Raw genomic sequence first — 72,089 nt, 5'->3', positions numbered from 1 at the left:
GAGATTCAATTTGTGATTTATAATCTATGGGATAATTTACACTCCAGTTGGATTTGATTGAAGAATGGCACAGCCAGTACCAAATTACGCTTTCTATGTTTACCATACACTATTACTTTAACCTTGGCCTCTTTTGGCCTCGGGCTAGCTGATTTATTCTGGGGTTTCTGTAGATTTCTGAAGTGAACAACTGATGGTCTTATGGGATGTAATTGGGATTAACGATGTTTTGTGACATATTAATGCTTGATTTGATCGTGATTTCCTTTCATGGGACATTGCATTGTGTGTTGTAAGTCGGTATCAATGCGTATTATCTGCTAGCGAAATATACTTTATTCTATTTATTTTGCTTATTTTATATTTTATACTTCATTTCTTATTTTCTGCATTTCATTTAATTCAGTTATTAATAGTTATATCCTATTGGGTCTGATTTCAACTGTAATCATGATTCTCGTCTTACTTGACTTGGCTTGACTGGGATATGATCTATTTGGTTGTTGTCTACAACGAGAGGCTCACTTGTAATTAATTTCTAGTTATTATACCTAGTTCAGTCACGTTCGCCACTATCTACTGTTTTGCGTTACAGTACCTCATGCTTTCATGCTTCCGTCACCTTATCTTAATTATTTTCTTACTTATCTGATCAATTCTATTAATATCCTTGCACGCTACTAGTTTGCTGTGTTGTCCTGGAGGATATGTGATTGTTGATGATTGTTAATATTGTTAATATTGTGGCGTGCATAATGCTGTTGTTCATTTCAGAGTTACAAGCTGCATTCTTGCACAGTATGTAACATTCATTCATCTATTCTACCTTGCTTATGCATTAAGTTTGAGGGTGTGGTAAATTTGGATTTATCATCTATTGGAATCTATATTATGAATCTGATTTGGTCCGAACAATGTTACACCCAGCATCGAACAATGTTTTCTGTGTTCACCATACACTATTATCCTGACTCTAACCTCGCTTAACTGTATTCTGGGGTCCCTATGGTTTGCGGTGAGCAGCTGATGGCTGATGGTTTCATGGGAAGGCTAAGATTAATGATGTACTGTGACATATCAGGGTTTGATTGTTTGATTGGGTTTGATTAGGTTTGATTGATTGGGATTTCCTTCATGGAATACTGCAATATTGTATAATATTGTATGGTATAAATCAGTATCTATGGGTATTATTTGGAGTGGAAAATACTCTATATACTTTATCTATTTCTTATTTTGCTTTATGATTGTTACATCCTATTCTCTTGACCTTAGTTATTAATAGTTGATATCTTGTGAATGGGTGGATCAGGGCAGATGTAGATCTGGAGTTTGAGATAGCAAGCTCCAATGGGGCGGACTGGTGTAATCTACGGTCTGCTGCTATACTGATCCGCCGCCTTGATGCGTGATGCGTGTTGCTATCCATCAAGTTATTATTTGTACTTTCCCTTTCTGTATATTGCTTTGCTTTTCTTTCTGCTTCTACGGGTGCCGGGCGCCTGATTGACATGTGAGGGTTAGTCGGTGGAGTTGTGAATTGAATAGAATTGGGATGCGTCGTTGGTTGGCGGAGTCAATGGATTTGTCTACTAATCCTGTGAATCTCATGACATGACATGGATAACCTGCTACGACGCTGCTGCATTATGCTAGGCGGCTGTGCCGCGGGCTGCGGTAATGTTTATCTTTGATTCGTCATACCTTGGAGCATGGCTGTATTGCTAACTTATATACGGTTTTATATATATGCGATGTCCGTAAGGTACTTGTATCTCGGATCGCTGTTGACCTCGAGATTGTTCGGTGGGAATGTGGTGAACCGAGGGAGTATTATTAACTTAATATTTGATTGCTTTAATTACTCGAATGTTCTTACTAGTTGTGGGAGGTGGTACTCTCTCTTTTGTCTGTCTTTCTCATCGATAGCTTTACTCGGGCGATTGGGTGTCGGGTGCCCGGTTGGAGTTGAAATTGGGTCGGATTTGACCTGGGCTGGATTGGGATGATTGAGGTGATTGGTTTGGTTGGGGTCATGGATTTGTATAATGATCCCGTGAGTCTTTATGAGACGGATGACTTGGTAACCTGGTAAGCTGGTAAGCTGTTGGGAAATTTTGCTGCGCTATGCCATTAGACGGTTGTTGCTAGTTACGGTAATATCTTGATTTCTCTATTGTATTCTGATCATGAGCATGATTATATTGATTGTAGTAATTACTGAATTGCTAAATTGCTAAATTACTTAATTATTAAATTATTACTAAACTTATCAATTTATACGCGGCTTATTTATATACGATGTTTGTTATGTATTGGTACCTCGGCTCGCTGTTGACCTTGAGGTCGTACAGTGGGGATGTAATAATTCAGAGAATTAGCGACTAAATATTTTGGACCTTGATTCAAGTGTTCTTACCAGTTGTCTAAGGGGTACTCTCTCTTTCTTTCTTATTGACAAATTTTACCCGGGTGACTGGGTTTTGTGTTTCGTATTTATTTATTAACTTGATTAATTTACTCAATGCTGCAGAGTTCTGCGTGGTCTATTGATTATATTGTTGGAACGCTGGCGTGCCATCTTCTATTATATTATTCTTATTATTCATATTATTCATATTATTCTTTTGATAGACTTCCAGCTATTTAATTAGCTATTTAACTGCTGCTATCCAGATTTACTTATATACTCGTTCCCTTCCTGGTCACAATACTCGTTGGTTATTGTTGCTTTTGCTGCTTTGTTGCTTATTGTTGCTTTGCTCCTATAGGTGCCGGTGCCCGATTGGAGCTGGAATTGGGTTCGATTTGATCTGGGCTGGATTGAGATGTTTAAGATGACTTGGTTGGAGTCAATGGATTTGTCCAATGATCCCGTGTATCTTTATGATGCGGGTAACCTGGGTAACCTGGTAACCTGGTAATCTGTTGCAATTTTGTTGCACTATGCCATTAGACGGCTTGTGGCTAGTTACGGTAATATCTTGATTATATTCTGATTATGAGCATGATTATATTGATGGTACTAATTGTTGAATTACTAAGTTGCTAAATTACTAAATTATTAAATTATTACTAAATTGTCAATTTATACGCGGCTTATTTATATACGATGTTTGATATGTATTGGTACTTCGGCTCGCTGTTGACCGTGAGGTCGTACAGTGGGGATGTAATAAGTTGAGAGAATTAGCGACTAAATATTTGAACCTTGATTCAAGTGTCCTTACCAGTTGCTTAAGGGGGCACTCTTTCTTTCTTATTGACAAATTTTACTCAGGTGACTGGGTTTTCGGTTTTGTGTTTTGTATTAACTTGATTAGTTTACTCAAAGTGCAGAGTTCTATTGATTATATTGTTGGAACGCTGTGCGTGCCATCTGCTATTATATTATTCTTATTATTCATATTATTCTTGATGGACTTCTAGCTATTTAACTAGCTATTTAAGTGCTGCTATCCAGATTTGCTTACTCGTTCCCTTCCCTGCCACAATACTCGTTGGTTATATTGTTTTGTTGCTTTTGTTGCTTTATTGTTGCTTATTGTTGCTTTGCTTCCACAGGTACCGGGTGCCCGATTGTAGTTGGAATTGGGTTGGATTTAATCTGGGCTGGATCGAGACGGTTAAGATGATCTGGTTGGAGTCAATGGATTTGTCCAATGATCCCGTGTATCTTTATGATGCGGGTAACCTGGGTAACCTGGTAACCTGGTAATCTGTTGCAATTTTGCAATTTTGTTGCACTATGCCATTGGACGGCTTGTTGCTAGTTACGGTAATATTTTGATTCTTCATATTATATTATATTATATTCTGATTTCGAGCATGATTATATTGATGGTACTAATTATTGAATTACTAAATTGCTAAATTACTTAATTATTAAATTATTACTAAAATTATCAATTTATACGCGGCTTATTTAGATACGATGTTTGTTATGTATTGGTACCTCGGCTCGCTGTTGACCTTGAGGTCGTACAGTGGGGATGTAATAATTCAGAGAATTAGCGACTAAATATTTTGGACCTTGATTCAAGTGTCCTTACTAGTTGTCTAAGGGGGCGCTCTTTCTTTCTTATTGACAAATTTTACCCGGGTGACTGGGTGTGTGTGTATTTATTTGGTGTTTACTTATTATTTATTAATTAATTAATTAATTAATTAATTTATTATTTATTTATTTATTTATTTATTTATTTATTTATTTATTTATTTATTTATTTATTTATTTATTTATTATTTATTTATTTATTTATTTATTTATTTATTTATTTATTTATTTATTTATTTATTTATTTATTTATTTATTTATTTATTTATTTATTTATTTATTTATTTATTTATTTATTTATTTATTTATTTATTTATTTATTTATTTATTTATTTATTTATTTATTTATTTATTTATTTATTTATTTATTTATTTATTTATTTATTTATTTATTTATTTATTTATTTATTTATTTATTTATTTATTTATTTATTTATTTATTTATTTATTTATTTATTTATTATTTATTTATTTATTTATTTATTTATTTATTTATTTATTTATTTATTATTTATTTATTTATTTATTTATTTATTTATTTATTTATTTATTTATTTATTTATTTATTTATTTATTTATTATTTATTTATTTATTTATTTATTTATTTATTTATTTATTTATTTATTTATTTATTTATTTATTATTTATTTATTTATTTATTTATTTATTTATTTATTTATTTATTTATTTATTATTTATTTATTTATTTATTTATTTATTTATTTATTTATTTATTTATTTATTTATTTATTTATTTATTTATTTATTTATTTATTTAGTTATTTAGTTATTTATTTATTTATTTATTTATTTATTTATTTATTTATTTATTTATTTATTTATTTATTTATTTATTTATTTATTTATTTAGTTATTTATTTATTTATTTATTTATTTATTTAGTTATTTATTTAGTTATCTGCTCAATGCTACAGGGTTCTGCACGGTCTTATTGATTATAATGATTATAATGTTGCAACGTTGCTATGCCGTCATGCGTGCTTATCATCTATTATATTCTTTCGAACAGGTTATTCGGACTATCTAATTTTCTTGCTACTACTATAACTCTTACAACTCTCAACTCTTATATGGATCTTTCCTAATTTGCCTCCGAAGTTAACGTCAATTTGACCACTGTTCATGTGACAGGTCGGGGTCACCCTCACCCTGACTACGATTGTGATTTTGATTATGTGACTGGAGAATGGCCTTCTCTGGTTGACACAGGAGTTCGGCTTCGTGGCAAGGCTAGATTTGACCCTAGCTGTATTTCCGGGGCCCTATTCCATTGTGTTTTACTTCATTTTATTTTATTTTTCGTTGTTCTATTCATTTTATTCTCGATTTATTATAATTCATTTATATTGTTACATGTTGTGTTCCATTTCCTTGATTCGTGCTGCTACTACTTGACGAGATTTGAGCAATCGCCCCCTTCTTTTGTTACAATATTCGTTGATTATATTGTTACTCTGTTGCACTATTGTTGCTCTATTGTTGCTTTGTTTCCGCAGGTATCGGGTGCCGGTTGGTATGTGGAGGATGGTTGGAGGATTGGATTCGATTTGGTTGGGTTGGACTGGATTGGACTGGGTTAAGATGAGTCACTGATTGATGGAGCCAATAGTTCTGTCCGTTCTGTCCATTAATCCTGTGAATCTCATGATATGGGCAACCCGTGGCTTCCTGTATTGTGCTACGAGTCGACTTGTGTTGCTGTGTCGCTATGTCGCTATGTCGCTATTTATGGTGGTATTTAACTATATTTATATATATATTTATATTTAATTAATGTGATCACTAATTTATACGCGGGTTCTACTATATGCAATGTTCGTCATGTTGGCACTTCGGCCCGCCAATAATTAGATCTTCTGGGGTGAATTACAGCAAATTGAGAGAATTGATGATTGAGTGGTGCGCTTTGATTGCTCATCTGTCCTGACAGAGTATATAAGGATTTGATACTTCCTTCCCTTATTGACACTTTACCCAATCGGTTGGGCTCTGTTTCACTATAGATTATTAATCATTACTCGGCGTAGCGGGGTTTGGTATGGTTTCACCAACTATAGCTTGGGATGTGCTGTGCGCGTTGTCTGGCTGGTACATGTATTTTTCTTGTACGACATTCTGACTAAACTTTAGCTTTCCTGTTTTCTTGAACTTCTGACGTTAACGTTAACTTGACCCTTCAACTGGAGCTTGGTACTGATCGCGATTGTGTACTTTATCCCATTTCACTCCCTAATGAGGTCCTTCGGGCCCTATAGCTGTTTACACTACCCGCTTTGGTAATTCTTACCAACATGCAGTATCAGTTGCGTGTTGTTTAGGGGGGTCTTAAGGGGGTCGTTGGGTACGTGATGCCCCCCGCATTAGAGGTTTAGACCTATACTGTACATCGTGCTGCAATATTTATAACATTATTATTACTTAAACGCGACAACGCAATAATATGGTTGCAGTGGTTAGTAGCTTAGGAATTGAGAAGTTTTAAGATTGATTTATGCAATTGCATTCTCAATGGTGAGGTGAAGAGTGTGGGACCGTTGGTGTGGATGGATGATAATATTAGCGAACATTATATGCTATAAGGACTGGTGGGTAACCTTTAATACGAAATGATTGATGGGAGGGGGATGGCTGTTGACTGCTGGCTGTCAGCGGAGTGACAAATCAATGCTTTATACTGAGTCGTGTAGGGTGGGTGCGGTCGCACTACTTTAAGCGCTTAAGCGTTTGCCTTAATCCTATTCGCCGACTCATCTTGTTCGTTGGTACTGTTTAATCTTATGGAAAGTTATTATGTTACTATGTTACTTTATTAGCATTAGCATTGGCATTAGCATTGGCATTAGCATTGACTGGATCGATGGATCAACTATTGAGCACTGCGCTGCATGATGCGGCTTAATTGGTTGGTTTAATTGTTCCGTGTATGATCTGAAATAGATAAGATGAGACTACTTATTACCTATTACTTATTCTACTTATTTATTTGAATCCACCTTACCATACTCCGTGCGGCATGTTATTCAGGCACCTAGAGGTTGATTGGCCTGGGCAAGTTATAGTTATTCAATGATGTGTTGGGCCGATTTGTTATCATAATCTTACTCTACTTGTGGCCCGTTACTTATATTACATAGTGCAAGTTTAACTTGCGATTGGACAGGCTGTATAGGCTGTAATGATCAGGGTGTGGCGGTTGCCTTTGCCTTTTGCCTTTGCCTTTTGTATTGGTGCGGCGGGCGATTTGGTACGGTCTGATGGGGAAATGGGTGGCGCTGTCTATGGGTAATGATGGGTGGTTTCGCTGGATGGCGCCGCATGTCCTTCTTGTAAGGCTGGCAGCGAGGGTCGTGGATCGCTGCGCCTGGTGGCAGATTTGAGTAATTGGATGCCAGCACTGTTAATGGCGGACGCCTTTCCTAGATGGCTCTGTATATTGACTGCTTCCTGTATGCTCTTTCGGATGGCTGAACACCGATGCCGGCGTCTGGGTGGCGCTGCATCTGGTCGGTATTGTTAAGTTTCGTAGGCCATTATGACAATTTGACTCGGGTATTTGTCGGGCGGGCTATTATGGACGACTGCACCGGCTGTTGCGGTCAGTTTGGGGCAGCCGGGATTAGTCAACTCTCCATCTTAAAGGAAATTAAAGAAATTAAATTAAATTAAATTGAATCAATTAAGGAAATTAAATCAATTAAATTATAATCAGATAGGTGTATATTAACTGGCTGGGATTCGGATTCCGGTCCTATCCTATCGGACCCGGGTGGCTGACGGAGGTTCACGGGCGCATGTGATGGTGGTTCTGTTTGCTCTCTGGACCGGACGAATTCGGTTCTGATTCTTATTTGGCCGTGAACCTAAATTAAGCGAATTTTGAGGTTGAATTCTGGTCCCTATATTACTGATCCACGTTAATCTCCATCTATTCATTTATTTTCATTATTTTCATTTGTTTTCATTTACTTTCATTTATTTGGTTTCTATCTGACTCCGGTTTCATCTTGAATGTAAGGTTGGATTTAAGTTCGACTTGCCCTCCCGGGTTTGATCTCGTTTCCAGTCTAATTTTGTTACCTCGTTGTTTCGTGCGCAATCGATTTAATCTTTGCCGATTCTGCCTGGCCTTGCCTTCAATACATTTACTGTTCTGTTTGATTTGGATTTAGCAGGATCTTAAGGGTGACTCCAATTCTGCTGGCCTCTGGTTGTAATTTGTTTACTTGTCACCTTTTTCTTATTTCATTTACTCCAATGGCTTATTCGGGAGTCTTTGGTTTTGTCGATTAGTGGCTGGAACAATAAATACGGTCCTCGATTTCGATATACCCCCCCTCCCCCCGATTTCGACCTCATTCCGATTTCAGGGTCTGCTGCGGGTTTCATCTTCAGTCTAATCTTGATTTTGGCATTACAACTTTTGTTACGCTTATGTTATGACTGAAAATCTTGCAAATTTTAACTTCGGTTTAAACTAGATGTGCGATGTTGCTACGCGCAGGCGCGGTTGAATCCTGCTGGGTGTTCCTATATATTCCGTTAGGCATCGGCAGGGTGACGTGTGCTGCTATCCTTACTATTATGATTGGGTGTGCTGTAGAGGGGGTTTGCTCTGGTTGGCGGCCTGCCTGGGGACACGGGGGGAGAATCCCCCCCCCCCCCTCCTTGCCGGCGTATTCATGGCGCGACATGCGGCGGCAAGATGGCTATAGCGGTTGAACTGCACTAATTCACATTGTGCTGTAGTGACTTGAGTTTAATTGCGCTGTGCTTATACGGCTTCTTTATCAACTTTCTAGCTTTTGCTAACTCTCAGTTTCAGTTTATAAGTACTCTAACTCTAAGTTTCTTAGTTATAATTGCGGACGTTCAGTGTGTACCGGTGGTTACTGTTATTCATATTAGCCACAGGTGGTTACTTCAACAGTGGGTGCAGCTCGGTGGTGATAGCTTTGACTTGGCCTTGATTTGTTTTAATTGAGTGTATGGTCCGCTACTGAGAAGGGTTTATTAAATCTTGACTTGAGCGGTACGTACGGGCGCGTACGGTGCGTTTCCAATCTTCGTGATACTCCATGGTTGTTGGACTCGTGTCCTGATCCTGACAAGCAGCTTCAGCGGCTTTAGCATTGATATTGACATTGGTGACTTGGTGGAATTTGACGGATGGAGTGAGCCTGTATTGCCGGATCGGCTTGCTATCTAGGTTGTCTGGCTGCGGAATCGTTGTACTGTTGGACGGCTATGGGCTATGGGTGATTGTTGAGACTGCAGGGACTTCGATAACCATTACCAGGTGTTCTGATAGTGATAGTGACATTCACACTGATATTTAACATTTTGATTTTGATTTCGTACTCAACGTTAGTATCTAATAATCAATCTAGACTTTTGGTACTCTATTCTATTCTATTCGATTCTAAATTTTAAATTTTAGATCTGTGCACATATTTCATACCTTGTTCGACATGACCGATCCGAATAGCAAGGAATTTATGGAAGACCTCAGGGAGATCTGTGCTAATGAATGGTCAGGGTCTGGCAGTGGCAGTGACCCGGGGGTGACAACGGTGGGCGGCTCCCCCCGACACCCTGGCTCCCCTCAATTCATTATTCATGAGAATAAGAGTTTAAGCGTAACCGGTAACGTTAATGATTATGGAAAATCAAGGTCGCCTGGGCCCATGATTAGGGGGGGAGAGGGTAGCAAAGGGGAAAGGACGACCCCGTACTCGGGTGCCCCGGAAATATCGGCTTCTACTGTTTGTACCGAACGGGTCAGCGTTGAGGGTATTAAAAGGCACTCCGGAATAAAATCGAAAAGTAAAAGTAGTGGATACGGACCACGCGAAGTACAGGAAAGAGGAAGACCACGCGAAATACAGGAAAGAGGAACGGAAAAGGGAAAGATAGGACATGTTCGGGATATCCGTGATGCTATCTCTCGAGCTGGCGTACGTGAGTCAGCTACGACCTTGATGGCCTCTCACAAAAAGAAGATTTTCGGCCCGTTAATTCGAAGGTTTATGTGATGTTTTATGTCCTGCACGACCTGGAGCTGCAGCTGCGGGTTCTGCCCCGAAACAGGGAAGCAATCAGGCCGGCTCGTGTGTGCGGTTATCCCATCACACACTGAAAAAACTCAGTGTTTTCCCCCACTACTCAGCGCCTAGAGCCGCGCCACCACTATCCAGGATGGCCGGAACAATGTCAACCTCAACTTCAGTTGCGGCAGCAGCTGATGCCGTGGGAAATGAGTCAAGGGACTTGAAGGCACTGGTCATCCCTGAAACACCGGAGACTTCTTCTGACCTTGCACATGCGACTGGAGCCGGGGGTCCCGCTGCTCGCGCTGTTAAAACTCATTGCATTGATAAGAGGGGTTCAGGGTCGTTCATTGATGGAAGAGGTAGGGGTAGAACCGGCCCGGGATTTGGACTTGGACTTGGAATACGGAGATCAGCCGGGCTGCGTCAAGCGAGGGAACCAATTGATGCGGACAACGCGTCTGCCATCATTGAAATCCTCGATGATGATGAGGATGAAAGCATCAAGGACGAAGGAAACTTTCAGGCGCTGGGGTCTCTGGTATCGGGCACCGGTACTGGTACCGGTAAGAGAGCTACAAGTGAAGCAACCAAAGCAGCGGAGGCGGCAGTCGCTGGTTGCAGCAGAAGTGGCAAGGACGGCAGCAATGAGGACAAGGGGGGGTGGGTTTCTAGGACCTTGGAGGAGGAACATGAACAAGACCGAGAGCGAGGGCAACCGCAACCGCTACAGCAACACAAGAAGCAGGAAGGGAGGACGGAGGTGCAAGTCACCTACAACAAAGGCTTTGGTTATGTGGAAGCCATACAGAAGATTAAAAAGCATGCAGGCGGTTGCGTAGGCGAAAATCATGTAGAGGGAATCCGCCGATTGTTTGACGGATCAATTCTCTTTACCTTCGCAGCAGGTAGAAGAAGCATGGCTGAGGAATTTGTGAGAAGGATTGAAAACCGGCTTGGCATAGGGTGGAAAGCATGGATTAAGCGGAAATTTTTGCTTCTGGATGTCTATGAAGTTTACCCTACAGTAGAGGCTGAGGAGGTTATACATAGTATCGGACGCGCGGTAGGTGTCGGGGCTAATGATGACAAGGATATTCGTTTTGTCTGCTCTGGCATGGATCGCGCTGGTAGGCTAAGGGTAAAGTTGGAATGCGCGGAGGAATTGGGACAACGGGTGGTCGGGCTTGATAGACTGCAGATTGGTTGGAGCGCGGCACGGCTTCGAATTTGTGATGAGTCCGTAAAGGGGGATACGGGATTCATGGCTTTTTCGGTTGATGGAAGCGCGGAGGCTCAGCCGGAACGCGGGCGTAAATTCCGGCGGTATGGTGATAAACCGGGCGGCAGTCGGGGATTTCACCATTAAGTGTACTGTCACTGACGATGTACATACGAGGTGTACACGGTGCGCTATATTGCAGTCCCATAATACTATATCTTGTCCGCGCATCGCTATTTTACTATTTCATTATATATTTTATACTTTATATTTTATTTTATTACATATTATATCTTTGCTATATATTTATTATATTTCATGTTATATTGATGGTATTACATTTTTCTATGTTGGGCTGTGTCATACTACATTATACTAATACGACTGTATTATAACTGTTATTATCGTCGCATATACAGGTTGTACTAAGTTACGTCATGTTAGGGCGGGTTAATCATGTCAGTGTTCTCAATCATGTCAATGTTCATCAGGGTTTGTCGCATTATTCTTTACTCGCGTATATTAATAATATTGCTATTATCACCTATTATTAATACTGTTATTATTGTATATTTGGGTATATTCCATTTTGTTCTTTGTATTGAACTCCGTACCGGTCGATCTGATCTATTTTATTTATTTTAGTTATTTGATTCCATCTCATTTTTATTGATCCATTTTAGACAATTTGATTAGCTTCAATTGGTTTGGTTACTACTTTGATGGCATCTTACGCCAATGTTATCATGTTATTTTATGCGATGAGCACTGATGTGTGTTGATATGCGTGATGAATCGGGGCGTGTTGTCTCACCGTGTTGGTTGATTGACGTGGGCATTGGTCATGTCGGATTATTTCGAATAATGACAGTTTCCTTTCCTTTAATGCGCACTGGGCTGCGGTTTTCATTACACTATCGGATTAATAAACTGTAATCGTACTCTATACAGTTGCGGGGTGTCGTCTCTTCCTTGACGTTATGCATGGTATGTGATGGGCCGCCTGTCCTTATACTTGCGCACATCTGCATAATTATACGAGTGCATTGAAGCATTTGTGCGTGCTCTGAGTGTTGCACTTTGTTGTTCTGTCATATTGTTTTGCTCTCTTATTCTTATTCTAATATCACGTCATCTTGTTGATTGGATTGATTCCGCGGTGTTGGCTATGGGGTCTTGTCTTGCACTTGGTGTGCAGGCCTCCGGTGTCTGTGATGAGCTGATGGTGATAAATAAATACTTTGTTGTGGGATGTTAATAAATCTAATATGCTTAATCATTTTGGTGACTATGATTACAGTTTTTCTACCCTGTTTGCATTACACTTCCATGTTTCCCTGTTTAACAGTGCCTATTATGGATTGTGGGTTGGGGTTGGTAACGACCGAGTATGGTCTCATTATACTTGCTTATATATACATTACTCCCATTTCCTCAAGACGTCAGGGGGTCCCTCCTTCTCCTTCCTTTTCAGAGCGGGTTATTATAATGAATGCTTACATCCGCGGAGTAACCTTGTTGGTTGTGATTCATGTAAGAGCCGGCTCTGATTTTTATTAGTGATTGATAATTGCTCGACTTTTGTCATGCTTTATATACTCTTACTCTTATTATTAGTATGGATCATTCTAGGGATGGGGAATGATGAGTGAATTATCTGATTTATTTGTATATTTCATTACATCTTACATCTCCTTCCTCTTTTCATTTCTCTGCCTTGTTTTGGTTTTCTTCTGCCCTTCTCTTCAGGGGCGCTCCTCTCTCTGTATTCCCTTACCTGTCCCTGTGACTGTCGACTGTTGTGCAGCGATGTTAACGCGTTGGGGTGGTTGACTGCTGCGAGCCATTTTGGATGGCAATTGTCCAGGACATTGGCTTGGTTGGAGTATGTGATTGACTGGACTGGCCAAACGTCTTGCTAGGGCTGAGTAATCTTGGGGATTGAGCTTGCTCGGTCTGGGGCTTTTTCATGATTCTGTAGCCTCTACCTCACGCAGTTGTACTTTGCTGGTTTTATTTGTCACTGGTTTGTGCTGTTCGTGTTGCTCACGTAGCCTTTCTCTGATACTCACATACATACTTACTTGCTCTATTATTATTAATACTTACCTACCTATTGGTTTCTTAAGTACTCGCTGTTGTCTATTTATTGTTCGCTTAATTACTGGCCTGTGGCTGCTTATTGCTCATTCTGCTTGCTGACATCTGATTTGCCTTCAAGCCTTTGCGACGGTTCTGGGTGAGCCGTCGGCTGCCTGGTTGAATGATTGATACCTGGGTGGGAACCTGCCTACTGATAGGAAGGGTCACGTATGTAATTCCTTGACTGATTCAAAGGATAATGGGGATTGAGGCTACTAATGGTTGCCGCTTGTTGGTAATTGGCTGCGGGTACTGATGCAGACGGGAATGGATTATGTCGTTTTGACTGTTTCCTGACGTACAGGTATGAATTCGGGATATGGGGAAAAATTGGGAATTAGACGGCTGTGCCCTAGTTAAATTCTGTGCAATTCTTCGTGCGGTGGCACTTGGAATTGTAGGTCGCTGGGTTTTTGGTGGATTTGGAGTGGAGATTTGAGTTTGGATATTTTAGGTGCTGAATGAATGACTCATTGATGCAATTTGAACTGTATTTATTGGCGTTGCTATGGTTTACTACAGCTTTCTTTTTTCGCTTTCTTTTCTCTTGACAACGTGCTGTCTAAAGCGTGTATCACGGTACTGAATTTCATACCGTGGCATTGTTGGGTCATGTCATGATCAGTAGTGTTCTGTTATGGGGTATCTCACGCTATGCTGTTCATGCTATTCTGTCATTATTGTATGCTCGATGAGTTAGGAGCAGATGCCTGATTGCGAACGCTGCGGGTGGTCGCTCTGGTGGCGGTGAGCGAGTGATTGGCGGGGGGCCGTGGCGGTGGCGGCGGCAATGAGGGCCGTGAAGTTGAGTTTGGGTGGGGCTGTTGTTTGGTTATTGCTTATTGTTCACTCGCATTCGCTCGCACGCACGCTCACCTTCAATGTGGGGGTTGCGGATTAGGCCAGCCTACGTCGGACTCGGCGACGAGCCGGTATCGGTACCAGGCCACCGCGTTTTCGCGCGCGTTCTATACTCTCCTTTTTACTCATGATCTCGGATATATATGCTAGCAGGGGGGTTCGCCGGTTCTCGTCTAGGATGCAGTCAACTAGGGTTTCAGGGTATAGCACCCCTACTTCCAATATGACGCGCGTGCGCTCGGCGGCCCATCGAGTGCAATGGAACACGGTGTGTTCTACATCGTCAATTACGGGAGGATCACAGAACCAGCAGTTCGGGGTACAGTTTGGGATGCTGCTGTGTTTAATTCGATACAGAAATGAGGCAAAACACCCGTGACCAGTTATTTGAATGGTCAGGTTCCAAGGCATGCAGCCGGTCAGGACGGTCAGGGCGTCGTGTGAGACGGTGTAGTAGGAGCGAGCCACGCGTATCAGGCCCAGTTTCTGTGTTGATAATAAAAGACGAACCATGTTTTGGTATTGCACGGCCTCGTGCCAGACTGGTGCGGCGTATAACACGATGGACTCGGTAACGCGATAATATAACATGCGAGGCTTATATCCTCCGCCGCGTAGGTTTGGCAGTAGCCACGCTAAATGCTGAGCAACTTTGCTGGCCTTGTTGGTAACGTTTACTATATGACTACGGAAGGTTCGATTGTTACTAAACAACGTGCCTAAATACCGCATGGACGAAATCGTTTGGATCACGGACGTTTCGTGCTGTAGGGATAGACCGGCGCGCACTCGCCGACCTGTTAGGAGAACGGCCTCGGTCTTTTGGGTGGCTAGAGTTAGGCTGTTCTGGCGATACCATATGCTGAGTAATTGTAGTGAAATCTCGGCTATTTCGCGTAATCCACTTAACAGGCCGACTATAATCACGGCTAGGTCGTCAGCAAACGCGATGGTGGTTACGTTGCGGGGTAGTACGACCTCCAGGATCGAGTCATATGCCAGGTTCCACAGGAACGGCCCTAGTACCGATCCTTGTGGCACACCGGCGAACACTTCCTGTTCTATCCACGTGCCATCTGGCATCGTGGTACCTATAAAGCGGCTGTTTAGATAGTTTTCCAGCATAAGTATTAGAAGCGGGGGGAAATTGCGGCGGCGAGCTGCAGAGATTATATTTTCCCATCGCACGGTATTGAAGGCGTTTTTCACGTCAAGACCGATTAATAGGCAATGCATAGCAGAACTGCGGGCGCGATTCCATTCTGACATCACCACCTTCATTGCCTGTAACGTTGATCGCTTACGACGAAAGCCGAATTGGCGGGGGGATAGGTCCCCAGAATTCTGTAAGGCTTCCTCAAGATGTTCCCGTAGGGCGTACTCAAAACCTTTGCCGAAATTCGATAGCATGCAAAGGGGACGCAAATCGGAGAATGTATGGAAGGGCTTTCCGGGTTTGGGTATTAAAACCAATCGTCCGACCTTCCACGAGGCGGGAAAGTACGATAGACGGTAACAGGCATTAAACAAGTCGCGCACCCATTCTGGTGCTAACTTATAGATGGGTCTAAGAGCCTCCCCGGTTATTCCGTCACGCCCGGGCGCTTTTCCCTTCGATACTTTACCTAAGGCTGTAACTACGTCTCGGGCGCTAAATGGATGGGGTATTCGCGGATCTTGTGGATCTTGTGGGCCCTCTAGGACTCCTTGGCGGTTTGATGCGTGGTTTAGCGAAGGGGGATCAATGCTGTTGGCGGCTGTAGCATTAATGGTGGGGGGAGCATCTAAACCTATCGGGGCTTGACGCCTTGGGCGGGCGTTACTTGGGCCGGGTTGTGGACTGGGAGGTCGATCTGGCACGGGGATTGCAGCAACGGTGCTGCTGGGGTCGTTCATATGAGTGTTGGGAGGGGTGGTTTCATCTCTTATAGTTAATGGGGGATCTGTCACAAATAACTGTGACACGGCTGTCCTAAATTCGTTCTCATTAAGGCGGATTACTTGTGAGTTTCCTTTCAACCGTTTCATTACTGATTTATAGGGCTTGCTCCACGGATATCGAGCTACTTCATTAATCATCTCGGACCATGAAGTATCCTTGCTTTTGCGAACCGCTTTGATCAAAGCGCGTCGATCGGATATCATGCGTAGTCGGAGGGGATGGTCGTTCTCGAGGACGTTTGTCGTACGTGAAGCTAACCGGTGCCATTTTGCGCGGGAACGTGCTGCGGACAGTCGTAGTTTTGTTAGTTCTCTGTTCCACCAGGATACACTTTTTCTCTTTTTTAAGGTTCTCGGTACCTGTGCGGCGCTGTACCACGACTCTAATTCTGAGATGGCGTTGTCTACGTCTGCGCGACTTTCAAAGTTGAAGATAGTTCGTTCACGTATCCAGTCGGGGGTATCTGGTGGTAGGGCTAAATTGGTGGATATTATGGAGGCCCATTCTTCCATGCTGGGAGGGCGGTATTGAATAGTCAATTCGGAGTTCATCGAGGAATTTGTAAAGGTGGGCGTGGCGGCAAAGTGATGAACTAGATAATTATGATCGGAACCTGTATATTTTGTAGATACAAGGGAATTGATCAGACGCGTTCTCAATTCGCGGGTGCAGGCCATTAAGTCGATCCGGGACTGCTGGCGATTACGGATAAAAGTTGGGCCACCTTTGCTGTTTACGGGTATTAGACCGGCTTGTTCGCAGACGCGGAGTAGACGGTACCCTCTCGCGTCGGTCTTATCCGATCCCCATTGTATGGAACGCGCATTGAAGTCTCCGGCTATGAGGGTGGGTTTGGACGAAGTAATCCCAGCCGACAAGTTACTTAATTGACCTTCATACGTGGCCATTGATACGGAGGGGGAAAAATAACACCCGAATATAATAAAATCGCGGGTTTCTAGGCCAACGCAGCCATCGCTGCTGTGTACCTTACGTATTGCGCCCAACTCGGCGGCTGGTGGCGGCCGCTGCACGCACCATATGCTAAGGGTTCCGCTGGGGTCAGTGTACCACTCTGGGCGCGGTCGATGGGGCTCGCTGATTATCACGATGTCGGCGTGATAATCGTGCACGGCCTGCCAGAGTATGTCCTGTGCTGCACGACAGTGGTTCAGGTTCGCCTGCAGCACGGTGAGGGCGGACATTGCTGTTCCTGTCAATCAAAATGTGATATTGGTTCATTTGAATCGCTTGGTTGATCTATTTGTATCTATGCCTGGTGTTTAGTATCTAATATATAAATATCTACCTACTATTCACTAGGTATTATCAACCGTGTTAACTGTTCCAGTTGCGTTGGTTGGTTATAATATTGATTAACTTATTGATGACTTTAAGTACTCAAATGGCTTACTTTCAATGGGGGTAACAACTTTCTATTCTTTGCCTCTTCTTCTTCTTCTCTTCTTCCTCTTCTTCCTTCTTCCTCTTCCCTGGCTTCTTCTTCTTGATAGATCTGGATCTCGTTGGTTCCTGTTGCGATAGGTACATAAGTATTTGTACTATGGGGATGAGATGAGGGGATGGGGGACATGGGTATCATTTCAAACATAGTAGGACGAATAAGTAGGGGATGTCATAGGTTGGAACGTCGTGAAGCAGTGAAAACGCAACCTGTACGATTGATTGGCTATTGAATGTTTCGGTGAAGGAGAGTTTGATTAGTGATCGGTTAATTGATCAGTGATATAAGTAGCATTACTGTTGGGTTGCTTACTTGAAATAAATTCAATGATGCGATGTGCTTGATCGATGCGATATGCGATGTAGGTTTCTTGTTGCTTGTCAAATGGATGGACCATTGAGGATGTGTGTGGCGTAGTCCGTCTTGCCTTCCCTGAAAGGGGATTGGCTGGTGTGTTGTCTTGGCTGTGGTGGTGGGAGAAATGGGCGCGATATACGGAAGACGGTTCACGAGGGGTAAGAATGCGCAAATTTCATAAATTTGATGCGATGGATTGCTCTCTCCCCCCTCCCTCTTTTGCGAGTTGCGGTCATGTTCGATCTCTACTTCTACTTCTATCTCTAGTTTATTATGGTTATATTTTCTTTAATTAACCTCTACTCCTCGCTTCGCGCCTTGTATTATGACTGTTTGTATGATTGCTGTGGTATGGTTTGCCCAGACCTAAATTAGTGTGCTCTTAGTCAATGCTGTTAGTCTAGCATCGGATTGTCTTAATAGTAATCATAATTAATGTATCATCAGGAGTGGGGCTTCTAGCCGGTAAGGAGTATGGATATGAATGCGTTCTGCACTGCACTTGGCTTTATTCCATAGGGTGTGTATAATACATGAATACGCGTATACATGTTACATGTTTACGGTCTGATTTGCACTCCTGCTGCAGCTATTACTTGAAGATTTGGTTGCTATGGCTTACACGATCGATCCTTCTCTTCCTGTATATATTCTGCAAATAATTGTTGATGGTTGATGTTTCTCGGAATGAATGGTGGTTACTTACATTTGTATATGTGCATGCGATGGTTGAATCTCCTCACACACCTCGCATTGTATCTACATTTTGCACCCATACTCACTGCTGCCATTATTGTCGCTAATACATAAATTTTTAATCTTCTATTCCTTGAATACGGCAATTCTCAATCCTCGTATGAGTTTGCCTTCAGTATGCTACAAAGTAGGTGTTGAAATACAATCCCAATATGGTAGGGACGGTGCTAACATGTATGATGGGTGTATGATGGGTATAAGATTGACATCCTTTGCGTTAACAACTTCTCTATGGCAGATATGCGGGCTATTTTGGGCGGACGGTGCACACGCTTATGGATGAGTGGGAATCCTGTGCGCAGCTTAATGATCAACGACATAACAACATGACTTGACTTGATAGCGGCTGTCCTTCTTTCCTTCTCATAAATTATAAATTATACTTGTACTCTCCGTATGTCATACGTCATATGACAAATGTTTACTCTCTATACTTTCTATTATGCTATGGTTACTCGTGATTGCCAGTATTATTATTATTATTATTGTCATTATTGTTGTTATTATTACTATTATTGCTCCTGCACGTGGCATTGATATACTACCCTCTGATATCCTCTGATGCCATGGAACCTACCCTTTAACATTGGCCCTTTATTGCACAGATGTGTTTGCGCGTTTTATCGCACGATTATTTTACAGCGCACTGAAACTCCAGTTGTCATTAAACACTGGCTATTACACTGGCTATTATGCTGGTAGTGTGATATCATGATTTGGACTAGACTAAACTAATTTAAATCTTAAATCTTGACTGGCGATAGGGCTGGAAGTACAGATTAGACTGCCATAAGCTCTATGAATCTGAATCTCTTCATCTGAATCTGAATCTTTTCATCTTTTCAAGTCTTCGATAATTTGTTAGTAAAGAACGATATGTCAAGGCCCCTTCTCGCTACTCGAATTGTCATGTTATCCTTTAACTATTAGTCGGGGGTGACTTGTAATAATCTGTGATCCTACATGTGTATAAGGCTTGTGTTATATATGTCGCCTGTCATTATGTAAAAAAGGAAATTTTCAACATTCTAAATAACAAATAAAAATGTTTGAAATGAAATAATGAATACAAATTTTAAAACAATTTCAGTGAAACTTACCCATTCGTTCGTAAATTCCTATCTGGGTCAATCCTGGGTTATTGTATCAGTCTTCATCATTTGACGAAGAAACGCGTGTGCAGAACAGCTGATTTCACGGTCGGGCTAGTGAACTTGCCTCGTTTATTGCACTTAGGTACAATAAACGCTTTGTGTGGTCGTTTCAGTGAAAAAATCGACCCCGAAAGGGACTGCGCGAGTGCGATACCTAAGTGCAATAAACGAGGCGAGTTCACTAACCCGATCGTGAAATCAGCTGTTCTGCTCACGTGTTTCTTCGTCAAGTGATGAAGACCGACACAATAACCCAGGATTGACCCAGATAGGAATTTACGAACGAATGGGTAAGTTTCACTGAAATTGTTTTAAAATTTGTATTCATTATGCTGCACCCACAATTGGTATGATAGTGACTGCAGCGACTGGTATGCTGTCCAGGTTTTGTCCAGGTTTTGTTGGCTACTATTGCTACTTCTCCCCTCCTGTTCCCTACTGAATTGCCATGGTTAATGGCGGGACTCGTTACTACTTACTTATCCCTACCTATTTACCTATCCCCACTTATTTATCTTCTCTGGTAACTGAGGTATTACTTTCCTCATTGACGCATCGGACTGATCGTTGGTCTCATTGACTCTTGGGCTCATTGGGCGGCGATCCCATGCTGATTCCTGTTCCACACTGTTTATTTCCCGTTCACTAATGGATTGGCGCAGGATTGTTGTTACACGGCCTCTTTTCTGCAAATTATATACGTTACTTACTGGTAATTTTCATTACTTCCATTCTTCTTTGTAATATCTTATCAACCTTTCTTTCTTCGTCCTTTTCTTCCTTGCAATAAAGGCGGACTTATCTCTCTTAGGATTGCTTGCATGAGGTTGTGGGGTTAAGGGGTAGTTGTCCTGAATGGAGCTTATTTGCGTTTAATTATCTCAATTACACATTTACTTCCTCGTCTATAATTGCAATTGCAGTCCGCTGCGTTTACCGGTGACAATCTCTGGCCTCCCAGTGCTTCATTCAGCCTTCGTCTTTAACTTCCCTGTATAAGTTAGATTTAATTCGGTAATGGGGTTGAGCTGCCATATTATGCGTTGGTATGCGATAATGTGATGTAGTTGAGTTATGACTATTACTTACTTATATCCTTACATATATATGTATCTAGATAATTGTTTTATGTACCTATATGCTTGATCACTAAGATAGGGCCTCGTTCGCCAATCATTGAGTCTAGACTCCTAATTTTGGTGTATTCTGATAATTCTATACGCGACATCTTGGATGGTGTTCTGCTTTCATCTGAATCTTTATTCCAACATTAGCAGTGGCATGCTGCGGTTTGCCTGGGTCGTGTTTAACCTTCCAAGTAATTTTCTAGACGGCTGCAGTTGCTGCGCAAAAAATTAATGAAACTATTAAATTAGGGTGGCTCACTGTGCAGGCATACCTTACCCTTACCTTCTTTTCTGGTAATTCTGGTAATACTGAATAGATTACCTATTATTTTCCCCATGCTCTTTACTTTATAGGTGAGTAGCCATGGTGGATACCATTTTGGCTATTTGACTATTTTGTTATGTCTCTCTGGTTGTTTGATCATGTTGGGATTGTCTGTCACTCTGATGTTGCTCTTCGTCTTGTCAGTACCCATGCTTACTTGTACAGGTATGCCTCAGGACGACATCTCGCTGCTGTCCTTATTGGCGGAAGTTCTCTCAGCTTTATACAATTAATGCTTACTATCACTTATAACTACTCTCTGATACATTTTGCGTTTAGCTACACACCACCAACTACTTGTTACTTGCTGCTTAATGGACTCTTGAGGTTAGGTTTCCTGGCCTTCGGGATTCTCCCTTTCCAGGGGTTTTCCTCTCAGCTATCAATGTGAGAGAATGCCTAGTTGATTGTGGAAAAGCTCGATTCAACTTATTGGCTGCGCCTTGCATCGTGCTTTACAGATTGACTTTAGGAGTGGGCTAATTAGGGAGAAAATTCAAACATATTAATTAGGTTGCTGCTGGTAAACTGCCACTGGCTCTAAACTTTACCTGCTTATTTTGTTCGCTGCCCATTCTTTCGTTGCTCGGTTGATTTGATTTGATGTGATCAGTTACTGTCAAACTCCAAATGGCAAGGTTTTGTCGCTTTGTCGCACTGTCCGGTTGCTTGTCGCGTGACGCGCTTGTCGACGGGCGCATGCTCTGTTGGCCGTCCATAGTGGCGCGACTCGACCGGTTGATTAATTCCGATCAGGCCCGAGACGATTTGGGGATCCGAATCGATTAATTATTTGACCTTCGGTCCGTCAGATCCGGGCCTGTTTAGTTTATACTTATCCATTCGCAAATGCGGCCTGTATTATAAATGCTAAGTTTGATTTTTGAGTTACACAGCGGTTGGCGATGCTGGGGTGGCAGGGTGTTGGTTTGGTTTGGTCGAAGCAATTGATAATCAGACTCATTATAATTGTATTTCTATTTATTCATAATCATAATCTGTATTATATTCTAATTCTAATTCTAATCCTTATATTATGAACGTACATCAAGTATCAAAACGCCTATATTTATCCTATGCTCTACCATGCTTATAATTGTAATTATAATTATACTTATGGCTAGGCTTATTACTATTGCAGTTTTACAGTTTTATTGCCTCTCGGATCTCGTACACATGAATTGACTTAAACTTAAACTTAGAGTAAACTTGGTAATCAATAGTAATATACTTCTTATTCTTCTTATTATTCTTTTCACTTTTATCTTCTTCTTGTTCTATACTACAGTACAATATTTAGTGAGGGTACTGTGGATATGGTGGGGGGAAAGACGGATAGGTGACCTGGTATGTGGACGGGTATGAATGCGGAGGGTTGAACGATTGCGATATCATCGGGGGGTGTGTTGTATATGGGTATGCGGGATTAGGATTCACCTGATAAAGGGGCGTGGGCTGGGGATATAATGGGTAGGAGTGGGTTTGACCATAGTATTGGGGGGCTGTGGTGTTGTTTCCTGACGGTCCTTGACGGTTTAGTGGTTGGGTTTGCACCTCCATTAAAGGAGGTGGCGGTGGATGATGACGACGACGTCTCCTTCTTAAAGGTATGGGGGCTGGCCTTGGCTGCCGTCCTTGGCGAACCCATCGATGGGGGTCTCGTCGCCTTGTCGATGCCTGACTTAAATGTACGACCGCGGCCGCGTGCCTCATGGTCTCTTGTTGTATCCGGTTCACACGGGCGGACACTGCCCTCTCTACCGACCCGGATATTACGGCATCCAGCTGCTGCATTGATTAGAATAAACAATGGTTAATGACAGTTATTGTATCTGTGGTACTGTGTTATGGGTATTCACCATTTTATCGCGACTTAATAACAATCTGATTCATCAGATTGTCTATTCAGCATAGTCTGGATAGTGGCTTTTAGTTGCTTTCAGGAAATTTTGCTTAAATTTTATATGGATCGCTAGGTTGCTGTGTGTTTAGTTTTGACTGAATTCTGGTCTCGATCTTAGCTTAGTTCTAGTTTAATTTATGTTGCAATGCTTATTTGGCTCTATAATCAATTAATCTCACTGTAATTGGTTTAATTCAATTTAGTCCTCATCTGTTTTGCTTTGGCTTTAGCTCAGTCGATTCTGGTCCAAGAGCAACCTCATCTCAGCTATAATTGATTACGGGCGGCTTTCACCAGCTTTTGTATCAAGTGTGAATTGGAAAGTTAATCGTGATTTGATCTTGAATTCTGAATTTGGTTGGGCTTGGATTCCGGAATTGAAATTTATACGGGTTATTCTGGGTCGGATTTGGCTTGGATGTGGTCTGGGTGCAGTTTTGATCGTGATTATGTTCAATTCATATTGATTGTATTTCGGTTCAATTGTAATGTCATGTTTGATTTGATTTAATTGAGTTTCAGCTCTGTGTGACCGCACCTGTGCATCTGGTGGTCTCGTTCTGCTGCTGTCTAACTTGGATCCAATTGAGCTTAGGCTTGGCTGTGACTCTGGTTGCAGGGTATTTAATCAATCCTGGCTATTATCGACTTACCCTAGGCTTGTCATTGCTTCGGATACGACTTAATTTGACAGACTTTCTTTTGATATGAGCTTAAATTTAGACCGACTGTGATTAATCTTTATTTACTCCTGCTCAAGCTGACGATGATTTGCTTAAATGCTCATGTGTTTTGATCAACTCGATTACGTGCTATCGTACTTTCATCTTGTTCCCGTAGTACGAATCTGAACCTTAACTACCTTGATTCTGTCCTATGCTGATTCTTGCTTCATTTGCATGGGTTTTGCAGGGTATTGTTCTGGCCTAAAACTCTATGATTTAATCTTGTTCAGTTTAACTTCAATTTACATTCACCCTGATTGCGTGTAGGGTTGATCTGGGTTGTCTTATGTTTTCTTGGGTTTATGCACTATGCGCAGTCTCATTTAATGTCAACTCAGTACTACCTTCCTTGACTTTATCTAGTTTAATCCAAATTTACTTTAGATTAAATCTGAAATTATCAAAGATCTATTATAACCCCCCTTTTAACTTAACTTACTTTCATTTCTTAAAGTTAATTGTCTAATCCAAATGAATGGATGATTTTTAAGGTTTTTTATTATTATTATTGAAGATTATAGTCAGGGTTGACACTTCATCTTTGATTTTAGCTTTATCTCCACTTTAGCTACAATCCTGCCTCTGACCGACCTACTTGGTTGAGAGATGAACAAATCCCGACTGACTGTAACCACAATGATTTATCGCTGATTCATTTTGACTTTGGTTGTGCCTCATCTTCAATTTTGAAATTGACATGGCTTTGCTATTATTGACTCTGATTTCTATTCATTGATTGTTCCATTCCAATTCAGTCTTAACTCTTGAAACTAATTTGATTTGATTTGGTCATTGAACTTTGACCTGTCGCGGTATGATCATTCAATTTTATGGACAGGGGTGATGGACGTTTTGAGTTGGGGGGGGGATGTTAGCGATGTTGCCTTTGGATGATACTTACGCTTGGATTCACGAGAATTCTCCCTTGATCCTGGCCTATTATGGGAGCCGAGCAGGATGCACTGGCGTTTGCGGCTGCTGAACTTTCCTCTCCTTCGCCTGGTTCCATTATGGCTGGCAGGAGGTCCTTTTTCATGCTCTCCATGTAGTTGATCTGCGATCTGATCGTTCTGGATACCTGTTGGCAGACCGGCCGATTATTCACTTATTCACATCCGCATACTGGTGGCTTGTTTGAATACTCATTTAGATACTTATTACCTTTTTGGTTTGGTTTATTTATTTAACTTCTTATTAGTTTCTTTATTTATTTATTTAATCATGTATATTTAATTGGTGCAATTCAATTATTTACTCACTCTTGTTTATTCATTTATCTGGGTGATTGATCATTATCGGTCAAACTGATCAACCTATTCTATTTCACTGCCTATCCGACGGGATACAAACGAAATCGCGCTTCACTTACTTCACTTTTACTTTTACCGTACACTTGTGTTTTATTGAGAATATTAAAGGTGAATTCCCTTACCTTTTGCTGCTTTCTTCCCTTTCTTCCTATGAGCTCTCCCCTGATTTCAATTGACCCTGCTGCCTGACTATTGTGAACACCTGGGCTCTTCCTTCTTATTCCCCTTTTCTTCTTTGATAAACTGTTGGATTGACAATTGGATTACTGAGTGGGTACTTTGTGAATCTGGAATGGATGTAGAGACTGGTCGACTGATTGGTTAACTGGTATGCTCAGTTTGCTTATTTGTGTGTTGTAACGGGCTGGGTGACTGTTGTGAGGGAAGGAATAATGCCGAGTGTGTAATGTGACAATTTGGGATAGATAGATAATGATTGCTGGCGTCTTACTCATACCTTGGTAAACTGATGTATTGCTACACGTGCGATTCTTGCTTTTGGCGGGCTCGTTGCTGCGCGGTGGACGGGTGGGCGAGTGAGTTGAGCGAGCGAGCCCTCTTTCGGCAGCGCTGTCGAGGGTCCCCTCCGTAGTTACAGGGGGGCGGATCCTAACTGGGCGCACTGGATTGGAGGACTGACGGTGCGCCTATTGGCCGGATTAACGCGTCAGAAGCGCTGAAACGGGATTGGCCGGGGAATGATGCGCCCTTCTTCTTTTCCTTCTTCTTCTCCTTATCCTTCAGAGTCTATGTCTATGATGGTGGTATCCTGCATGGGCTATGTATGTGTACGTGAACGGCGAATATGTTTTTGACGAGGCCCAGCGTTGATTGATGAAGTATGATCTTGATCTTGATTTCAGTCGTAATTCTAAAATTCATTTTGATTGTTTGTTATTGTTGAACTGTTTAATGGTAACCTAATGGTAATCTGGTTTGATTTTGGTTGGATTCTGATCGGATCTTGATTAACTCATATTTGCGTTGACTTTGGTTCGGCCTGATGGTAATGATGGGGTTTTTCTCTTCATTAATTTCCATCATGGCTGATCTAAATTATGTGTATGCTGTCGGGTTTTATTTTACTCAGTGTTTGAGACTGCTAATGAATCTGTCACTGCCGCAGTCTTGAGTCACCTCGCTCTCCTAATCTCGACGGAACTTTGCTTAATCTGATTTAAGTGATCTTGATGGGATTCACTTATTTCATTCTTATCTCATCATTAATTTAATATTTAAGTTTCATTTTACTGAATTTTACTTGTGGTTTGTTCTCAACCTTCTTACCCTGGCATCTTGTTAGGAATTGTTGTAATCAATTTTTGACCAGGTTTATCTCATTTTATTTTAATCTATTTAATTTATTCCAGCTATTACTTTATTCTTGATTCTGTGTGATTTATTTCATTGGACTGAACCATGTCGGATTTAATAAGATTTGACGGAGTCGCGTTTACTTATTAACACAGGACTCGTCTTCACGATAACGCAGTATTTCTTGATAATGCGCTGTTATATTCCGTATATTTCAAACATTCGGAATCATTAATCCTATTCTACCTTCCTTATTATTAGGCTGCATTCTTGGCCTCGGATACATCATATTATTGCCCTTATTTGCTCATATATGAACGTAATTGCTGTAATTTCAAGATGTAGCCGATATAACCCGATTCGATTTACTTTGACACCATAATATGCTGTGCCGTGGACTTGTCATGTGCCGTGGACTTGTCATTGACCGTGTTAATGATCAACGATTAAATACCATTCCGTTCCATTCTACATCAAGACTGCGTCATTAAAACGGGGCTGTGTCTTGAATTGATTTAACTATGGTATTGGTTGCGCCCGTGGTTCCGGAGCGGTCGGGATGGAGCGGGGAACTATGGATGGGGCGGAGAATTGCTTCTTGCTGCTCTACTTCATGACCCTCTTTACTTTCTGGCCCCTTTATTTTTACTATTATCTTTACTTTACTTTTGCTTTCTTAACTCGACCACCTTTTATGAATATCACTGTAGCTAGTTTTGTCGCTGCGCCTTGCCAGATGTCGGTTGCGACCCCTGCCGGGCCGGTTCGTTAAGGCATGCTATTGCACGCTTTTGCGTGGATCTGCATCTAATCGCTTAAATATTGGAAAGGGCTTCCTTCCTTCCTTATTGTAATCAGAGGCAACATCGGTATATATATATACTTTAACTTACATATCTTATTTTATCTTTTACCTTTTATCCTTCTTAATCATTCTGTCTATTTTATTTACCTTAATTGTCTTGCCTTGCCATGTATGATTGCTTACCTGCGAATATCAGCGTATTAGATATTACATTGGTATGGTCTTTACCAAATGTATGTCTTTCAAATTCGATTTATGACCAAAGTAACCTTGTCTGCCTATTTACTTGTTTCATTCAACGTTTTAGCGTTTTAGCATCTTAGTATTCCAGGGCTACGGTTACCCTGTGGGGGGCTTGGTCGTTGGCCGTGTTGTTTGGATCGTATTTCACTCAGTATGGGCAGATAGCTTGATTCCTGATGTAAACTTTAACACACGCTCTCACTCTTAACTTTATGAGATAATTCTGAATTGATCTATCCTCTTTTTTTTTTTTTTTCTTTTCGCCCCTTTTCAAATTATTTATTTATATTATACCTATTATAAATATCCTGCTCATTTAAAATTGTTAATAACTGTTTCGGGATTAACTGTGACTTAATTCTTGATTCTTTTAGGGGGCTGTAAATCCTAGTCCTAATTTAACTCAACTTTCATATAATCATGATGTTTGGTGGTGATTCATTATGACCCCTGTCCGGATTATCACATTATCACACTGACCCATTTAATTAGGATTAAACTTGTTCAATGTCATTTTCATTTCTATCCTCTTTAATTCTAATTTTAAAGCTCGTACCCTCACCTTCATGTGAATTGACTATTGGTGATAATTAATTCTGCAACTTTAATTCCTTAATCTCGATCCCTATTGTTGGATGTTAATTCTGGTTCTTCTGGTTCTTCTGTCTCAACTGCTTTTCGTTGTTATGCCTGATTGTTCGCCGTTATTTTATTTTATTTACTTGACGTCATTTGAGTTATTTAGGTTTCCCCGGTTTTTTCCTTAAGTACATCCGCTGGCGGATGGGTACAAATCAAGCAGATGCTATCTTGCCCGTATTTTGGCATGTCAATATTCGGGATTATGGTTGCCCTGATACTTGACTCTGGCATCTTCGGTCCATGGAGCTGTCGGCTGTAGGGTAGAGGCTGTATTTCACTCGACCTCAATTGGCGGGGCGTTTGTCTCGAACGGCTGGTATTGTCATCCGAAAGAGTGGTGTTGATTGTAGCGTTACGAGGTCCTGACACGGACCTCTAGCCCGTTTATTCAATTGTTGCGTGGTGCCCTGCCGGCCGGTTGCCGGGAGGTCGCGTGCGTGTGTGTGTATGCATGTATGTACGTAAGCCTGTATGTTGCTGCAGGCTTGTACCTGCGCCGAAAATTTTTTGCTAGCGGGAGGCCTGGACACAGGGGGGCGGATTTGGACACGGCTGACAGGGATTATGGGGCTGGTAGAGTTAATTTGAGGAATGGCGTGGGATGATGTACCTGTAATTGATTTGTTTGATTTATGCAATTTACACCCCTGATTGATGGGTTTACGGCTCTCGTATTGTGTATGGTGTTATTACATCGCTTCCTTTCAACAATCATGGATCATTGTAACCCTATAATCATGATATTAATTGATATTAATTTATATTTCTTGGATCTTCTGTGATCTTAGTGTGATAGTATTAATCCTGAAGAATATGTAGGCGTGTCAAGAGATTGTAATGGTGTTTTGTTTAGTAAATTAACATAATTTGCATAAATTGAATATTGCGCCGCGTTATTTATTTATTCGAGAGTCGTAATTATCCATGAATAATTTAGGTATCAATCTCGTGTGGAGACGATATGATAATTTTGGATTATATATAATGATAGTTTATGCTACGGTAAAGGTTCGTGGCATTTGCTGAATTCTGTTAGATTTGTATTCTTGTCCCTATTTTCGGCCGGTAATATTCTGTTATTTAATCTCCGGTTACTTATATGGTAGGTGTGCGTCTACTATGGTACTGTTCTGTAACGGTATTTGCCTACATAGGATAACGTTCTTACGTTCTTGCTTTCTATACCAGACTTTGATACCAGCTAGTCTGTTGCCTGCGGATTGATCGCTGATCATTGCACGTTTCCCCGCTAGATGTGGCGACGGTAAATGTGCGTTTACTCGCTTTCGTTTCATTATTAAACCTATTTGATTTAGCTAGAGATTGCTCTTTTACTAATATTTCTGTGTCTCTTCATTACTTATTTATAGTGCAATTAATGATATTTTGTAAATTTTATTACGAAATTAACTCGTGTTTCAAATCATGGACTTGTTAAGTCTGTGGTCATTTTCTGACATGTCTCGCGGTTTTCTATCTCGGTTATTATACTCATCGACTGATTATGCATGTACTTCTGCTTCTGCAAATTGCGGGTGGATATTTCTGAATGGAATTAATTATGCTGTTTGGATTGAATTAATTAATAAAGTACTTATTCCTCCTTGGGTGTCAACTTTTGCATCTTTGCTATGCATTTTGTTATGTGAGGGCTTGGGTACTGCTTGAGTATGCTCAGTTTCACCTTATCATACTATTCAATTATTAAAATTATAAATTCATATATATATATTAGATATTGGGTGTCACACTCTACCTCCATTCTGTACGCAGTTGCACATTTTGGGATTTTCAGGGCAGCTTGAAGTAAGCGTGCACAACAATTTTGCCTTATGCCCTAAGCATAATTGCTTGTTTGCTCAGAACAGCGCATCCTAATAGAGTGTTGAGTTTTTTCTTGCCATTCTTTGTTTCTTACGGTTTACTATATTACTCATACAGTTTGCTCAGGTTGGTAGAGTTCAGCACAGTTCCTGTGTGAATGGTGAACTTGGGTGATTGTGTGTTTAATACTCACTAGTATAGTCTTCTAGTCAACTCTTTTACTATCATACTATAACTGTTTCTCTGTCACTCTTTGTTGCACCAACGCTAGTCTGAACTTTAGGAATTGCCGCTTCAGCATTGTATGGTACATTGGATCCCAATTGTTCATGTTGGGCTTGGGAATGGTCCACTTTGGTCTGGTGCAGGAGGTCGAGTTCTTGAGTTTCTTAACCATTCCAGGACTTTGATTTCATTACCCTATGCAATGGCTGTAAATGCCTTCTATTAATGCATTCATATAGTGGCCATTCTTTTCTTGGTTTTAGTCATTCAGTCGTTCGGTCATTATAATAGCTGCTAATCTTTTGTCTTTATAATTGCTATTCCTATGAAATTCAAATATATTAGGGGGGGGGGGGGTAATGGGATAGTAGGGTGGGGAGTTGTAACAGTATTGTATGTGGATTATTCCTCAATGCCTGCTCCTGGTATTCCGTCGGAGTGCACTTTCTCTTTCTTACCTTCGTATTGTCAAATACACCTCATGCTTTGTAGCAGCTTAAATGGAGCAAGTGTAATAATAATACCTGTTCTTACAATTCAATGGATCAGTGGTGTTCAGTGGTATTTGAATGGTTACCCTTTAATGAGTATTTTTCTTGTCAGTATTTCCTGCTTGATTATGGATCGATGGGCCTGCCATGCTTATTCAGTGCGCCATTTATTTTACTACTGTTATTCATTGGTTTGTTATTGCCCGATGCAACAGGGTTGGGGCAGTTTTATACTGGTAATATGACTTACATGTTGTTGGGCTTTATCTACCTCTATATTTTCCCTAATTGACGTTTGCTTTCTATCTTATTACAATTGCAAGCACAATTAATGATTATCATCTCTTATACCAGCGTTAAAGTTAGTTACTGTTAATCGGTACTTGTGGGGTGTAGGGGATTCCAATGGCCTGCTCCTAATTGCTCATAGAATATGGGAGTGTTTGCTATTATCAAATAAAGGGAGTTCCTTTTGGGATTGGAATTTGCTCTTCATGACTCATGATTTCAGTTTAAATTATGCTACTTGTCAACTAAGTGTTTATGGTATTACAGGATGGCTGGTTCATTTCTCTATTTTTGCTAACATAATCTACAGTATATAATTTCTAATAGTCTTTAATTCTGATCTCGATATCCTTGCATTCCTGCATTCTTGCAGTCTTAGCATCGAATCTTGGGGGATGCGTGGGTGGCGAGGTCTCGCAACAATGTTTTTAGGAATTGTGACAGTTCAAGTATCATACCATGGTATCTATTTTATTTGGGAGTTACTAAGCAATTCCATATACATATCAATTTCGTGCGGTGGCGATTTAACAACGATAATTGGATGTTGGCAGTCTGTACAATTATAGTTGCTTGGCGTACCTGTTTTTGTTAAATTACTAAAATTACTAAATTACTGATTGCATTCTCTTCCTAACATTTCACTTCTTGACGCGATCGGTACTGTCATGTGGTGGTGTTTGCTATGGTGTTGCCTTATGACGGTATATGCCTGCGCAGGATTACGCTTCTTGACTCTTGATGCTGGCTGGTTGGTTACTTACCAATTGATCGCCTGCCGTTTGGGCGTTTACCGTCGGATGTCGCGACGATAAATGGGCGTTTACTTGTTTACTCATCTTATCATCTTATTATCAAACTTATTTAATTTTTACTTATTTAACTTATTTAATTTTACTTATTTAATTTTACTTATTTAATTAATTTAGCTGGGTATTATCCTTCTGCTGATATTTGTGTTTCATTCCAGTACCTGCTTATTTCTCGCGGATTAATCACGAAATTGAATTAAATTAAATTAAATTAAACCTCAATGATAGGCTTGGTTATTGCTTGGCTGGCTGCTTTGGTTTCCTATTTCCATTATTCCATTTCCATTATTATGCTCATTCATTCGTTCATCGATTCATCAATTGATTATGCATGTGACAGGTGATGTTTCTGAGTTGGATGAGTTGCGCTGGGTTATATTGAAGTATTCAATTTTGAATTACTTATCATTCTTAGGTGGTAACTGCTGTACTTATTGCTACATATCATAGGACGGATTAGTTTTGTTTGAATATGTTTTACCCTGATTTGACCATACTAATATATTAATTTATTTATACATACCATTCAAATGTGTACTGCATATTGTGTGTTGTAGGTTGGCATTTTACATTCAACCGACATTCATCCTGTATTATATTGTAAGCATAATTACTTTCCTACTTCCCTGCTACCCATTTTAAAATTATTAGTGAATGCACCAGTTCTGTCTGTCTTTGCTTAAGATGATTGCTTGCACGGTGCTTGCTGAATACTTGGACTTGGTACTTGGCAATACTTGGTTTAGGTTTGGCATTTCTTTCTGATTATGGTTACTACATTTATGCGGCAGAATTCAGTATGGTTTTTATTGGATTGATGACTTGCTGCAATGTCTGGGTGCCTCAATCCCCATTATTCTATTATTCTATTCTATTTGATAAGATATTCTACATATTATCTCACCTAATTTGTAGTTTGCTTTAGTTTCCTGTGCAAATATATTGACTTTCTTGACTCTTCCTTATAAAGCTGATGTTAATTCTTTAATCCTTTATCCATGTGACTAATTAAAGTTTCATTTTGTTTTCTGTTTTCTTACCCTTGATAATGGGGGGGGGTGATTTATCCTGACTGCAGCGTGGAGGGTCTCACAACTGATTTAAACTATTTAAATTTTGAAGGATGTGCTGAGGCAAGCTACACTTTGTCATGAACTTTTCCTCCCTTACTCAGGGCATTAATTGCTGCTGTGATAATGCAGTTGTTTGAAGCCTTATAATCAATTGATACGAGTTTGATTTGATTTGAATTGGTTGTGGGGCCCCTTGTTTTCTGTGTTGAATTGTATTTCCTTTTGTCACCAATCTGTTCTGCTTTAATTTAGATGGCAATATAAAGGTGAATTGCCGGTCATTATCATTAGTGGACGGCTGAGTGCCTTATGGTGATGAGCCAAGGGAGGGTTCTCTCATTGGCGACGGTTGATCATGTCAATTATCAAAATGCAGTTTGATTTTCAGTTTGATCTTTATAATAAGCTTGTGTTTCACCATGATGCCACAACAAATATTGTTCCTTCCTGCAATCATTAAGTGTCCTTTATTTTGATTTTGATTATCTAAGAATTATTGGGACCAGGATTTTATGAATGAACTGGAGATTGGAGTGCACATTCTGAATTCGGGAATTCGAGATTGGATTTTACATCTCAAGCTTGATGGTTGTGGTCGTAGTTGTAGTGGTGGTTTCACTAGTGGTCTTAGTTTAGTTTGCGTGCCGGATGCTGGTTTGCATACTACGCCTTGTTTCTGTTTCTGCTCGCTTCTGTCTGCTTGTTCCATTGCTGCAACAGACGTATCGGGCTGTAAGTAGTGTAAGTATTGTTCGTCCTGCATATGCTCCCTATTAAATACAAAATCTAACGCTCCTATATTTTGTAAATTCACTATTAGGTCACATCATTATATTTCCATATTTATTTTCTTTCACCTGATTTCCATTCTGAGCTGGGTAGAATGATGCTGGGAACTCAGTTCCTTACGGGCTCAACTTCAAGTTCCAGGTTCTTTCTTAAATCTGTATCCCTCACACATTAAATGAAGCAGATTTCTGCGACCTTGTGACACTACGATTGGTTACTAGTTTTGTTTCTCTCGTAGATGCATCTATTCATCTATTCATCTATTTGCTACTGGATATCTGACCAATGCAGCCCGATAATCCAGTGCTTCAATAACTTCAATGAATTCGTTGGCTTTAACTTGATGGATTTTGGGTTGCATTATGGCCTCTCGAGGTTACCCTCTGCTTCATTGAGCATTTCAGGAAACTCTCAGGTCGCTTTTTAATATTCTTATTATTGTATTGTCTAGTAATCCTTCGGTCACCGTGGTGGTTTCTGCAGATTATTATGAGGGGTTCTCTGTTACACATACATTTATTGTCATTATTATTATTATTCATGCTATACTTACATGCATGTATATATATACATATATACATTATTCCTGGTGGTAATCTTGTCCTCCGTTTATTCATTTTGTAGTGATGCGCGTGCCCTTGTCTGCTTGCATTAGAACCTTTGTTTGGTTATGTTCTATACTTTATTGTTGGCAATAATTATCTGCATTCTATATTCTATATTTTATATTCTTCTTCGCACAAGTGGCATTGATGATTGCTTTGCTGGTGTTTTTTTTCTACATATCTTACATCCTTGATTTATTTTTATCTTCATTTTAATACAATTATGGTACACTTTCAATTAAAATTTTAAATTTAGATTTAAGTCTTATTGAACAAATTAATTTAGTCTGATTTGAATGTTGGTGTTATATAAATACTCTACTGATCATTGTCTGTTGTTGAATGGATGCGAGTGTGCATGTTTGACGTTTGTGGTTAGCTGCTTTTCCTGTGTCAAGTTCACATGTATTCATGTGTTTACATGTGTTCACATATGCCTGCTGGCTTGCTTGCTTGTTAGGCTTATACTTATGTGCAGTTCACATGACATGATTATTCCTTTATTTCCTTTATTATCTTAATTGCTTATTGCATTGTTGTAGATATAGATATATATGCGGGTTTTCTGGTACGTGTTGATTTATGGTATAATTACGCGTCATCATATCTAATCGCGTTCATAATGATTGTTGTACTCACCATTCGTTATTGTCGTTCCTGGGCTCTTGTTTTCAGGGGATTGACACTTCGATTCACTGTTAAAGTAGTACTCATTCACTGTACATCCTTCATTTTACTATTTATCGTCATAGATTTGAGGGCATTAGATGTATGCTATGCAGGCTTATTATGAGTGTCTGTGTGCATGGGTGAAGTATGTAGGAGCAAGTAATTAAGGTTCAAGGTTCAAGGTTCAAGGATCAGGGATCAAGCATTGGAAATCAAAGGTTAAAGATCACCAAGGTTTAAGGATCAAGGAACGAGGAAACAGCCTAACAGCCTAATAAGACACGGCACAGTCAACTGGGAAAGGACTTGCCCCGGGCCTTGGCTGTGCTGTAGAGGAAGCCCATAAACAGGCTGGTGAAGACATGGCGCGATCACCCGTTGAGCAGGAGCTCCGGGTCCTGATCGTGGCCGAAGAGCAAGCCCTGCTGAAGCAGGTGAACACATGGCGCGACCACCCGTTGAGCAGGAGCTCCGGTTCCTGGTCGTGACCGAAGAGAAAGCTCCTGACCTCGCTTTGCAGGCTGGTGAAGACATGGCGCGATCACCCGTTGAGCAGGAGCTCCGGTTCCTGGTCGTGGCCGAAGAGAAAGCTCCTGACCTCGCTTTGCAGGCTGGCGAAGACATGGCGCGATCACCCGTTGAGCAGGAGTTCCGGTTTCTGATCGTGGCCGAAGAGGAAGCCCCGTCCTCGCATTGCAGGTGGGTGAAGACATGGCGCGATCACCCGTTGAGCAGGAGCTCCGGTTCCTGATCGTGGCCGAAGATCAAGCCCTGCTGTAGCAGGTGAACACATGGCGCGATCACCCGTTGAGCAGGAGCTCCGGTTCCTGATCGTGGCTGAAAAGAAAGCTCCTGACCTCGCTTTGCAGGCTGGTGAAGACATGGCGCGATCACCCGTCGAGCAGGAGCTCCGGTTCCTGGTCGTGGCCGAAGAGGGAACCCCTGTCCTGGCAATAGTGCTAGGCAGGCGAAGAGGTGGCGCGGTCACGCCGGGATGGTGCGATCCTTGAGGATGTCCCCCCGGTGCCGATCGTTGCTGAAGGAAAACGGCCTGTCCTCGAGGAAGGTCAGGTGGGAGTGATGACCTCAGGGATAATGCACATCATCAGCAACCTACCAGGTGGATGAAGATGGACATGACCAACTGTGGAGATATGATGTCCCAGTTCCTGGCCGTGTTGAAGAGCAAGCCCTGTTAAACAGGTGAACATATGGCGCGATCACCCGTTGAGCAGGAGTTCCGGTTCCTGGTCGTGGCCGAAGAGGAACCCCTGTCCTGGGAAATGCTAGGCAGGCGAAGAGGTGGCGCGGTCACTTTCAACCTACCAGGAGGACGAAGATGGGCACGGTCAACTGTGGAGATACGATGTCCCTGTCCTGGCCGTGTTGAAGAACAACCCCTGTCCTGGCAATAGTGCTAGACAGGCGAAGAGGTGGCGCGGTCACGCCGGGAAGGCGCGATCCTGGAGGATGCCCTGGTGCCGACCGTTGCTGAAGAAAAAGTCCTGCGTGTACTGCTCAGGTTGAAAATGTCCTACCGCAAGATCGGAGGTGCAACGGCGTGGATCCTCAATCTATCATGGTTGCCTAGCGCATGTCAGATTGAGGGAGGACGGAATAAAGCGAAAAGCGTTGAATTGCCAAAGCGCCGTTGTGGCTATACGTTGGTAGCCCTTATATATCCCAAAGGATGAAAGGATGCTGGCGGCCCACGTAGGGGAGAGGTTTTAGTGGGTAGTATATCCAGCCACGGGACTGCCCCTTCTGGGCTACCTGTTCAAGGTCGCCCCTTCTGGGCTGAGGCCTACTCTTGGGCTGAATCCAACCTTAGTGGGTTGGGTTGCCAGGTTGCCCCCTTCTGGCGCTGCCTCTTTGGGTTTGCCCCCACCAATGGGCGCCAGGCTGCCCCGTCAGGGCGGGTATGAGTCCCACACTGCCCGGGCCCCCTCTAGCCGAATAGACGAAAGGGGATCATCCCGCGCGTGCATAAATGCATTTCCTCTTCTAAAACAAAAAAAAAGGTTAGGGTTAGGTTAGGTTAGGTTAGTTTAGGTTGGGTTAGGTTGGGTTAGGTTAGGTTAGGTTAGGTTAGGGTTAGGTTAGGTTAGGTTAGGTTAGGTTGGGTTAGGTTAGGGTTTGGATGGAAGAGGACGGACGATCTGATCTGATTAACCATGCACGATGCAAGATGTCGGCTGGGTGACGTAGTTTTTCTTATTTTCCTATTTCTTATTTCCCCTTACATATTACTTAATTATCTGGTATTCATTCACTCACATATTCTTTCTCTCTTTCTTTTCTTTTATTTTAGCTATCTTCTATTGCATAAGCTTGGTGTCTATTAGACTTGCGTTTGCGTGACGATTTATTAATTTGATATGAATTGATTAACGAAAGGTCCATTAGAATTTTAACATTTTACTGGTTCATTAAGTATTCATTCTTTTATTTGCGGTCATTATTGTTTTATTCTACTCTCAATTTTATTGTTAATATGTTACTTTTACTGATTTACTTTCTTTCTTATCGGTTGCTGGCCTCGCTTCGGGGGCTTGATGTCCCGCGGGCTGTTTAACATTTACTTAGCATTTATTTAGCATTTATTTACCTAACATTTCCATGCGGTATAGTTCTCGATATACATATTTATTTATATTATTCTGCTGTTTAAATAGGTTGAATGTTTTGTTATTTGATTCTACATGTTATGCTTGCGCATTGTTCCATTCGCGCTTATATTACATTTATGTCTTGACATATTTACTGGGGGTTACCTCTCAATCATATTGTTTATTTGCCATGCTTAATTGCCTGTTGTCTACTCGGGATCTTTAACTATCTCTGGTATGCATTATATGTTATTTATTATTATCATTTTGTCTCATTATTACCTTTAGATATTGTATTGTATTGTTTTGATGGAATCACTGCATTAACTTTGGACTGTTTTATGAAAAGCCGCCGACTGCCTCTGGTGGCTGGATTTAAATACTGTCTAACTTAATTTTATTACTTTTATACCGTTACTTAGTCCGGGTTGATGCTTTGTTTCCTTCGCTCTCTCTATGATCCCTTGTATTATACTGCCAATGCTTTAATATTTTAACATTGTGAATTGACCTTTCACTGCTTGCGGGAGTGGTTGGGGGGGATGAGGCTATTGTTGCTGCGGGACTGGCCCCCGCTTTGCCGCCAGCATCTGGGCGGCAATTTCCTGTTTATAGTTCAGCATCTTTGGATGTTTATGGATTTTTACTAATGTAATTATTGATTGGTCGCGCTGTGTGACCACTGACACTTGCCTGGAGCCCAGGCTTATTATACTGTTAATGCTGTTTGCTTGCGCGGGGCAATGGGCTTTTTGACGATGAATGAAAGGGTAGCTTATAATTGCTGGTGTGGGGTTGGATGGCTTGGGGGGTGTGCGCCGTGGTACAGACTTCGGTCTTATTGAACTATTGTTCTCTAATTACCACCTCGCACCGGCGTGTTGTTTGTTGATGTACTTTGCTCCTTTTCTTCCATCCTTTTACAGTCTACGGATGCGCTCTTTCCGTTATTTTGTTTAGTAGCGGGGTGCTGGTTATTTGATTGAGTTACTGTCAGAGGTTTGGTAAGTTAATTAGTATATTGAGTTATTTATTTGGTATTACGCTGTCATTTGGTAATTTTTCTTCACTATGTTGACTTGTGAGGATTAATGGGTCAATTAAATTTTCTTTACTAGCTGTTTGGTATTTGCTTCAAGTATAATTCTAGTTATGTTTGATTGTGGAGTGAGTTGCTGTTTGCGTGCTAATTTTGGCGGTTTGGTTCTGTTGCTGGTTTGGCTGTATCTGTGGGTCATTGCTGGTTGCTGCTGCGCCCGCTGGATGGGGTTGTGCCCTCTTTTGCGTGCATTGCGGGCGCCTTGGTGGCTCTGGCTCTTCAAGGGCTCCTTTGTTGATTTTTGGTAACTGATTTGCGAAATGGCTGGCGGGCGCCTTGGTGGAGAGCTTTGTTGGTCTCCTGCATCCCTCTGGGTCTCTCTCCGGCTGTGCACTTTTGGGGGCGGGGGAGGGGATCTTGGGTCGATGCTGCACTTAGTGGGGCTTGGCCATTGTATTGGCAGATTTTACTCTGTCCTTTTGGCGGGTCTATTTGACCGACTTCTCCTTTACTTGGGTTTTGGGGCGGTTATTCGGTTCAGCTCAGTACTTGTTTAAGTTTTTGTCCTCATTAATTTGTTTGTGTCTTATTTTATTACATCGCTATCCTGGTTCACTGTTAATTTACTTGAGTTTTACTCAATTTGTTAGGTAATTATTGAGGTATTGTGGTTCTTATCTCGTAATGGGGTGGAGGGATTTATGGGAATTGCATGCATTGTCTTGATGACCAATAACTTTTGATCTCATCTTAGTCATACTTTTCTTGATCTGGCGCCCTGGCTTTAGTGATCGGTGATTAATCTGTATGTGATTCTAATATGAATTTTCAGCTTGTTCGTCATGATTGGGCCTCGGTCTGGCGGGGTACCTCTCCCTTAGCTCACTTTATCCCATTTTGGAAGGCCTTGGTGCTGGCTTAGGTTCCGTTCTGAATTTTCTTAAATTTTCTTTTGAATTTTCTTTGCATTCCAGCTAACTTGAGTTGATTATGCTTTAAGTTTAGTTATCCCTCTTTGGATGCTAATTGACCCGACGGCTTAACGCTGCCTCGCAGATATTTATCTGTTGTTGCTTTATTAATTACTACTTCTTCCGCTTGTATTATCGTGACCCATTGTTGGCTGTCACCTTTATATTCGCTCGTCTTTCTCTTGTCTTCTTCCCTTCTACGGATCAGACTTATGGTTTGTATCTGTTTAACCCACTTACAGACTGTACTCTGACTTTTCCCAATCTTGATTATATCATCTTGACTTCATCCTATCCTTGGGCTTGGTTTGTTTTGATTTTCTTCTCCTAATCTTTATAAGCGTAAGATTTAGTTTCTGCTTATTTGGGTATCGGCCACAGGGTGGTTTTAATTGCATCTCAGCTACTCTTGGGGAAACCTATCATTGTGTCTTATTATTATTTCTACTCTGGCATTCCTTTATCCATTCATTCTTCTTCCCTTGATTCATTCTGGTTCTGTCTCTAATTTTGAGGGTGACCCTATTTTGATTTCATGTGATCATATTTAGTTTATATTTTTTTTACTCCTTTCATTGAATTTATTTCTAATGTTACGTACTCATTCATTTGGTTTAGTATCTTTGATTCTTACGAATAGTCTTGCTTCATTTAAGCTGCTTCTACTTTAGTTTATCTTGTGTTTGACTTGTTGTGATTTGTTGTTTTCCCTGTTTGGCCTAATTAAGTGAATGTTGGTCCCTATCCCATTTGTATTTATATATTTAAACTTACTAGGCAAATCTTACCAGGCTCCTCCATTTTTATATGCCAATTTTATCTTGTCTAAGTCTTGTTTAGGGTGTTGAGTTATTTTTCTGGGCTCTTAATTCTGCTTGGCAGGGTTGCAGTCGGGATAATTTTATTATATACTTGTGCATGTATGTATTTAAATTTGTCATTTAAATTTTACCTGTTTTTCAATTGCGGCTTGTTTATTGTTACGAGGTGGTTCGGTCATGTTCTCATTCATCATCCTATTATCCTAACACATTTTATTGCATTTGATTCATCTAACTTGAGGAGTTGATCTCTTTATGTAGGCTTATTTCAGAGCTTTGCTTTTGTTTGGTATTTTTGCGATGTTTATTTTCATTTGGGTAGCGTTTCCTTTCTCTTTTTCCCATTCGCTCTTACTTTCTCTTAAACTTGGGGCCCGGTGGGGCTGCCGTACCATTTGTTCATTCCCCCTCCAGAGTGTTGTGGCGACTGTAGCTCTCTCGGCTTGGAGGTAGTATAGGTTTCTGACTCCCTCTCGTTCTTGTAAATGACCTGGCATACCTCCTACTCTTACTTAATATATTTATACTGGTTTACTGCTTATGCTTATCTGCGGTTTCCCTTGATTACAAATAATTCACGGTGTACTTTACCTCTTAACCTTTTCATCGGGTGTATATTTAGGTTATATTTTATCCCTTAGTTGTGTTAATCTTATACGGTGCGGTCTTTCGGGAAGGCGGGTACTCTTTTAGTTTTAAATCTTATGCCTCTTCACCCGCCTTCATTTGGATAACTCAACTTGATGTGCTCTTGCGTTCTGTAGCGCTCTTAGCCTGCAGTCTCCTTGATTTACTCCTCTTCGTTTTTCCTTATCTTTCTTTTGTCATTTTGTGACCTGCTGTGGCTATGTCAGCCTCGCCATTAGTTGAGCCTTGTTAAGGCGTATTTTGTTGACTGAATTTAGGACCGATGGGGTGTCGGTTATTATCTCGGTCGAGGGTCGTGGCCTTGGCGTGGGCTGGGGTCGGTTATGGCTACGTAGTTGCCTTGTGTGCAGGCGAGCAGTTGCAGGATGTATCCAGCGTTCGCATTCGGGTTGAGTTTTATTTTGTTTCTTTACGATGTTCCCTTTGTAGCGTTGCAAGCCTGTTTGGGTCACAGGTTCCTTTCTGTAAACTTCTTGCGTGAGGCTGGCCCTTGGGTGCAGATGGTGGGTGGTCCCCATACCAAGGTGGTTGCTTATATAATCTTCAACTAATGTATTCTCAATCCTTCTAAATCCTTATTTAATGCATTTGTATAGTCAGTCTGAGGTTGGTGTCTCACTTTCGCAATTATAACTTTAATTGAATTTATAATTGAATTTATATTATATAATGGAGAATTGTATAATTTTCAGTTCGTCTCGCTGATAATAACCTACCCATTAGATGCTTTCACATGAAGGGGACATGTGTCTCGTTACGCTTTATAATTGCCTGTAATGTTTGAACCTTTACTGCAATGCGGCTACTGAGGGTACTTGCATCTCTGTGGTGTTTGCAGGCGTTATTCTATTGTTTACTTACTCATTGACTTATCTACCATTATTGTATTCTATATATATATACTTGATTTATGCATATTAGTTAATTGGCTTGGTAATTCTCTGTGCCTGTTGCCGTCATTGAGGGGTGGGAGGTGATTCTGTTTTATCATGATTTATTAGGTTATCGGGGTGGGTGCTCATTCATGTGCTGAGTGATGGTTACTGATGGGAGCGTTGTATTACGTACACTTAGTAGTTTATTGTTGACTGATTTGTGAACAAACAGGCGGACTTAGTGCAATTCATCATTTATATAATTTCCTGGGGTATTATTTTATTTATTATTTTATTATTTCTACCTTGTGATCATTTTGGAATTTTATTCTCTCTCGTGCTATGATTCGGGCATCCGTCGGGGACCCAGCATCCTTTGATATTTCGTTTATGACATTTAATTATTTTCCTTGGGTCCTAATGTTTATAATATACCTGTCACGTAAGCAGTAGCCTAAGGGTGGTATACTTTGGAGTCACCTGTGGCCTTTGCCTGAGGAGCTTGGTGGCAGATTATCTTAACTATTATGACTTTTGAATGTGTACACACGCAGTTTACGAACTTGGACTTGGGATATATGATCTGGTAAGGCAACTTTCAGCTCCGAACATAATTCTGGCACTTGTCTGCTTTCGGTACACTTCGATGTTTAGCATTCCTGTCCTCCGGTGTGGTTCTACCTGCTCTTTTGTGTATGGGATGGCTTTATAGGCGAGTCGGGTATTCGGTGCTCCTGAGGCATAGTATTCTTCCTATTATGTTATCATAGGCTATTGCTAGTGGTGGAGCATGCTGTTGGATTCCAAGGAATTAACAACACGTCGAGAATACTCTTAGAAACTTTTATTATACAATGCAATGCGCACTCGATTAGTGGGTACTAAGAATCTGCTCTGGTAAAGCTCTGTAAGCTTTTTATATACTATTGGTGGAAATGGATAGTGGTAGGGATGATGGTCAAGGAACAGTGTGACTACGGAAAGGTACAAAGTGCAGGATGAGCGAGGAATAGGGACGATGGTCAGGGTACGAAGTGCAGGATGAATCAGGAATAAGGGGTGATGTCAAGGAACAGTGTGACTAAGGAAAGGAACGAAGTGCAAGATGAGTAACGGTTAGGAATCATGGTTAGGATGTTTGGCTGAGGATGAATCTGTAGTGTTGTACATATTGTGATTAGTGGCGTTGGTTATCCAACACCTCCCCCCTTTAAGTTCGAAGATCGTAGTCTTCGAATCTGATTACATTTCAAGTTTCTTTTTTTTTTTCTTATAATCCTAGTTCGTAGTATATATATGTTAATTTAAATAGTTAGAGTAGTCTATCATTTGAGAGATTATTAATTATGATACATATGTAGTTATAAAGGTGTTGTGCTTTTTCGAGATCGTGGTACATTTTTAGATCGGAGATTGTATCTTCTTGTAGATAGCGGCGTGAGCTGTAGCTGATGTTGGTCCATGGTTGGTTCTGTGGAAACTTGGATTTCCCCGTGCCTCTCGTATACAACCATCTCTGTAGAATGCTCCCGATGTTCCGTGTGGTCACTTGAATCAAAGGTGCAATTTACGAAATTCTTGATTACAGGAGGTATTATTTCCCCTGTGTTAGGACTTCTGGTGAAGCAGCAGAGTCGTTTCAGCAACCTCCAACATCCCAGCCAATGGCAGCAGTTTCCGCAAATGATCAAAAATAGAATGGCACCAATTACGCATAAGATTATCGTATACCAGCTTGTGTGCGTGACGATAAACGGTTCCTTCAATCGTTGGGTTAGCATCTCGTCAAATTCGTTGAGCTTTTTGTTGTTATATTTTAAATCGTTTAAATCAATATTCACGAGTTTGATCGGTTTTAAAGCTGTTGGTGTGTCTTGTTTAACATAGTCGGGTGCCGATATGCAACAGTCACTCGATATTATGTTCATTCTTGGAACAAGGTGAGTTACATTTCTATTCACCTGGCTAGTAGGTTCTAGTGAGAACAGCATGGTGTATCCTTTGCAATTATTGTGCAGTTGTAGCATCCCTGTTTTTTGAAGGACGATATCTTCCATGTGGTCCTTATCCTCCCCGCAGATGATCGTCAGAGTAGTAGGGTGTTGTAAAACGTAGAGCCATTGGTTGTTCGAAACGTATTTCCATGTTTCGACTTCGGCGTGTATCGTTTTAGTTGAACAGTCCCGTGGTAGATGATCCATATGTGATGTCAGCAGTAGTACTTCACATGTGGAGTCTTCGGTAGTCTTTGCCGTATGTATATCGGTGCATACGTACTTTCCTTCCAGGTACTGGTTACAATCCTTCAATTCCGATAGGAGGGTATAATGGGATTTAGATTGGGAGAGGAGTAAATATGGTTTTCGTGGTATGATGAATGAAAAGATTGAATTGTTTTCATGTTGGATAGGTAATGGTATTAAATGATACAAATCAAAAGTTGTCCTCCTCACGAGTGGTATTTTGACAATGAATACTACTAGATCGTTCATCATTATATTCTGAAGCTTAACTAGTTTATATATTTTTTGAATGTTCTTGTAATTTGGCGTGATTACCAATTCGAATTCGCCACTGTACTTGGTTAATTCTTCGCAAAAGTCTTTGGGTGTTATTATAAACGGTGAAATTATATTATGATTACTTAAGTTAATTGCTTCAATGTATTTGTTGTAATAGTCAGAGATTTGAGTACACAAGGATAGTAGAGTGGAAACTTGTTGCAAAATAACTGACTGTATTGAAAGATCAGAGATGAGATTTCCTGTTTTTACCATGTACTTATTGATTGCTTTCATATTGCTATTCATTATATCTTCTGTTTGTTTTAAAGACTGTATGGAATTATTGAAGTTCTTTATTGTGCTCGTAACGACTTGTATTTGGGATTTTAGAAGAACTTGAGTTTGCCTATTATCATTTAAAAGAGACTTAATGCTTTCGGAATAGTATTGCGCGTCATCGGCGTCTGGTGTTCCTATCAACCAATTTAATATGTAAGAAGCACCGTTGATTAATCCGCGTCGTTTGCGATTTTCGTGACTAATTCCGGTCAAAGCATTGAGTATTTCTCCCTTATTCTCTATATTTTTTAATTCACTTCGAACAGATTGAAGGGTTTGCTCACATCGAAAATGTTCACTGTTGCTATTTTCCGTTCGATTTAACATTAAATTACAAAGCTTTTGTGATCTCGTTAAATAGTTTTCTAAGAGAGCCTTAAGTTGCGACAGGTAGGTTATATTAATATGTGTCACAAGATGTAGTTCCGTATTGGAAATTTTTGCTATTCCTAATTTTTGATAAAAGATTCCGCTCGAGTCAGAGAGAGGAGTATTAGAATAGGATGTAGCGGAAATGAGGCTAGGGATTAGGAGTATTAGTATCATTATTTCCCTCATCTGAAACATAATGTTTGAGTAGATTAGAATGATATTTAATTCTTTTCTTTCCTACTTGTATTTCTATTGTTTTGTTAGGGAAAACATTGGTAATTTTGTAGGGACCCTTAAAGCTAGGTGAAAGTTTTTTGCTTAAGCCTGGTTTAATTTGCTTTTGGTGAATACATACAAGATCGTTCACTCTGAATTCAGCAGGGTTAGATTTCTTATCGTAATATTCTTTACTTTTGTTCTTTGAGTTAATTAAGTTATCCTTGACTAACTTAAATGAGACATTTAATCTATTCTTTAAAGAGGATATATAATCGTCATAGGTATATTTGAATTCGGGTTCTTGTGTAATAGAAGAGGGCAGATATGCGCTGCGACCGAAGAGTAGTTCGTAAGGAGTGTGATTAGTGGACTTGCTTATTGTTGTGTTGTAGCTGAATGTAGCAAATGGAATGTAATCGTCCCAATCTGTTTGATTAGGTTTAATATAATGTTTGAGGTAGTCTTTGAGTGTTAGATGATAGCGTTCAAGAGAGCCGTTAGTTTGCGGGTGATAAGGAGTTGTGGTGATGTGTTTAGTTTTAAACAAGTTACTGAAATTCTTTATTAGATTCGACATAAAGTCAGGTCCTTGATCAGAAAGGATTGATTTAGGAATTCCAAATCGCATAAATAATTCAACTAGGGTTTTAGCTACGGTTATTGATTCGTGGTTTGGTAATGCATAGGCAAAACAATACCTCGTTAGATCATCCTGTGCAGTTAAAATGAATCTATTTCCTGATTCTGTTAAAGGTAAGGGGCCTACTATGTCTATAGCTATTCTATCAAATGGAAATTTAGATGTTGAGGTAATTTCCATTGGTTGCTTAGTTGGTTTGAAATTTGTTTTGTTGATTTGACAGGAGTGACATGACTTTATATAATTCCGAATATCCATCTTAATTGTGGGCCAATAATAATGTTCCTTAATTTTATTATATGTTTTATTAAATCCAAAATGTCCCGCTAGTTTATTATCGTGATTTTCTTGTAAAATTTTATTTATTTCGTCCTGTGTTTTTGGCGTTATTTTATTATTATGAAATATCTTTATGTTATTTGTCATAAATACGTACTTTAGCATTTCGTACAATAAATTAGGTTTCAAATTGTTGCTTTTTTGAGGATAAATAAAAACAAAACCATCGTTGTGAATTTTAGGATGCAATGATTGAAAGCATTTGAACAAATGTTTGTACTCTATCTTATCGAAATGTAGATTTGATGGAAATAGCAAATATACTGTCTGTTTTTCGTTTTGTAAACTAGATACGCCATGTAAAATAGGCTGTAAATCAGTTAAATCGAAGTTTGATTGTATATATTCAGAATATTGGTTACTTTCGTCTAAATCTAAGGACCAAATTAAAACAATTGGTTCGTTGATCTTTGCAAGGCTTCGAGTCTCTTTTGGAAATTCTATCGGCTGCAATTGTGTGTAATGAAATTTGAAAAAATCTTGGTATGTTTGAGGTTGTGTATCAGCGATTAGCGCTTGATTTATTGTGAAAAGTCGTGAAAGTCCATCCGCGTTTGAATTTATACATCCCGGTTTATATTTAATTTCGTAACTATATTCTTCTAGTCTCAATCGCCATCTTACTAATTTCGAAGAGGGGTTTTTGCAATTGAATAGCCATTGAAGTGGTCGGTGATCTGTGTAAATAATAAACGTTCTGCCGTATAGATATGGACGGAAATGTTCTACCGAATTGACGATCGCTAAAAGTTCTTTCTCCGTCGTGGAATAGTTACGTTCTGCGTCGTTCAGGGTACGAGAGTAATACGCGACAGGGAGATCTCGATCGTCTACTTTCTGCGAGAGAACTGCTCCAATTCCTACGTCGGATGCGTCTGTGGTTAAAAGAAATTGTTTTTCGAAATCTGGGTATTGAAGAATTGGTTTACTAATTAACCTTTCTTTCAAGGTGAGAAATGCTTGCTCTTGAGATTCTGCCCATTCGAACTTTACATCCTTCTTTAATAGTTGAGTTAAGGGTTTGGCTATAGTAGAGAAGTTTTCTATAAATTTCCTATAATATCCTACCATCCCTAGGAACATTTTGACTTCCTTAATATTACACGGCCTTGGAACTTTTTGTACACTTGCAATTTTATTTGGATTGGGTTCGATTCCTTCATCAGATATAACATGTCCCAAGTATTCGCAGGATTTCTTTAGGAACTCACACTTATCTGGCTGAAGTTTTAAATTATATTCCCTGAGTCTTGAAAATACGTTTTTTAATTTTCGATTATGGTCCTCTAGTGTAGATCCGAATATAATTAAATCATCTAGGTAAATGAAACATTGTATGTTATTTAACCCGGTTAACACGTTATTCATCATACGTTGGAAACACGATGGAGCATTTTTGAGACCGAATGGCATTCGGGTGAACTCGTAATGTCCATTGGGTGTGGAAAATGCAGTTTTTGGACTGTCACTGGGATCCATAGGAATTTGGTGGAATCCACTAGCTAAATCTAATGTTGTGAAGTATTGTGCATGCCCTAATTGATCTAATGTATCTTCGATGTTCGGAAGAGGGTATGAGTCACCTATTGTTTTCTGATTTAGCTTCCGGTAATCAATTACTAGTCTCCATTTGCGTTTCCCAGAAGCATCGAGCTTTTTTGGGACCACCCATAAGGGGCTCGACCATGGACTAGTTGATGGTTTGATGATACCGTGTTCTAACATCTTTTCAATTTGTTTTTCTACTTCTGATTTGTGAATTTGAGGATAACGATAATTTTTTGCTTGCGTCGGTATGTCGTCTGTAGTCGGAATTTTATGAGACGTCGCGGTAGTACGCGTAAGTAAGTCGGAAGGAAGATGAAATATATCGTTGAATTCTAAGCAAATTTCTTTAATTGAATCGCGTTCTTCTGAATTTAGATGATTTAAGCGTAAATTTTGATGCAATACCTGTAAACGATTTGATTCTTTATTATTGTCTCGATTTTCAGCAAGGCTATAAATGTATGAACGATTAGGGATAGGTTCAATGAATAGTTGAGGAATTGGAATTTCGAGTGATTGAACGGATGTATTTAGTATCGTTATTACCCCTTGATTATTATGATCGACTTTAACAATCGCATGCGGAATTAAAAGAGAGTTATTTGAATTTAAACTCTGCCTACACACGATTCCCTCTTGAACATTGAATGGATTTATTAATTTTATAGGAATTACAGTTTCGGACCGTCCACAAATTCTTATTGTCGTTTGAGAGCTTTGTGGAGTATTCCGACCAAGAGATATAGGAGTTGAAATTGAATTTAGTGATAACAGAAAATCCTCGTAATTGATTTTGGCACGATGTATTTTCAGAAAATCATCACCTAAGATACCATCAAATGGAATATTTGAAGCTACATCTAAGACTTGGAATTTACCCGTGATTTTGTTACTACGAACTGCTAATTCTACTGCTGTTTCCCCAATTGTTTGAATCGTGGCGTGTGGGGCTATTCCATTTAGAATGGTGCAATTATTTTTATCCACCGTATAATCTCGAATAGATGATGCCTTAATTAGAGATATGCTAGCTCCCGTGTCGATTAAGAATTTTAAAATACCATCATCTGCTGTGGAATGACGTGATTCGAATAACACGTAAGGCTGATTATGAAGCGATGAGGAACCAGAATTCTCTAATATCAGAGGTTGTTGAATTCTGACGTCACTGTTTCTACGGATATCGGGGGATTGGGGAGATCCTGGACATTGCAAAAATTTGTCATCCTAGGGGCAACATTGTTGTTACTTGAGGATGTATCATGGTTGATAGCGTTTTGTGGTGAAAAGGAGTTCGTCGGAGTTTGTCTAGGAGTGTACCTGAACTGTGAATTTGGATTTTGAGGACGACTCGTGGATACACCTTGATGTTGAAAATTGGTTCTAAAATTTGAATTTTGACTGGAATTTGAATTTGTTCTAGAATTATTAAATTCGCGTTTTCTGCATTCTTCTATTACATGTCCAATCCGTTTGCAATACCTACACTGTTTAGGTTCACCTTGAGGTAGTCTGTTTCTATCAATCTGATTATAATGAACGGGTCTATTAATAGGTTGAGTAGTCCTATTGCGATTATTGTAACATTCATTAGTATTATGATTTGTTTTGTAGCAAATTCTACATTTCCGCGTTTCTACCTGATTGTATTGTATACGTAAGGCTTTCTCTTCCATTACTGCAGCAGTAAAAGCACTGTTAATATTTTTAAAATCGCGATACCTTAGCATTTGTGAAATTTGCGGATGTGAGTGATATACAAACCGATTTAAGGTCATTTCATTAATCATCGTTACACGACCTGCTAATGTATTGTCTTCAATATCTGCGGAATGAATTGTACCTAGGATTCTAGACTGAAGTTCTTCTAAACGTTGGTAAAATTGTGAGATACTTTCGTTACGCATTTGTTTAATAGAATTCAATTCCTCCATTAATTGATCTAGTGTCTTTTTATCTTGATATAAGCTTAATAATAAATCGGAAATTTCCTCCCATGTGGTAAGGTTACAGTGAATGTCGACTTGGTCTCTAGCTTTCCCTATTATTTTATTTTTTACAAATAGTAGCAATACTGGCTTTTGCGAAGGTCTTGCCAATTCGAATACAGAATCTACTTGCTTGATAAATGATCGTAGCTTCGTCCTATCTCCATCGAAATCTTTTGGTAGGAGCTTAATTAAATGATCTAACGATACCTCTACAGAGGAGACAACTGAATTTGCAACGACATCGTCGGTTTGCGACATTTTGTAGGAAGAAAATGGAAATTTTCGGAATTGAAAGAAGTATCTGGAGCTCAGTACTTACAGTGCGACCGTATAAATGTTTCTTTTCCTGAAGAAAAACTGCAACCTCCAGTGGTGCTGGATACACGTTGATCCAGTAAATGCAACCAGTTGTGGATGAGCTTCAGGATGAGTTTCTTCTTTTTCCCCTTCGATATGACCAATTAAAATTGGCGCCTTTCCTCAGTGAGACAATCAGCGATTGTCCAAGAAGCAGCTGAGTTGAAAGCCGTCGAAGGATCCCACTTCTGACACCAATTTGTGTTGGATTCCAAGGAATTAACAACACGTCGAGAATACTCTTAGAAACTTTTATTATACAATGCAATGCGCACTCGATTAGTGGGTACTAAGAATCTGCTCTGGTAAAGCTCTGTAAGCTTTTTATATACTATTGGTGGAAATGGATAGTGGTAGGGATGATGGTCAAGGAACAGTGTGACTACGGAAAGGTACAAAGTGCAGGATGAGCGAGGAATAGGGACGATGGTCAGGGTACGAAGTGCAGGATGAATCAGGAATAAGGGGTGATGTCAAGGAACAGTGTGACTAAGGAAAGGAACGAAGTGCAAGATGAGTAACGGTTAGGAATCATGGTTAGGATGTTTGGCTGAGGATGAATCTGTAGTGTTGTACATATTGTGATTAGTGGCGTTGGTTATCCAACAATGCTCTTCTTTTGATGTCATTCATTTATTGATCCTATCTGTTCCCTTTGGATTTGGTTTGCTAAGGCCTTTTTTATCTTAGAGTATAACTGGAATTGAAAATCAAAAGTAATTTGAGTTGATTGACTCATTCCAAATTGGTGATTTTGTTGCCTTACAATCGGTGCGGTCTGGTTTGTCTGCTTTTGGTTTAATCTGGCTTGAGTTAATTTATGACTTAACAATGTTTATTTATTTAAATTCTACCCTATACTTCGGTTTCTCCGGCTAGGTTACCCTCTCTGATATTGCTCTGTACATTTACATATGGCCTTGTACAGTGGTTGTGGTGACCTTGCTCAGCTGATCTTAATTGAAGTGGTTATGTTTAGCCTACTTTTCTATATTCTGTACTGTATAAAGGCGTTTGGGGAATGTTCTTTGCGCCTTGCAGGGACTCCTGCGTTGAGGCTGCGCTTGGTCTTGTGGGAGATGAGTTATATACCTTGGGCGATCATGGTGTTGTGGCTCGGGGCCATTACCGTTAGTTGTCTTTTGTTTCACTCTCATTGTCTTGTTGAGTGATTATTTAGAAGCTGTTGTATTTGGCTCTTCAGTGATCTCACTAGCCTTATTGGCTTCTACGCAGATTGGTGCTACACTCTTTAGGTGGGAGATCTTAGGCGATTTGCACTTTTGTTCAACAAGATTTATACGATGCTGCTGCATTTCAAATTTTAGCTACCGTTGTTTACTAAATTAGGGTTTTCTTAATATGAGTGACAATAGCCTTGCGTTCACTTAGTGTATTTATATTTATATTTACATCAATCGGATAGATTAATGTATTTATTTAGCCTTTCCAATTCCCAATTTAATAACTTCATTATACTTTAATAATGTTTTGATCGAGTCCGGGCCTGGACTGATTTAAGCCTTGAAGTAATTTCGGACGTGGGTTTGAGTGAAGCACGGCGATCTACTGCTGATCTTGCTCGATGCAACGAATACTGTATGACTAGTTATAACTTGTCCTCCCTTAGTTTTGTATTATTACTATTATCCTATTCAGTTCTTACTTCTAATCTTCCCTGCCTCAATTTATCTGCTATAGGGTGTGATGATGATGGCTGATCATTGTTGCTTCCGATTTTCGTTCGCTAAGCTTGCATCTGATGGCTGATTTATGGTTGCTATAGGTTATTTCTATTTGTTTTGTCTAGTGGATTGCGCCTCGCTGCTATTAAGATGCCTTAACTTTCCTACTTTTCTTAATGATTATAGACTATTCCATATTACTAGATGGCTAGATAGTGTTTGCCAGGTCTCATTTGATGTGCTCTCTTTGTACCTTGACCTTAATGGCATATTTCACTACGGGTTCCTAGAAATCTGAATAAGTAGGAGATTGCGAATTTTGAAATAAACTTAATCGCATTTATGGTATAGTATTTTCCTTTAGTGTTTTATTTCTGGTGGTATACTCTTATTTATTACAGTTCGCTGCTCATATTTTAGGTTTTGCTCTATTGTTAAAGGTGTTATGGTGCCTGCTTTCCCAGTGATCGTATAGATTCATCTGTAGCTGCTCAGTATACTCATATTGTTTTGATTTCGTGATTGATTTACTTGTTTCTTATTTTATTAGTCTTTTCTCACTTACTATTATTATTTACGATTTATAATTTATGATTTAGGATTTTGCTAACATTTTCTAGTTGTTTTCATTAACTCTATTTTGAATTTTGCGTCATGCTCCCTTGCAAATTGTGGGGGCTGGTTCGGCTGGCCTACAGTCTATTATGGGTATATTGGGTACCTGTGGCGGTAATGGTTACCGATACCTTCGACGAATTTATGGGGCATTGTTCCCGCTTTTTTGGTTCATTTTCTATTTCAGAAACCTTAGATATTTAAATTAAAACTTAAATTTTGTTTGTTAATTCATTATAGTTACTCTAATAATTATCTAAGTATTTAGCTTATCTAGATTATCATCTGGACAGGATATTTTATCTTGTCTAGACCAATCACTTTGTGTACTCTTTTATCTCTGCCTTATTGATTGAGCTTTTGAGAAATAATCCAGCATATGCTCACTATTTTCAGTTTTATTAGTTTTATAGGAGTCTTAGTTCACTGATGTCTGCCGGTATATTTGATTAAAGTGACTCTAATTATTAGGTGCGGATTACAGACTATTTATAATCCGCGGTCTGAACTGAGGGAGTGGGAGGTGATGGCGTCCTTTGTTGAGCTTATACGCTCTTCATGGGGAAATCGAGACGGGCGAGGAGTGGGGGGTGAGGTGCGCATGCTCGTGAGTTGCCTATCGCTGCTGGTGGGAGGAGCTGTCTGGATCAGCGTATTCATGGTCTCGTGAGAAACTAATAGACCAGAAGTTTCCGTGTCGAGGTACTGACGTGAATAATAGGCAAGGATAGTGAACATTCTGCAATTACTTTTTATAATCGTGGCCTGTGCTTCGGGGCTTTATAGGTCGATGGTTCAGGGGGTTCTAATGGGATTTAGTTAATTGGTGAACTCCTTTGGATATTTTGACAGCGTACGCAGTGCCTTGGTGCGTTGTGTTCATTACAAGTTACCCGCTCTTGATTTTTTGATTTGATTATTCTCACTTTATCTATAGTTCTTCAGTCTCTTGACTGATTCCGCTACTTAAAGACTATATTGATACGGCACATTGATAGTCCTGCATGGGTATATATATTGCGTACAGGTTGCATTTTGGGCGGTGTTCACGGTTGTGATATCATTTAGGAATGTGGAACATTTCACTATAGTTTCGCTGTCTCGGGGCGCTTATTTTGTGTGGTTTAATTTTGCTAATACTGTTGTTACTTCGGGGCAATGAGATAGTTGATTAGTTTTCAGAAATTCTGTCGTGGTTTCGACTTTATTGATTAATTAATTATTTAATTAATTTTGGTGTGCGAATCTTGGATTCGATATATTGTTTCAATGGCAGGTTCGAGGGAGGATAAACCTGGAAAAGTGAGTCCGGAAGTGGGAGTGATTTGGACGGTGGATTTGTGCACGGTTTCCCGGTCACTTGTTCACCTTTTTTCTTTGAGGCGTGATGCGGCCGCTATGCAGGGCACTAGCGGAGGCATCGGTAAACATTCTTCTAAGGGACCTAGCATGGTCAAAAAGCCCAAATCGGGGGTACCTGCTGGGGCCGGGGTGGGCGGGGGGGGGGGGGGGGGGGGGGGGGGGGGAGCATCGTGGTGCTCCTGCTCCGAATGCCTCGGCTGCCCCTTCCTCTGCTCGCTCGTCTGCACTTGTTCCGGCTTCTTCTGCTTCCGCTTCCGCCGGCCCGTCTTGTTCCTCGGCTGAATCTGGAACCGGTAGGGGAAAGGTGTTTGGCCCTCTCATCAGAAGATGTGAGGTTATACGCTCTCCACGATCTAAAACTTCTAAAATTTCTGCTAATATTGCGGTTGGGAAACCCCCGGTTGCCGGAAGATGGGTCAAGCCGGTTGAATCCGGGGGGGATGGACCTCGGGAATTGGGACTATCTCGTTCCACGGTAATGAGACTCAGGACTCTTCCAGAATGCTCGGTCGTGATGACTTCGTTGCCGGCTCCATTGCTGGCTTCGTCCAAGTCGCTTCCTCCGGTGATGGCGCAAACGGCAGCGGCACCGGTATCTGCGGTCGCTAAACCCAGGGCAGACATATCTGGGGGCGCAGGGACATCAACTGATCCTCGAAATGTTCACCATAAGAGGACTGGTAGTCCTACCTCCGTCATTATCCTCGATGATGATTTTGACGAGGAGTTCGATTCATCACCAGTACGAGGTACGACGCCCGCTGGCGTTGAGGACGGTGGCCCTCGGGAAATTACTACTGCTGTTTCTTTGACGAGGGTGACTTCGGCCACCGAGAAACGTACATTAATTGATGCAGGTGTTGTGGGCATTGCCGCGTCGTCTGTAGTGGGTAATTACGATGTAGTACAAAATCTTGTTTGCGGGGAAGGGGGGAGCGCGATTAGTGAGTCCAAAGCAAACAACATAGATATTAACATCAACAAGGGAAGGGGTGACAATGAGAGTGGTAGTGGGAATGAAATTGCTAGTTGTAATGTCGGTAGAGGTGCGAAGGGTGATGGCAATTTTGATGGGGGTTGTGGCGGCGGTGGCGGGGGTGGTGATGAGGGGAGTCACAGGAGGGCTTTTGACGGTGACAGAATGCTTAGGGTTAATAAAAATCCTGACCTGTCGAGTAGCGGGCAAAGGCATCAGCTTCGTGCTAGCCTTGAGCCCGGGATTGGGGATGGTAATGCTTCCACTTATTTAACGGGACCTGCTCAGACTGGTAACCCTCAAGTTGGTGGCTCGCTTGACCCTCATAATAATTCTTCTCCTGATGAAGCGCAATCTGCTGCTTTAGATGAAGGTAGAACTGTAGTTAGAGTCAGGTGTGGCGAGAGGGGACACGGATTTGTGGACACAGTTCGGGAAATTAAACGTTCTGTTGGTCCTTGTTTTGGGGAAAATAGTGTTTTGGGAATTCGGCGGGCTTCCGATGGATCGGTCCTCTTCACTTTCGCGGCAGGGAAAAGGCGTGTGGCAGTTGAATTTATTAAAAGAATTGAGACGAGACTTGGTCGAAGCTGGACCGCTTCATTTAAATATAGGTTCGTGGCAATGGAGATATTTGAAGTTGATCCTACGATCGGAATCGAGGAAGTTTTAGGGGTCGTTAAACGTATGGTTGGAATTGGTAAAGGTGACAACTCGGTCATTCGACTGGTTAGTTCGGGGTTGGACCGCGATGGGAGGCTTCGTATTAAATTTGAATGTGAGGAGGTTTTATCGAAACGGGTACTGGCGTTGAGTGGTTTGCGGGTGGGATGGAGTTTGGCGCGTATTAGGGTTAGTCATAGTCCGGTGGGGCAGGATTTTGAGGATGATAGTGATACTAATGATGGAGTTGATGATGATAAGATTTCATCAATTTCCACTTTTACTGCTGTCTCTACTCGCTACAATACCAGGATTGGGAGAGGAGCTGGTTCAATGGTCGAGCTCCGGGGACGCCGACGTACTGTGAAATCGGGCCGTCGGATTTCCAATAATTGCTAATTTCACTTACAATATTACTGATTCTCGCTATTTTCTTCTTCGGGATTGATAGGATCATGCAGCCTCTTATCCGCATATAATGGTTTTATATTCATTTGTATTCCTTTACTTTATTGTATTTAGTTGAAGTGTTACCATTACGGTACTACTTCATTCCTATTATTATTCATTATTTTATTATTTTATTATTTTATTATTTTATTATTTTATTATTTTATCATTATATTTTAATTTTTGTTCTATTTTGTTCTGGTATTTTATTTAATCTTTGCCCATCGTCGGGTTTTCCATTTATATATTATTTTAAGCGATGTACTTTGCTTTAATTGTTACTGGTATCTTTCATCCTACATATTACTTACATAAAGTAATACATTCTAACTATACTTTATTTATAATGTTGTACTTTTATTCGTGTTTATATTATGTTTATGCGCAATTTATTTTGATTAATTTCTCATTGATATCACTTTAATATCCTAGTGTATTGTGTATTTGGCTAATAAATAATTCATATTTTGTTAAACCTGTTTGATTATTTTATGGTACACCATTTATTTATTAATATAAGACTATCTTATTCTGGCTGATTCTGGTGACTTTGTGACTTATTACATCACCCTTTAATTACCCTTGCGTCTAATCCCCTCCACTTACTCCACTTACCCCACTTATTTCTTCGTTCCTTTACTCCCTATATTCTTTGTCCTTCAAGCTATATTCATGAATTTATGTAAATTTCTGCATGGCTGTATTACTCCCTAGATTTGATGTGCTTAGTTGGAGGGTCATCTTTTTACCTGTCAAGCTACCTACGCTTACCTCTCCAACTCCCTTTTCACTTACATTTTACTTTAAGGTTCTCAAATGAATACACGGATGTTAGTTCTGCTGTCACTTAAATATTCATTACTTTTCTATTGTTGTTATATGTAGTGTTCTACTTACCTCTATTCGCTAACTTCTTAAGGTTATTTCATCCTGTCCTTAGCCTGACCCTACACGTTGCATTGTAGAAGGGGAATTGGCGCCACTGCCTTTTCTCTTGAGTATTGTTCTGCTGTTCAGATCGACCTTCTGGTATATTCTTTTACCCCCAGCTTTAGCTTTCACTTTGAGGCCTCCTGGTTTAGTTAATTTCCACTTACCTGCCCGTTAGTTCCTGCGATGCTTGAAGAATCTCCTTGTCTGTCTGATTAATAATAAACTAGTTGTGGTAACAATATACCTTACCTTTATAGGTTGCTTTATGTCTCAGTTACATACGTCTCTTTATTTTCTTCGAACTCTTCCTTTGTATTCGCCAAAGTAATACTACTGCAATTGTTACCTACCTTCTTCCCATTTGATCCCCTTCTTAGAAATATCCTCCTTTCATGACTGGATATTTGAGACGAGGTTAGTATGGATTTTGCTTTGTATGGATCGGGATAATGATTGGATTGAATAAATTAATCATTATTTGTTTGGGATATATAATACGTTTATTTGATATTATTCTCTTATTGCCGCACCTTAGTCTATATTTCTATTCCCCTTTAGGAAGTGTCGTTTGATTACTAACGCTTCACTTAAAATTACAACTTATACTTTCGTTTTTTACTACTTTCTTTATTTCTTTTCTTTTGTCGCTAGCTTAGGATTATAATTTAGAAGGGATCAACCTACTTTCGTTGGCTCTTACGGTTCTTGTTTTTCCTTATTCTACCTACTAATTATCTCAATAAATGTTACTAGTTGTTTAGGACTGATTGCAATTGGCCTCTGCGCATTTAATTATTCAATTAACTCATCTTCGTCTACGGCGGACTCGACGCCGGGGTGGTACTAGGTTACCGCGCTCTCGTGCGCGCCCTATACTTTCTTTCTTCCTTAAAATTTCGGTTAAGTATTTAAGTAATGGGGTTCTTCTGTTTTCGTCTAGGATGCAATCTATCAAGGTTTCGGGGTATAACACCCCTATTTCCAGGGTTACACGGACTCGTTCGGTCGCCCATCGTTCGCAGTGGAATACGGTATGTTCGGCGTCGTCAATTATAGGGGGATGGCAGAACCAGCAGTAGGGGGTACTGCTTCGCTTTATCCAATATAGAAAGGATGAGAAACATCCATGATTGGTTAATACCTGGGTTAGGTAGAAATTTAGGTATAATGGTCCTTGTCTTTTTATCCACTCTTCTATGTTGGGAATTAATCGGCGAGTCCAAGCACCGTGCCGGGCGGTGTTCCAATGTTGTTGCCATAATGCATACATTTCTTTTCTTACCTCTCTCGTATACTCGCTGTACTCGTCTTCTGTTTCGGCTTCAAAACCGTATAATCTGTGACGTGCATGTATTACTAGATCCCAGGGCGGGCAGCCGGTTAAGACCGTCAAGGCATCGTGAGATACGGTCTGATAGGAGCGGGCAACGCGCATTAAGCCTAGCCTTTGGGTAGGTAACATTAGGGTCACCATATTTTTATAGTTAATAGCCTCGTGCCATACTGGGGCAGCATATAGTACTATCGATTCCATGACTCGATAATATAATAGCCTGGGACCATAACCTCCTCCGCGCACGTTGGGAAGAAGCCATGATAAATGATGAGCTACTCGTGTAGCTTTTTCAGTCACCTTTAATATGTGACTTCTGAAAGTTCTATTAGTATTGAATATTACGCCAAGATATCGCATGGAGGAGGCGGTTTGTATCACTGAGGACTCGTGTTTCAGGGTTAAACCGGCGGGGATTCTGCGACCTGTTAATAAAATGGCTTCTGTTTTATGGGCTGCTAGGACTAAGCCGTTTTGTTTGTACCAGGAACCTAATCGTCTGAGTGTCTCCTCAGCTATTTCACGTATTTTATACAGAGTGGATATGATTATTATCGCGAGATCATCCGCGAAGGCTATAGTGGTTACATTGCGCGGCAATATAACCTCTAATATGGAATCATAGGCTAAATTCCACAGGAATGGCCCTAATACTGATCCCTGTGGAACTCCGGCAAATACTTCTTGCTCTATCCATGAGCCGTCGGGTAGGGTGGTACCTACTAGCCTGGTGCTTAAGTAATTTTTCAACATGACTAATAAGTGGGGTGGGAAGTCTCGTCGTTTTGCTGCCTCTATTATGTTGTGCCATTTTACGGTATTGAATGCATTCTTTACATCTAGACCTATTAGTAGACAGTGGTTTGCGGAATATCTTGCCCGATTCCATTCGGAAATCACTACTTTCATAGCTTGCATGGTGGAACGTTTTTTGCGGAAACCGAATTGTCGTGAGGTTAAATCGCCGGAATTTTCTACGGCTTTTTCCATAAGTTCACGTAAGGCATATTCGAAACCTTTTCCTAGGTTTGATAACACGCAGATAGGACGTAAGTCGGAATAGGAATTGAATTGTTTTCCGGGTTTCGGTATCAGAACTAAGCGACCAATTTTCCAAGAATTAGGGAAATATCCTAATCGATAGCATGCATTAAATAGGTCTCTGACCCATTCGGGGGCTAATTTTGACAAGGGGCGTAGTGCCTCTCCGGTTATTCCGTCTCGCCCGGGTGCTTTTCCTCGCGATACTTTTGCTAGGGCCTCTGCGACGTCTCGTGCGGTAAAGGGGAAGGGGGTGTTTGGATTCGGTTCTACGGGAGCCTGTTGCGCGGAGGGTGAAGCTTGGCTTGTACCTGAGATTTCTCGTGCTTGATTCTCGGTATGGGGGGTGTTTGAATTAAAATTGGTGTTATGCGATCTACTCTGAGGGGCGCGACTGGGACCTGGCTGTGGGCTGGGTGGTTGGTTTTGAATGGTATTGGGTGGTGGCACTAGGCAGGTTTGTCCTGCGGGGTGGCTAGACACAACTAAAGGTGGGGGGGACTCGAGGTTATTTGCTGTTAAGGGTTGGGTTACAAATAACTGTGATACTGCCGTTCTAAATTCTGTCTCGTTTAAACTCAGTGGGGGGGTTTGTCCCTTTAAGCGGTTCATTACCCCCTTATAGGGCTCTCCCCAGGGATCGCTAGCTACTGTGTCTATCATCTTGTTCCACGAGGCATCTTTGCTTTGTCGGATTGCTTTGATTAGTGCGCGGCGATCTGACATCATGCGTTGATGTAACGGGTGTTGGGGACTTATTAAAGTACGCTTGTTTTTCGAAATATTCGAGGTTGCGCGCCGCCATTTTGCACGAGATTGTGATGCATTTAATCTCAGTTTTGATATTTCTTTGGTCCACCAGGCCACGTATCTCTGTTTTTTGAGGGAACTACTCGGTTTTAATTTTCGGGTCGACTCGTACCATGACTCTATCCTTGCTATCGCGCTATCTATACTGGCGGTATCTTCAAAACTAAAAATGGTTTGGTCTCGGATCCATGACTCAGTGCCTTCTGGGAGAGAAAGATTCTCCTTAATGATTGTGATCCACGCCTCGGGGTCGGAGGGGCCGTAGTGTATACTCCACGCGGAATTCATTGACGACGATTCAAAGGTGCTCGTTGAGGTAAAACGATGTATTAGGTAATTATGATCTGAGCCGGTGTATTTTTGGGACACGAATGATTTTTGTAGGCGTGATTTTAATGAATGACTGCAGGCCATCGCGTCTATTCGTGATTGTTGATTGTTTCGGACAAAAGTGGGGCCTCCTGTGCTATTCACGGGTATAAGGCTTGTTTGTTCACATAGACGTAGCAGTTTGAGTCCTCGTGCATCGGTGCGGTCTGGGCCCCATTGGACTGAACGGGCGTTAAAATCTCCGCATATTATTTTGGGTTTTGAGGACGACGCGATCCCGGCTGTTAAACCATCTAATTGGCCTTCGTACGTTTCCATCGTCAATGAGGGGGAAAAATAGCAACCTAATATTATAAAATCTCTAGTTTCTAGGCCAATGCAACCGTCTGAGGTGTGTCTTTTACGTACTATACCCAGCTCGGTGGTTCTGGAGGCTCTCTCAACGTGCCACACGCTCAGGGATCCGCTTGGATCTGTGTGCCACTCTGGTCTTGGAAGATACGGCTCGCTGATCACGGCGATGTCGACATTGTAGTCATGCACTGCTTGCCATAGTATGTCCTGAGCGGCTCGGCAATGGTTCAGGTTTATTTGTAGAACCGTGAAAGCGGACATTGCTGTTTCTGTGAATCGAAGGGTGGTATTGGTTTGTAGTCATACATGCGCTTCCAGTCATAACTATATGATTTGTTAATTTCAGGTTCATGTTCTTTACTATTGTGTTAGGACCCACTTATATTTAGTTTCACTGACTCACCTTTTATATTGAATTTTGTTCCTCTTGTTATATTTATCTTTTCTCCTGGCCTTTTGTGACTTCTACTCTTTAATGAGTTATTGTCCCTGGTAACATGGGTATATATATATATTTTGTTATTTAACTAGGGTTTTTCCCGGTCTTCATATGCTTATTCGGCTTATAAATTTGATTGATTAAGGTTTATACTTATAAATCTAGAAGTGATATATCTGCCTATGTTTGTCGCGAAATGTGGCTAGTGGTATTTTAGTAAGGTTTATTTATGATAAGGAACTCTGGATTGTCTACTTACTCTAATGGCTCTGGCTGTGCTGTGGATTTGTGGATTTGTTGATATCTTTTTCACTGGTTAGACGAGGAACGTATTATTGGACTGACGATGCTCATCTGAGTTGCGGCCTTCCCTTTCCTTGGTTGACTGGTTGGTGCGGGGCCTTGGGAGGATGGTGGGGGTGGGGATATGGTGGGGGTGGAGGTTAGGTGCAACTGTATGAGAATGCTTGGCTTCAAGTTTGTTATTCTTAATTGAAACTAATTAAATTCTCATTATTATTATTATGGACTAACTTAACGTTCTTACTCTTATTCGTTTAGGGTATTTATGTGCTAATGATTTCATTAGTCACTAAATGGAGGATGAGTCATGAGTTCGTGTCTTCAATGAACATTTATTGTTCACTAATGTTAGTTAATCTATGATTTGCTTTAACTTAAATCTAGTTAATTTTACTTGTGTAATTTGTAGACTTTAAGTGGGGGCACTATGATATGTGTACTATATAGGATTCGATTCATTATATATTTATTTTGTTTTATTATAATGATGGTGTATATGGTTCTACATTCTACAATTTACTGGCATTTCCTCCTGTCCTATGAGTCCTCGTTTATCTTGGTAGAGTTCATTAGGTTGTGTTCCCTATTTTATTCCATCCTTATAACTGCTTTTCGATGATAACTTAACTCGACCTATAAATAAAGTTAATTAAGTATCTTGTCGTATAATTGGGTATCTTCGGGCCACCTTTTTACTCCAATTGAATTTTGATACCCTAATACTCCCACTTGCATTATTCTTTTACATTATAGTAACTATCGAAGTGTTTCTGATATGGAAGCGGTTTCTGCGGTGAGTGGGTCGGCTGAAGGTTATGATTGTATCAGGTGTATTAGGCAATGCCTGTATGGGTGGTGGTTGTGATTTAGTTGGTTACCTGTTTTGTTGGTTATTCAATTGTTCTCTTCATTGATTGTTGTATTAAATTTTAACAATTGAGCTTTACTCACTGGAAATGTAACATAATTTGCATTGATTACTTCCTATAAATAATATGAATCTCATACTTACTTTACATCCCGAGACCCTTCGTTCCTTTGGACGGGACATAGTCGAGGAGTGCTATTAACCTGGGGTTTGGTGCTTATTCCATTTAGTTACTAGATTGTAGTCTGACCATTATTTATCTGAAATGCTGGTATAATGTGTTTCTTTCTTGGTATTTCTGGATTCTTTCTCATGCGCTGTTGCATGGGATTCAGGGGAGACAACCAAAGGCTCAATCCGGTTCATTGCTTCTATCTGTTATTGACCTTTTACCCGGTGCATTGTTTTCTTTCTTCACAATAAATTCACCTTAATGTCCGGCTTTGAGTAATAAGCCATGGATCAACTATGGGGACGCTGGTTTAAGGTTTTCTTCTTTCTTCACAGCTTGTCTGTATGTTGATTGCGCTCGAATTACCCTACTCTCAGTACTCTGCTTGATGGTGATTATATTTCTTTAATCCTTTTATCAAATGATCATGCTGGGGTTACCTTTTCTGGTTACTCTATGATGTCTCTTAAATCCCCATCGTAGAGTGGTTGTTGCGTCTTGATATTTTATACTGTGGATTAATAGGTTACTATGAGCCTCGTGTAAAATCACTATTTCTTTTCTGCTTTAGGGTGTTAAACTTACTTGATTGGTTCTTATTCCTTTGACTTTCTTGGTGTTGTCACGTCGGTTTGGTCGTGATTTTAGGGTCTCTTTTTTGGTTATTAATATCCTCCACTTTGTTAATTGAAAGTGGCGGTTATTTCAATGGTTTTACTTACTTATTGTTAAATTGTTAAATTGTTAAACTTGTTAAAATTTTACTTTTATTTTACTTACGCTGGTTAGTTTAGTACTATAGGTGTTCAGTTGGCCTGCTAATATCTTAGCTGTTAACTAATACTTTGGAAATGCGGTGGTCTTCATCTGTGCCCATGGCGGGTATATTGGCACCTAATTTAGGATTTTCGCTGTTTTGTATCGCTCTGCATAGGGGTAAATATATTAGTTTTGGGGGTGTGTTGCTGCTCTGTTCTTTGATTGCTTTCGGTTGGATTTGGATTTGGTGATTCCTTGTATTATTATTTCCGGCCTATAATATGGGATAATTATTGTTTGGTTAGTCCTAGTTAAGTTACTTCACCTCACTTACTTTATGGCATCATGTTGGGGGTACTTGCTTCTGTTTTCCTTTACTGCTTCGATTGACTGAAGCGGGTGAATGGGTCTTTCTCTCGCTGTTAATCATTTGCGACCCGTGTACTGTGATTGCGGTTGAGGCTCGTGGTTATGAACTTATATACGTTTTCATACGCCTCTCCGTTAACTTTCTTCTTTTCCTATATGTCTATTTAAGTACTTATCCTACTCACTTATTTACTTATTCCTTCTGCATTACTTTCCTAAAATTGGTCAGGGATTAATTACTGTTTACTTTTCTGGAGTGGTCCTGCTGGTGATGTCAGTGTCAAAACAGCAATCTGCAACTTTCTTTCTCACTTTATTCCATATACCCTCATAGCCAATTTTGTTCCTTTGCTAACTCATGGGCTTTTATATAAATGGTAATTGGTCGGTCCATTAACCTCTTCTCTCACTGAAAGATACATAACCGCTTTGCTTACCTTAGTCTACATAGCGATGGTTATCCATTTATTCTCCATCTCTGTTACTTCATTTGTAATGTATGATAATGTCATCCTGCTGGATTATTCCTAGGGACTGTATCTTACAGCTTACTTATATGATTACTCTGTACATGATAACTATCTTTCAAATTCATATTTTATATTTTATATTTATGTTTATATTTTATATCTTATTTTTGGAGTGGGTATACTTTCACTTATCTTAAATTTATTCTTCATATTTGCGCTTTGTACCTACAAATTTAACAATGGGTTTATCTGGATAGTTGGGGTTTTCAATGATAGAAATGTCAGTATCATTATGTTTGTTTCATACTTAGTTGTGGTTATGGTATTACCTGTAATCGTTTTGCTTTGGTAGACACTCACTACCGATGCTAGTTAATTCCTCTTTAACAGTAGGTCATCAGATTGGTGATTTTACTGATCTCTTGCTTGCCTGTTGACTGATGTTTCTTTGGTTAACTGGTGGTATCTATTGCTAGATTACAGCTTTGACGGATTGCCTGTTTTAATGCTAGACGGTGCACTTGTACACTTTGCGATGGGTGCGCGCTCTGTTGACGGATTGTGTGGTTATAACTTAACCCTGATCCTTTTTCAATAGTTTGTTGGATAGCCACTTACTCGTATACGTGCTTTTTGTCAATCATATGGATTCATTGTTTATCTCTCTCTGCGAAGATTAGCTGGTTTCGCCGGTTATTTGACTTATATATTTATATTTCCTGTAGATAGGCGTAACTCTGCGTAAATGTGTATCTGGGTCTCTTAATTATCGCACTTCTGTTATTCTCGATTGGGTTTTGTTTGGGGAATTAACATCCTTTACCCTGATTGTTTCCCTCAATACCATTCATTCTTGTTCAGGCTGTTTGGTTAACTCAATACGATAAACAATTGTTTTGATTGATTGTTGCATGGTACGTTTATGGGGGAGGGCTTGTACTGTTCGTGATATTTAATATATTTGGACTGCTTGTTGACTTCGGGTTGGGTGCTTTCGTGGATCGTGGTATGGTATACTGTGTTCGACTAGTTAATTTGGGAATCAATGTGTTTAATTTTAATTATGGCCGCTCTATTTTAGTATCCATTGATTCGCATTTCACTGCACTTATATAGTTAGGAGTATATGTATTGCCTGTTCTATTTGCCCTAAAGCCATAATCAAATTACGGTAGTATAACATGATTGAATTACTCATGATCGATGGTGATATTGTAAGACATGGATATAACTTGGTTATATTACTCGTTTATTGTATTGCTCGAAGCTTGATAGGTATTGTGGATGTAATATATGATTGGCTATTGAAATGGGTTCGGATGGGTGTAACCTGACGGAAGTGACAGACTTGGTAGGGAGATTGCATGATTAAATTGTAGTTGGTCGTGTGCGGTGTTTTCCCTTGGCTGGTCTAGAGGGTCTGTGATTGGGTCCTGAGTTGGCGGCCCTCGTGTAATTGGCGGTTGGGCGTTCATCCTCATTAATGGGAGTGGTGGTGCGCTCTCTTGTGGCGGGATGGAGGAGTGCGATGGCCGTAATCTTTGCTGCCTTGATCTGTGTTGTCTGACGAAATCCCATCGATGCTGGTATCTTATCCTTAAAGAGGATGGACTTGGACGAGCCGCTGTTGTTACGAGCCTCGTCATTTCCCTCTGTGTCTCTTCTCCATGTACTGACGCTTCCATATTTATTGGTCTTGATGTCGCGGTGTTCAATTGCTGAAATGTTAAGATTTATTATTTCTATCTAATAGTTATACTTGGCTTTAGTTTTGGTTTAGAGTTATGTAACTACTATTGGTTAAATGCTCTAGAAACTCATCTGTTAATTAGTTTTGGTAATTCTGCCTTGGCCTTGGCCTTCCAGGCTCAATAAATCCCCTCCCTCCCTACTTTCTTGCCTTTTCAGGGTTAATCTACTTTAGCCTTGGCTCTGCTCTGATTAAGTTTCACACCTCAATACTTGTGGTTTTGCTTCACTTTGTCATGGTTTCAGGACTATGGTTTTCTTTCATAGTGTCTTTTCTAATTGTCTGGCTCTCTTTCGATTGATTATAGCATAACTCCTTACTTCACTCTTTGAGTGGCCTTAGTTTTTTATGCTACCGGCATTGGATATTACTTATATTTCTTTGAGTCTATTTTCCCTTAAACTTTCTTAGCTTAAACTGAGTAAGTTACTGTAGCTTATGATGATTCTTAATTTATATTTTGTTTCGTTCCTAATTGACAATGATTGGGTCAGGTTAGGTGTCTTCCTGTCCTTGTCTGTGTTATCACACTCGAATATGATTTATCTTATCTTATTCTGATCTTCTCTCATCTTAGAATTCTTCTCTTCTCTTCCGCAGTTACGTATTGACTTTCATTAATTTGTACTTTGGGTCTCAGAGTGAGACTCCAACCCTGGCTCAGTCTTCCTTTCCTTAATTAGCAGATTTAATTATCTCAACTTTGGTTCCTTTTCTCATGGTCGTTCTTCTATTTAAACTATTTATATGGGCAGATTCTCTTATGCTAGAGTAATTCAGGCTGTCTTGCTATTTATATAACTGTGGCTCGGTTTCTGCCTCGTGTGCTGTTCATGATTGGTTCAATTAGCTTCTCACTAAGTTAGGTTACCCCTATCGTTTTCAATCAGTTTTGACTTTGTTTAGTGTTGATGGGTCATAATGGTACCTGTATCTATAGTCACTAATCTATTTGGTATCACTCTATAGGCTGGCCTAATGTCACTTCATTTATTTAATCTGATCGGTCCTCCCATTGTGATTTTATTCATTTTATTTACTCATTTATATTCCGTTTAATTGCATAGGTTTATTTCCGCCTTTTACTTTACTTAATTGTTGAATGAATTTCCGTTGGTTTGGGAGTTTTAGCTCAGGTGTTATGAACGGAAAAGAATTATGTTGGATTTGCGATGTATTTACTCACTGTTTGGCTCGTCGTGACTCTCCTTGGGTCTTCAGGTCCAACGGGGGTGGCTGTCGGGCGGGGGGTGCGGGTGGTTCTCCTATCCTCTCTTCCTTGGTTTCGTTCGCCTTCTGCTGGCTCCTCTGGCAGGGCCATGGGATACGTCCTTACGTGTCCCATCACTGGGGCACGTGGGATGGTTGGGTTGGCTGATGCGTGCCTAATTATGGATTATGTACTCGTTTATTCAGGTATTCTGTGCGGTAGGCTGTGTCACGCTTCACGCTATTCCACTTTGCTCTTACTTTACTTTGCTCTTATAGTCATCTGCTTTTACTCTCGGATTACTCGTGTGGCCCTGTGTTCTCCCTAGTATACTGAGCTTACCTTTCCTCCTTTACTCTTTTCCTTCCTTCCTTCCTTCCTTCTTTCCTCCTTTATACACTTTCGTTTGACTAGCTAGCGGGGTGGGTCTGCTGCTTTTGTTGATTGTTTGCTTTTTATCTTTTCTTTTGACACAGTTAATGAGGGGCTGGTTTGTTGGACTGCGGCAATGGTTGTGCTGGTGGAAATGCGCTGGTTTCCGGTTCATTGACCCTACAGTGGCTGGTTGTTTAATTCTGTAATAAATTTAATGACTTATGTGATGGAGTTCTTTAACTGCAGTTAGCTTTGTTGTTGTACTGTTGGTGACCCGCGTGTATGAGATTATGTGTTGTCTTGTATTGGCTTACCTATTTCCTGTTAAGCTGGTTTGGATTAGGAATTTGATTAACGTGTTTTCGATATGAACTGGCTTGTGAACTTTGTGCAGAAGCTTTTCGTTGACTGGAACGGTATCGCTCCCTTTATAAATTTGAAAGGGGCGATTTGGGTTGGGAAGCCTTGGATTGGGGGATGGGGTTGCGCGCTCGTCGGCTGAACTTGGTACTGATCGGTGCGATTTGCGCAGGGTGGCGCGTGGGGCGAGTTGGTTGGGGGAACTGATCCGATACGGGGAGCGTCCCTTTCTTTACCACTCCTTGGCCTTTTGCTTTTGTCTACACCTATCGTGGTAGGGCTACCTTGTGTGTGTATGGCTCGTTTTTTACTAGCTTGGATATAAGTTCATGGTGTTGGTACGATTCTGTGAACAACATTAAAAATCATGATTTATCTAACCTACTTCTGCGCTATCCCTGTTTACTTCAGATGAATTCTGTTTCTCTATATTTGGATTTTTAGGGCGTACGGGTTATTTCATTGCCTTCGCTTTATTTAAATTCGGTGATTATATTTTTCATTCCATCGTCATTTTCGTTTTCATTTCCATTTTCATTTTCATTTTCATTCTTATCCTCGGTTTCATATTACCTTAGCTCTTTTCTACTTCCTTTTCCAAGAGCCTTAGTAAGTGGATGGGGGAGGTTGCTCGCCATCGATCATGGATTTGGGGTGCTGTGAATGATTTCTTGCCTACTTTTAAGTCAGAAATATTTCCTTTACATTCCCTTTTGTTATTTCTCCTTTCTCCTTTTACCTTTAATACTTCATTCTCTTTTCTTTTCGTGGTTTTCTTCCTGCTAGGCCTTGCCAGATCTTCCCTTCCTACAGGCCTTCGTTGATTCGATCCCTCTTCAGTACCTTCTCTCCTCATTCTCTTTATTTTTGTCATTTTATCTCCAAAGGATTCGACTCTTCCTGGTAATCCTTTAATTTTGTGTGTGCCTGGGCCTAACTTCAAGGGGCCTTCTCTTGCTCTCTTTCACTTTCCTTTTATTCGTGTGCCCTCTGCTCTTTTCTGATACTTTACACACTATTGCATTAGCTTCTTTTTGCATTTAGCTGTCCCTTCTAATTATTTGCATTATAGCTTCAGGAATTAATCATTTAATTGGTATACTTTAAGTGGCTTCGCTTGTATTCTGTTGCTTATAAAGTACTCTTAGTCATTGGATTTTGTGGCTTTCGCTAGGTAAGTATATTCTGCTAATTATCTCCATGATTGCTTTCTGATCTCTTATATTCTCTCATTTAACCCTTTCTTCTTTTCTTCTGCTGATTTATTTTGCAACTTATTTTGCTATTGGGTTACAAAGTGGACGTTGTCTTGTTATGGTCGTATTTTCTATTGGGAGTATTTTATGAGAGCTGCTCGCGACTGTTTATATTTCTTTATCGTCCTCGTCCAGGGTCTTTAGGTACTCCAGTCTTCGGCCCTGGTTCCATTGTGTCGAGCGTTTGCTGTGTCGTGCTGGCCATATCTCACTCTTCCTCTTGGGAGGTCAGGTTACATGTGGCATAGCTATTTATTTATGGCAGTATGTTTTGTGAGGTGAGTCTGCTTGCTGTCATGGAATTTTCCTTTATTCTTAGCCCATGGCTATTCTTCGCCGTGACCTTGACTCTACGGACTTTTACCTCTCGCACTGGTGTTATGCGTTGCTGCACGGCGGTATTCAGTACCCATAATGGAGTGAGGTGGGAGCGTATATGGTTTCATTTGGTTGATCTCCTCTCTTGAACATGAGGAATAAGCGTTCATGGGATAGCGGATCATACGCGGTTTGCAACTTGTACTTTGTTTGTCTTTTATTTAATCTGAACTTAGATTCTTCTACTTCAATAACTTATTCTCTCCTTTGAATAAATTTTTCCCGCGCTTGCATTGTATTGTTATATTATGCTAGGAAGTAGGATCTTATTATTTCTCTTTTCGGATCGTTAGGTTTTGATACTCTGTCTGTTTGGCCAATTCAAAACTCAAGTCAGTGGGTGGTTATGAGGCGTTGGTCAAGGCGTGTCTTCGATAGTGGGTTGCGCTGACTGTTTGGAATTCATTAATATGGTTGCTCCAGCGGAAGCCTTATTTCGTGTAATGACATCATTCGAGATGCCTTGTTAGATATGTTTTGCACTAGGACATTTGCTGACACCCCTCGTTATTCTATCGTATCAGGCATCCTGTCCCTTCGCTTACGGTGGATTTATGGTCAGCAGCGAATGTAGCTATTTTGGGGTGGTGCACACCATCTGTACCCGGGTAGAATTTAACTATGGTACCATGGTTCTTGTTTTATGAATGTTTTGCTGACTCCAGATGGTTGTCACGTGTTGCACTCGGTTTCCTCTGATCCTGGTGACCGGATATTATTGGCAACTTTTGCTGCATGCGTCTTTTTAATTTTAACATCATAAATAGTTGTAACTTGTATTGACAACTTATACAATTGAATAATTCTCCTCTCCTGGTATCCGTTTAAATTTATACCTTACAATTATATTCTTAATTATTAATGGCAGATAGGGATTCTCACACCACCGCATTTCTAGGGTTTAATATTAATATTAATTAATTATTAACCCTTTAGGTGGGATGTCATCATGTTTTAGGGGCACTTTGCTGCCAGATTTCGATGTGCTGGGTGGCTGGACACTTGTGCATTCATAATTTATAAACTTATTAATCTAGCGTGTTACCTTTCCTTGCTTATTTTGACTTTGCACAAATTCGTTCTTTTATATTCATTCTCCTTTTCTTCTTTTTCTATTCTTTCCCTATATACTCTTCGTTTCATCGCGAAAAGGTTGTTTATTATGGTGTAACCTTATTTCATTCTGTTGAGCTGTATTATGTTCCTCTTTTTTAAATAATCCCTTATTGCTGTACTGATTTTTCGGGGGTGTTACTCGGAATTATAGTTTAGGGTGCTCTTGTTAATTACTTTTCTCTATTTTACTAACACTTGCTATCCTTTCCTAACCAAAGTTATGCTCATACGTCTGCTATCGCTTTTATCGTTTATCTGGAAGTTGGTAACACTATTTCATTATTCTGCCTATGATCATGTTACCTGTACATTTGGTTATTATTCCTGCTTTGTAGTACTTAATCTCGATCTGTCTTGACGTTGTTTGAGGGCCTTACTTTATTGAAATACAGGAGGATTAATGATGTGCGTATTGTGCGTCAGGATTTTTCTTTAAATGTTTAAGTTAACCGTTCGTTGCTATTATAATTTCAGTCACCATTATCACAATCGCCTACCCTTCTTGGTTCTTGTTTTTTGGAGACGCCTTTTGTGGTGTGAGAGGGGCGATGACATTCATCGCTGGCCTTTCTCGTTCGCACCATGCTAGGTATTATTTACCTTGTATTAAATTCTTATTCTCTTTACGATGATTACGATGATTGGGGGAGGACTGGGGTGGATGAAGTTATAGGATTTATGGCTCAGGCTCTTTTTCGTGATATATGCTTCTGCGCTGCACTCAAGTCGCACATTGCACCGGCTGAATTTTTCGCGATTAATTAACTCTTTCATTCTTGTATTTTCAGTGTTACTATCAATTATTCTATGTTTCCTTGGATGACTTATTGTTGTATGGTTCACTTTGCTATGGGGATTTCCCTTGCGGAACTGGATGCCTGTATATGCATGGGGGTCAGATAGGATTTAGTTAATTTGATTCTAGTGAATTTGAATCTGGGATTCACTCGTTTGATGACATAATCGCGGTGGTAGTTCTAGATGTGCGGTTGCGTTTGTTTTCATACTTATACTTTCGAGTTTCTCTTGTATCATTTTGATTGATTAATGTTCGGTATAGCTATATCTTGATTATTACCCTGACTTTGACACTCTATAATTATTCATATTATGTTATCTAGGAGTATTCTCTGCCGAGTCTTTTGTCCTCTTTCCTCGCAAAGGATGCGTGGGTGCTCCGGGGTGATATCTCTGGGTTGATCATAGGTGTACTTTTCGTGATCGTTAATCCTCTATTTGTTCAAC

General features: G+C 40.4%; 2 protein-coding genes across 2 annotated transcripts; both read right to left on the bottom strand.

Moving 5' to 3' along the window:
• Nucleotides 1-14,387: 14,387 nt before the first annotated feature.
• On the bottom strand, nucleotides 14,388-17,498 carry LOC123989006. Its single transcript, XM_046289732.1, has one exon. The coding sequence runs from the start codon at nucleotides 17,496-17,498 to the stop codon at nucleotides 14,388-14,390; it is 3,111 nt and encodes a 1,036-aa protein (XP_046145688.1).
• A 25,959-nt stretch (nucleotides 17,499-43,457) lies between these two features.
• Nucleotides 43,458-50,643, bottom strand: LOC114881473. Its single transcript, XM_029198280.2, has 2 exons — nucleotides 50,430-50,643; nucleotides 43,458-45,559 (listed from the first exon to the last, which is right to left on the bottom strand). Exon 2 carries the CDS (start codon nucleotides 45,557-45,559, stop codon nucleotides 43,520-43,522), a length of 2,040 nt encoding a protein of 679 aa, XP_029054113.2. The 5' UTR covers nucleotides 50,430-50,643; the 3' UTR covers nucleotides 43,458-43,519.
• Nucleotides 50,644-72,089: the final 21,446 nt, after the last annotated feature.

Source organism: Osmia bicornis, unplaced genomic scaffold, assembly GCF_907164935.1.
Source record: "Osmia bicornis bicornis unplaced genomic scaffold, iOsmBic2.1, whole genome shotgun sequence".
Lineage (NCBI taxonomy): Eukaryota > Metazoa > Arthropoda > Insecta > Hymenoptera > Megachilidae > Osmia > Osmia bicornis.
The sequence above is the reverse complement of the archived record's forward strand: the minus strand, read 5'-3'. Positions and strand labels throughout refer to the sequence as shown.

Bases quoted from the DNA above. Each gene is read 5' to 3' on its own strand.
- LOC123989006 (XM_046289732.1), bottom strand. From the start codon at position 17,498: ATGTCCGCCCTCACCGTGCTGCAGGCGAACCTGAACCACTGTCGTGCA.
- LOC114881473 (XM_029198280.2), bottom strand. From the start codon at position 45,559: ATGAGGGAAATAATGATACTAATACTCCTAATCCCTAGCCTCATTTCC.